Source organism: Calypte anna, chromosome 2 (assembly GCF_003957555.1).
Source record: "Calypte anna isolate BGI_N300 chromosome 2, bCalAnn1_v1.p, whole genome shotgun sequence".
NCBI lineage: Eukaryota > Metazoa > Chordata > Aves > Apodiformes > Trochilidae > Calypte > Calypte anna.
The window spans coordinates 136807769-136879857 of NC_044245.1; the positions used below are offsets into that span (position 1 = coordinate 136807769).

General features: G+C 40.2%; 1 protein-coding gene across 1 annotated transcript; it reads right to left on the reverse strand.

The window, feature by feature from the left end:
- Window positions 1–247: 247 nt before the first annotated feature.
- Window positions 248–26445, reverse strand: RAD21 (RAD21 cohesin complex component). Its single transcript, XM_030444930.1, has 14 exons — window positions 26308–26445; window positions 18175–18348; window positions 16299–16428; window positions 14404–14503; window positions 13834–13940; window positions 12549–12752; window positions 11837–11962; window positions 10767–10889; window positions 9306–9529; window positions 8821–8980; window positions 8312–8463; window positions 6718–6867; window positions 5567–5650; window positions 248–2062 (listed from the first exon to the last, which is right to left on the reverse strand). Exons 2-14 carry the CDS (start codon window positions 18316–18318, stop codon window positions 1871–1873), a joined length of 1896 nt encoding a protein of 631 aa, XP_030300790.1. The 5' UTR covers window positions 18319–18348; window positions 26308–26445; the 3' UTR covers window positions 248–1870.
- Window positions 26446–72089: the final 45644 nt, after the last annotated feature.

Sequence of the window (72089 nt, forward strand, 5' to 3'; positions counted from 1 at the left end):
TCACATTTTATAGACAGCCTCCCCTGATTTTACACACTGACATTCCTAGCACAGAATGCTTAAACAAAACCACAGTATGGCCAGTCAAATAACTCTTCCTTCCCAGTGGCAAGAAATCTATTTACATATTCAAGCTTCAAATCTCTGAGCTCAACTGTTACACTTCCTAATAGCAAAGCCAGCAACCTGTTAGGTCCCTACTACATAAATGAAAGGTGTTCAAACAAGATACAGAGCTAATACATAACACCTTATAACACAACTTTTATTAGAAAAGTTATACATAACAGCATCAACTATTTTCAAGAATTTTAACCTTGAAAGGCAACAAAAACAGACTAAAAATGTGTAACAAGAAACTAATGACCTTTCTATAATTAAACATTCAAGTTATCTACAATGTCTCTTTTTACAAAGGGGAAAATCATGGTTTTACAGGCACATCATGTTGAAAATAAAGCTGCAGTAACTTTATACAATTAACTTTCCCAAGAATTATTAAAACATGGTCATCATGTAGTCCCAAGATTTTTTTCAAACATTCACATAATTTTACAATTGAGTATACACTGAAATCTCGGAGTCCCAAAATTATTTCTCAAAAGTGCCAACATTAAAACCAGAACCTTCAGTGTGCATAATCTTGCCCTAAAAAAAGTTAAGACACATTTCCATAATCAACATATTCACATAATTTCTGGTGCTATCTGGTCTATCAGTAAAGCTTCATTCTTTAGGAGTAGAACCAAACGGGACTTTGCAAAACTGATAAAATGCTTTGAATACAGGAGTGTGCATTATTGGAAAAAATCAATACTAAAACCATAAATATATTCAAAGAGCCATTAATAACACTACATAATTAAGTGGAACTGTGCCCATTTGTACTGTATATTCAAGTCTGTTGCCCTTTCACTGCAGGTGGTATCTGAATTTAGCATCTTTAGAAAGGCAATCTGTTCAGCTTCTCTTATTCTTATCTTCATATGCTTGCTTAATAAAAACCAGATAATTTACAATCCAGAAGTCTTAAAAAGTCTGGAGTTTATATACAGCTATAACAAACCTAAAGCATATTGATATCTTAAGAGGTTCAAATGAAATGACCAGAGTTTTTATCTGATGCTCATTAACAGTAATTAGCCATTATCAGTAGTGGACCAGAATGAGGTGATAAGTGAAAAGGAATGTTTTGTCTAAAATGCTTAACATATATTCCATCCTTTCATGTATGTAATAGCCTCATGTAGAGGAAGCACTTTCCAGACACCTGTTTCCCTTTATTATCAAGGGCTACAAAAATCTGACTGCAAAAATGCAGTGACAAAGCAAGCTGACATATCAGGCACTACCTTTCATACTGGCAGCTGTAGAAGACCCACGGTATGCACAAAATTCTAGGGAAGGAGAATAAAACCCACTACTATGAGAAGCAGACCGAACGTTTTAGACAAGTTTGGCAAAGTTTGTATCAGACAATAGGTTGGCCATTCAGGTTTACTTGTATAGGTTAAAAATATCACTACTGAATCAACTAGTCAAATCATCATAAGACATTTTAATTGATACTCAACATTACATGCACCAATATTGCACACATCTGCTCTTAGTTATTACAACAATCGTCATCTGGGTCCTTGAGCAGTCTGGTTTCTGCAGTTGGAACTCAAGCCACCCACCCCAGCAGTTTCACTAAAAATTTAAGTGGTAAGTTTAAAATACAAAACCCAAAATAACCCCAAAAGAAAACCAAGGACTTTATACAGACAATAAAATCTAGATTTTCTGCAATGGTCTTGTGGGCCCTACAGATGGGGCAATACATGTACGCACTAGTGAAACGAACACTAGCTCTGCTGTGTCTAACCATTCAAATAATGTGAAATCTGGGACCAGGTGTTGCAATGATGTCACTGTAAGGCTCCTCCTGTGTCAGCTCTATAGCTTGTTGCTTTTTCAGTACCAGGAAACTGTAGAATTTTGCAGCTGCTTGTTTTCTATTCGTGTTTCTGCACAGCTCAAGCAAACTGATAGATTCTGCTCCAGTCTTAGCAAGAGCTCGCTGAAAAACACAAACATTGGTATCACAAATTAGAGCTTCATACAAACTGGAATGTCTCTTGGCAGGCCCCAAGGACACTGTGAGGGACTGGGAAGGACTCAGCACTGGACAGAGACATTACAACATGCACATAAAAATTTCTATATAGATCTTATCTAAATGAATCCAAGTACACTTCCCAGAGATGTGTGAAAATTCAATCTTGAACCCACGCAACGTGGAGTCACATACTTCAGAAACACTGTAGCATAGCACAAGGATCTTCTCTCAGCACCAATAGCAAGCCAACCTCTTTTGATAACAAGCATTTGACAATATTAAATAGTAACAAAAAAAAAATCTTATTTCTCAAAAAAATAACTAGAAAAATAATCATCTATTGTTTAAAACAACATTTCAAAAGCTCAGGTTCCTCAAAAGATGTACAATTTTTTCAAAATGAAAGCCTGTTTATTTCTCAAATTCCTGTTTGTCTGAAATTAAGTACTCAGTTGCTTACAGTTTTTAAAAAGCCTTGGCCAGAATATTAAATATATATATATACATACACACACACACACACACACATATATATATATATATATTTAAAAAAACAATCTGGAAAATCCATCTGTTTGCTGGCTAGAACAACAACTGACGTCTTCCATTTTAAACAGAACCGTCTGCTCTGGAATATTTACTAGATGAAAAGATACCAGGCTGGCCAACCTGAATTACTTTATATTAAACATATCTTAACTTCAAATCTCACTACAGACTTAATATTCAGCCATTCAGTGTCATGCTTTTCTGGGGACATGGAAGAGTGAATTGAAAAAAGATAGGCATGATCCAAAGATAATCCTGAAGCCCTTTTCAGAAATTGTGGTGAAACATCCTGAGGGAAAAGCATTCCACGTTACCAACTAAGTATCTGTATACTTTAAAAATTATTTTTAAGCAGCAATTTATCTGTTTTGGTCTGGGACAGAGTTAATTTTTTTCAACAGCAGCTCATAGGGTGCTACTTTTTTGGTGGGAGCAAATGTTTTGGGTTATCAGTAATTAGGATTACTCAAGGGGGTGCTCAAGAAGCTGGAAGGGGCACAGCCAGGACAGCTGATCCTAGCTGAGCATGGGGATGTCCCACCCTTATGAAGGAAAGAAGAGGCTGTGAGCATTTTGGATTGTGGCATTTGTCTTTCCAAGAAGCCAAGATGTAATGAAGCCCTGCACTCCAGGAAATGGCTGAACTCCTGCCTGCTGATGGGAAGTAGTGAATACATTCCTTATTTTGCTTTCCTCATGCACACAGCTTTGCTTTATCTATTAAACTACCTTTATCTCAGCCCATGTTTTCTTGCTTTTAACCTCCAGATTCTCTTGCTCATCTCATCAGGGCATGGTGAGCAAGAAGCCGGCTGGGGTTTAGCAGATTACCAGAGTTAAATCACAACAGTTTAAAACAATCTTAATCTAGCAGAACTCTTGCAGGTGTGCAGAAGAACTAACTTAATTCAATGAGTATACAATATAATCTGAACTAAATGTATTTAAGTGTGGTAAAGGGTACTTAAGAGCTTAAAATTAATGTTTGATTTTTGTTTAGATGCAAGCAGATTACACTTAAATCTTTAACTCTAGTAACATTTTCCAGAAATGCAAAGTTTTTGCTTGATTAAGAAACTTTATGAATACAAAATACTGCTAACTCTCAGTTTACTGAAAACTCAGAATTCCCACCTCTCAGAAAAATCCACTGTACTGGGCAATCAGAGGCACAATAAAGATGAGATTTTATTGTCAGAGATGGAGATTATAGATTTCACAAAGGAGTGGGATGACACTGGAGAACAAAACCAGCTTAGAGATAGGAATCAAAATACTTCAGTGACAGTAGAACCTTGGGAGCTGACAAAATGTAAGGAGACCGAGGTGTAGGAACTGCAAACTAGACTGCAAGGCAAAGATAGTCCAAGAATATGTGAAGTAATACAGAGATTTATATGTAAATCGACACCAGTTTCCACTGAAGTTCGAGGGTGTATTAGAGGTGTTCAATTATCAGAAAAAAGCTCTTCAGTTCTAGCATCCTACAAAGATTACCTGACTGTGCAGACTGAATACCACATATTGAAAGGTAATGCTGCACCTCAGCTAAGGTGTGATTCCCACAATTGTAGATTCAGCTTATCACAGCATGAAAGTTTTCACGTTAGCCTAAACAGGAGTAAGTAAGGAGTAATTATTTTATCCCTACACCTCCACTGGGTTTCCCTAAGACCAACAGAGCACAAAACCAGAGGTGATAAGGTTTCATTAAAACCACAATCAAATCCAATGTATTTGGTTTGCTTGACAAGGGTCTCATAGCAGGGGTGGTTTTCTGCAAGAAGCTGCTACAAGTTTCCCCCATGTCTGCCAGCCACCCCAAGACAGAGCCACCACTGTCCAAGGCTGAGCCCATCAGCAATAGCAGTAACACCTCTGGAATAAGGTATTTCAGTGAGGGAAGAAGTTGCTGCACAACAGCAATTGCAGCCAGAGAGAGAAGTGAGAATATCTGAGAGAAACAACTCTGCAGGTACCAAGCTGGGTCATGAAGGTGGAGGAGGTGCTGCAGGTGCCAGAGCAGATGTTATCCTGCAACCCATGGTGAAAACCATGGTGGGGTAGGCTGTTCCCCTGCAGCCCTCGGAGAACTCCACACTGGAGCAGGTGGATGGATTCCCAAAGGAGGCTGTGACCCCACTGGAAGCCCTGGAGCAGACTCCCTGGCAGGATCTGCAGACTGACAGAAGAGCCCATGCTGGCACAGGTTTGCTGGCAGGACCCACAGTAGAGATGTTCATGAAGAACTGCCTTCTGTGAGAGGGACCTCATGCTGGAGCAGAGGAAGAGTGTGAGGAGTCCTTTCCTCTTGAGGAGGAAAGAACAACAGAGACAACCTGTGATGGTCTCACCAGGACCCCCCTGCACCATTTGAGCAAGAAGAAGTAGAGAATTCAGGAGCAAAGTTAAGTCCAGAAAGAAGGAAGTATTGGGGGGAAGGTGTTTTAAGATTTAGTTTTTATTTTCTCATTATACTACTCTTATTTGACTCATAATAAATGAAATAAATACACCCCAAGTTGAGTCTTTTTTTCTGTTCTCTGTCCAATTGAGGAAGGGGAGTGACAGAGCATTCCTGGTGGGCATCTGGCACTCAGGCAGGGTCAACCCACCTCACCCAGTAATTTTAACATTTTAATTTCCTGCTTTCACACCAATGTAGACATAGAGGCTGAAACATAATTTTACTTCAAATGTTCTTTGGTAAAAAGTAACTACTATGATCTAATTAATTACAAACATTTTATTTTCCTCAAAGATAGAACTGATTTCCCTTCCTCCCTCTCTCTAACACAAAGTTGACATCTTAGGTTTGCAGTATCTATTGCAAAGAAAGCTTTCTTTTCCTTTAAGCTCAGGTGTTGATGGGCAAAGTCAAAACAATTTTAAGAGATAGCAAATTATCATGAGTACCTGAAGTCCATGAAGCATTTGTTGAGTCCTCTTGTTCCACCTCCTTTCTTCTTGATCCTGATCACCCCCTGTGCCATCTTCTTCCTACAAGCAACAAAACCCCCACACATTTACAAAACAGCAATCTTTTTATCCACTGAGCTATGAAATTAAAGCAGCATTTCTAGATATCACTGTAGCTTTTTCTTTTCAACAATCCAGAATATTTACATAACTTGAGTCACACAACATGTCTAATAGAGGCAGGAAGTAGGACAGAGGGAGACACACATGTAAACTCATGTACAGTATTAAGGTTGCTACTGGGATTATACCTTAAAATGTTGTGTGACAATTAGTGAAACAAAGTTCAGTCGTGACAGCTGAATGAGAAGAGACACCTCAGTCAAATCTAGGATTGCTAGTCCCTAACAATGCTTTTAATTTGCAATCATTAATAGAGACATGTAAAAATGTGTCACTCAGCTCCCCATGTCCTGTGAAGCACCCACCTACACAGAACAGTACTTGCTTATGGAAAATGTGTTATAGATAGCTTTTAAAATAAGAGCTTTATTTTGAATTAGCAATTTAGAAAAATAACAATGACAATAACAATAACAATGACAGCAACAGAAGCAAGCAGTATCTGCTCTGTTTCCAGTCATGACTCAAACTGCGCAGAAAAACTTTTGGGCCAATTATTTTAATTCTCAAAATTAAGTCAGCAGGTATTTCTTTCTCTTCACTGTACTACTTTAAAGTAGTATTTTTGATATACACAGATAATTAAATATTGTGGCTAAGAAACAACTTCGGTTACCACATTTTAAGTCATGGATAGTTTTCTTACAAAATCTACTTTTCTCAATTTACCTGAACTATTTAAAATGGAATCATAAAACCAAGTTCATATTCTTGTATAACACATCATAAAAAGAGTGGTTTAATCCAACCATGTGTGAGAACAGGAGAATCCTCTAATTCAAAGCAGAATGTACATGCAGCTTATAAAGTGGTTATGGAATGGTTTTAAAATCTGCATTTCCAAAGGCTATAATTTCCAAAGTAAGGACTTCAGACTTCTTGCTCCACTTAATGAATCCAAAATCAAACAATGCTGGGGAACATAAACCCTTTACACAGTTTGTTTTCAAGAACTCAGTTCTTACCTCCTCTTCCTCCTCCTCCTCTTTCTCTTTTTCCTTCTCCTTCTCCTTTTCTGGTAGTAGTTCTAGTTCTGGTATTAGCTGGCAGATGTTTGGGGTCTCCTCTGGAGGCATTTCTACAGGTGGTATTTCCAGCTGTTGCGATGGTGGATGCTTTAAGAGTACAAAATACAATTAAAAGAGATGGCATCACCTCATTAGTGTTTTTACAATATAATGTTGATGCTACAAACCAGTTTCACATAATCCAAGTCCTTAAATCTTAGCCATTTTTAAGAAACTTTTATTTTTGAAAAGCCTGTTTTGTTGTCCATAAACTTATTTTTAATTCTTTTGAGTCTACTCAACCAAAAATTATGATACCACTATAAGGATTTCAAGTAACTTCACTTAGTCCACCATCCAAAAAAACTGATCTCATCTCTTCCCCATATGTGGAATGATGCTACAATGTGCACACTTCAATGAGACATTCAAAATACCACAATATTCTTTGCAGTACAAACATCAAGGAGTTAAAATGGAGGTATACTTTGTAAAGTCTTCAAAGATTTATGATTGACTTTGGTGCTCAAGTATCACTCAGAAGATATTTACATCAAGAAGGAAATCCAGAAAAGCAGTTTAACAGGATTAATGTACTAAGTTTTAACAAACTTGAGACAGTATTCTTCCCTTTAATCTACACACAGCTAAGTGCTTGCCAGTAAAGTTACCTTGACACCTGAAACTGTTCCTACATGTACCCAAAATAGGCAAAAGTAACTTCTGCTTTAGAGTCATATTGGACATATCACTGCAGGTATGTTGCTAGAGGCTTGACCTGGTTGGTGTGATCAAAGAACTCCCTCCACACACCAACAGCACTGACTTCAGCACAAAGTACAGCAGATGCCAATTTCACCCAATGACACAGCCAACAGAAGGTGCCACAGTTTTTAATGAGATAATGTAACATCTAACAGCCTCGTTCTTCTGTGAATAACCTGTTCACCAAGAAACATGTGAACCATGTGTCAAAAAACCACACAAATGTGAGAGACAGCACAAACCAGGACTCTTCTCACCAAGTGAAAATTCAGAAAAAGAACCATTTTACCTATTTCTTGTCCCCTTCACAAAGATGGCTTCCTTTTATGTTGCATCACAGCTTCTACAGGAGGTAGGTATGAGGTAGTTTCCAAGTCAACTTATAACTCAACAAAGAAACTTCTCCTGGAGATCAAAGGATTTTTGGAACCCTTAGCCCTGGGAAATTAGGACTATTTTAAAAAAGGGAGTTTGTGTAACAAGCACAATCCCTTGTTCATCACTGAAAGCTGCTTGTATACACTTGTGAAGCAGAATAATTTGATAGCTTCACTCCTTTGAGAACTTTTTCTGGAGGAAACAGTGCCATTTCTTTATCCTGTCTGCATGTTAACTGCTTCAGTAAGCTTTCCACTTGAAATCCAAAACCAAATCCAAATCCAAATCCAAAACCATCAGAATGACAAAGGGACACAGATTCGGATACTACTCCAACATATCTCACAGAAGTTTGTGTTACTTCCTGCTACTCATTAACAAGAAAAAAAAATAATCAAATCTTACTTACAGGTAACACTGGCTCTGGTTCTACTTGCTGCAGTTTGCGTTTAACACCTGTCTGGGGTGGTGGGGGTGGCATAACAGATTCATCCAGGTTGGTTCTGCTGCCTTCCATCATCGATTCCTGTATACGACTTGGTTCTTCCAGAATAGGTTCATCTATATTCCACAACAAACCCAGCTTTAAACACTTCGGATTGTTTTCAAATTACATTCTAAAACTAATCTGCTATTAATCTAGAATTGAGCATTTTTAACAGCCTGCATAGCTTTTGAAATGACCTAGAATTACTGTGCATGCAACCCCATCCAATACCCATTTAATCCACTGGATCAAACTGAATCTCTCTGTCTTTTATGCCTAGGAAAAAGAGGCTATTTAAGCCACAGATTGCATATCAAACTAAACAACCCTCACAAAGCTCTTTGCTTCATTCATAATCTTTGCTGACTAAACACAAACAAAAGAGAAAAATAAGCTGAGGGAAAGCAAAGCATCTCTGACAAGACACAAACCAATGACATCTCGTTGCTGCTGCTGCTGTTGCTGCTCCTCCCTGGGAACCTCCGGGTTTTCAAAGTCTTTAAGGAACTCGTCAAGGCTGTCAGCTTCCCCACCTTTCCTCCTCTTTCTTAAGTCTTCTGGCACCAGTGGTGTAAGACAACGAGTAAAGAGCTACAGGGAGAGATTACATTATTCACTGTTGTAGTTCTCAGTGTCCTTTATTTCATTTCAGGTCAAGTAATTATGGACCATCTTCCGTTTACCATCTTGTAAGTTTCCCTCCCAAAGTAGTAACATTAAAAAAAAAAAAATCCTTTCTTTCACTCAGATAACACCAATGCTTAAAACATTTATTAGTTACTTTTAAGAGTTGGGTTTCTTTAAATTATAAATACTGCTGTCCCTATATTGCTACTTATATGCTGATGCTTACTAAGCACGAGGCACAATGCATGTAGTTCCTTATACAGTCCATTTCTAAATGTATCAGCATTACCTTCAGTAGCCTGTTATTCCACAATGGCTGTGCAGGCAGAGAGAAAAGCTTTTCAACTCCACCAGTTTCTTTCCACATCATCAGTTTCTTAGTAGGAGGTGCCAAGTCCAAAGTAGTAACAATATCAGAGTAGTCACTCAATTGGGCTCGAATAGTCTTGCTATCCAGTTCTTTCACACTGTCCACAATCAGCTTTCTCTTCCTCTTTGCTTTGGTTTCCTTGACTGTTGAGATTGTTAGCAAATAATGATGGTTAGCTCAAACAGCTACCACAGTGCACTGTGTCTTGCAGGTTCTCTATAGGTCTTATTTGCCCACGTATAAAGCTGCCTCAAGAATATAATGCTAGCTTTGGGTGAAGTGAAAAGCTATAAGCATTACAAAAGATCAAACACTGTGAATGCTGTCCCATAACCCACAAATTCTTCTGTTCATACTCATACTTCTACTGAATCTACCTAAGCTTCATCAATGTCTTCAGCTGCACATGCCTCCCTCCCTCATGGCTGGGCTTGTCAGGCTGGAGTTCTTCAGGAGCAACCCCTGAAGATGTAAGGTCCCTCTGAACAAAAAGTCAAAGTACCATACCAAGCTTTTCCCCTAAGCCCTATCTGAGCTTTGGTAGTATTAGTGTAGGTGGTTCTCTTACCTGTACCTCTCATCCTGCTCTAGAATGACTTTACTGTAAACTGCTTACAGCCTGGCACTCTGCAGCAGACCCTGAAGCTCTGGCAAACATCGTCTTTGCTGGTCCCAGCTGCTCAGCTAGGACCTGTTGCTAGCTTGACACCAGAGGGCAGTGCTAGGGCTTTTTAATTGGCCAAGCAGTAAATCAGGGTCTGGAGTTCAGTCTGAAAACACAGGACAAACTGAATTTTTTTCCAGATCCTAATTTTTTTTATAAAGCAGGGATCTGTTTATGATGAGCCAAATACAGTACCAGTTACAATAAGAGAGTGTCTTGCAATAGAGAAAAAGACACAGAATTTCATTATTTAGTAGAACTTTAAATACAAAGACACATCTCCTGAATTCAGCAAGTCATGAAAGCTCTGCATCAGTAGAGGAGCACTTATCCTCAGTGTAAACAGCCACTCCTGGCCATCAAGCAGAAGTATTGAGAACTGTGTTGCACTACAGATACTGTATTAGAATTAAAGACATGATGACATCTACTCCAACTCATTGCATTTTGACTAACCCGTTTATCAAAAGCTACAATGTCATGCTGCTGTATGTACTGACTGCAGAAACTACAAACTGGTATACTCTAAGACCACCAGCCATCAATGTAAGCTACTCACCTGTAAAATAATGGAAAGCTACCATTAAACTAAAAGGAATTCAGCACTTGTTTCTCTTCCAACTGAGAAGCAGAATCAGCAGCAGTGCTAGACATTCATTTCCACTTGATCAAGCTAATGATGACCCAAGTAAAATATTCCCAAATAGCTTACTCACCAGTTATGTCAATCGGCTCCAGAGCAAAAGCTTCCTCTTCATTGGGAACAAGTGTTGTCTGATCAGTCATAGTCTGTAATGGTTCAACAGGATCTACAGAGTCTGGGCTGTCTGGTCCACCCACTGTCAATTAGAATAAGTAACTTTCACCATTTCAAAACAAAGAAACTGTGCTGCCCCCCCACCTTCCCCTCCATGCCTTGAAGTGGTTTACTGCATTTCATACTCTTGAACACACTTTTAAGAAACTACAATTCCATTCAAATTAGGTCAAAACAAGTAATTTCAGATATCACCCTACATCATACTGTAAGGGACTGGCCCACAGGGAGCCCTGAAATGATGTCAAAACACCACAGTGAGCCCTCAAAAAAGTCCCAGTTTGCACCCAGAACGACTACCTGAGAGGATGGAGTAACCTAAGGCCTACATATTGAGTTAACACAACGATGGAGGAAGCTGGAGGAGTAGAGGTCCACTTCAGAGGACTCTCACTCTTACTTTCAAAACAAAAAAAAAGGCCATAGAATGAGGGCTGTAATAATGCCCTGGGAGCTTCATTGCTGGGAGAATGATCCTCCGCTGTTGGCTGGAAAAGCTGGATCCAGGACTAATGATTTCCTTTCCTCTCTCTCTCATTTTCTTTGCTCCCCCCACTCCCCTTTTTTTTTTTTTTTTACATAATAGCAAGTGGTTTTGTCCCAAGGTTGCTCAAAAATAACTATTTGCAGTTATACAAATAAATGTGCTATTTGTGAGAAAAAGACCCTTAGTGATGTTTCCACCCACATCTGACCAAGAGGTATTGGATGGCTGAGCCTTTCCTCAGACTGCAATACTGTATTTACTCTCCTTGGGAGACCCAGGCCTGAGAGGAGGTTTGACAAGGAGTCCAGAAAGCAAGGGGGTCCAGTCTAAATCTCCCTGGGCTGCCCAGTCTGGGTTGTGACACTTAGAAAGGACTGGATCAGGCCATAGCTAGGCTCCTCTCTGAGAAAGAGGCTAGAAAGCAAGGGGGTCCAATCCGAATTTTCCTGGGTTACTAAATCATGGTAATGTCATATACTCACTTGATACATTATCATCATCATCCATATCATCATGAGGAGGTTGCTCTGGCATCATTACTCCACTATCTGAGAGTGCAGGTGGGTCATCAAAAATACCACCATCGTTATTACTGAGAAGTTTGTCATCTGAAACAAACATATGAAGCAATCAGGTTTGTATCTACAAATTAATGAAAAAAGTACAATTTTAAAGAAATACAGACAAATTTATGACAGATAGTGTAAAGGTCATAGAAACCTGTATTTCCAATGCTGACACAAAACCAATTAAGAGAGCTTTTTCAAGGCACACTTCAGCTCAAATTTTTAAGTTTGCAGAAAACTTTTATTACAATGCCCTTGCCACATATTTGCATCTCCCTAGGTTTTTTAGTACTTCACGAGAAGCATTCAATACAGTTCTCAACATACTAATTAAAACCTTGGAAGGAGTCAAAGAAAAAGAAAAGTTGCATATTGATTTTTCTCAAAAGAACATTACACATAGAATGAAAGAACTCTGGGTGATTGAGTTTAACTTCATTTGAAATATGCCAACACTTAGCACACAATGCATCATCTATATTGCTGTAGCACTCGCAAACCAGAATTCCACTGCTGAAGGGATAACTTAGAGACCTTGGCAACAAGGAATAACCTCCCTTGTGTTCCCCAGTGACTAATTATTGATGCAAAAGGTAAAGCAGAGGAAAACCAATTTTTTTAAACATACCCAGTATCCCACCATCATTTCCTTCTCCAAAATTATCATCTTTGTATTGGTCTTCATATTCCAGGTGATTAGATTTCTCATTGAGGTGACTGGTGCTCTGTTCAGGTTCCAGGAGGAGATTGGAAGCACTGGTGCTCACTAACATGTCATCCTCAAATGCACTGCCTTCTCTCATCATCTCACGATCATCCATCCCAAAATCACCTGCAAGAATACAATTTTGCTGCTGTAAGTGTTAAAGAACCAAGTTACAAGAGACCCAGCTAATCAAACAGTGAAGGCCTAATGTAGACCAAACTTCAAGTTATCTTAATTACTGAGTTAATGAGAAGATAAAAGAAATTATGCCCTGCAATACCATAGCAAAACCACTGTTCAAACAATTATAAAAACAATCACCTGCTCTTCAAAGCATTTTATTATATTTATTTTAATTTATTTTAACAAGATACACCTAAATTTTAGCTGCACTAGAACCAAAGTATTCCAAGGAATTCAAGAAAGCTGTAGCTTAAGCCTTGAGGTTGGGTTTCATGTACAGAGAGCAAACCAGTACCCAAATCAACACCACCATTAATAACTAGATTATATTCTGAAAAAGTTTTAGTAAATTATGATTTATATTATTGTACTCTGGAAGCTAGATATTCAAATACAACTGTCTATAGGCTTTGATTTACATCTTGGAGTGCTGTCCTTGAAAAGATAATGAAGTAAACTAGTCACCACTGGCTGCTTCACCTTTAGCAGAAACTTCTGCACTGAAAGAGTGTATAAGCACTGGAATAGGCTGCCCAGGGAGGTGGCTGAATCCCCATCCCTGGAGGTGTTTAAAAGACATGCAGATAAGGTGCTTTAGTAACACTGTTTAGCACTAGCATAGTAAGGTTAATGGCTGTTAATGGCCTGAGTCAGTGATTTTAAAGGACTTTTCCTACTAGAATAATCCTGTGATTTCTGAATTTCCTATCAGTTTTTGAGGGAAAACATGGCTATGACTAAAGCAATGACTAACTGCATGTTTACACTGCATTTTGAAAACTGCAACTGACATAGTATTTCACTAATTAACCTGACTGATTATTTTTACATAGGCAGCTAAAATATTAGAGAACAGGCTTTCTGGAAAAATTGGAACATATAAACTAAAAATTAAATGTACAGAAACATAGAAGGTTTGAGCTAATTTGTTTTGTACTTAGTGGGAATTTGTAGTAATTGCAAACCCTTAACTTCAGTTACCAACACTTGCTTAGTAACAGATAATAATACACAAGATTTTTACCAAAGTCATTATCCTGGAGGATACTGATGTTGCCTACTTCTTCTCTCATTGTAATTTCTTCCACTCTACTTTGGTTCAAACTGAACTGCTGGGCCACATCAATATCACTTAAAAAAAACCAGAAAGCAATTATTAAAAATCTCAAAAAAAGAAAAAAAAATAGAATACCAACAGATAAAGCCTGCTTAGATAAATGTGAGAACAGTTCCTGAAAAGTACACTATATACTGAAGTCAGTTAATGAAAAACCTGATGGTAAATACATAATACAAAACAGTATGTCTTGCATAGGAGAAAAAAGAAAATGCTGATATGTAGCTGAATTCATCTAAAACGTCTGTAAGGACAGCTTTAACTTTGTTTAAAATTACATGGTACTATGAAATTAAAATCAATACAAGGATGACTGCATACTTATTTTGCATGTTAAAATACTAAATAATACAAGCTATGCACAGACATTTTCAATTCAGCAATGAGTTTGCTGTTTAAAACAGGATCCTCTTCAACTAAAACCAGAACACTTGCACGGGAAAAAAAAAAAAAAGACAAACAACAAACCAAGCTTACTCCAGATCAGGAAGTGGTTGGTCAAAATCATGAAATTCCTCAGGTAAAGTGATAGCATTGTAAGCAGCCTCTCTGTTTTCCTCAGGCAAATCGACGACCCCTGCAGAGAACACTCAGACATGAGTTCCCATTCCTTAAATAAGTACTCTCAAGTCCTTGTATTGTTTTGTATAATCCTGGAAGCCTCAAATCACTTGACAACATTTGTACAGCACAACACAGAGCTGTGCAGGTAACACAGACATTGCATGTCATCACAATACTAGGCAGGTACCTGCTACAAAATCATTTTGGCTCCAGCTGAGCTAGTTAGTCCTATATTTTGCTTTAGGTAAAGCAGTGGCAACACGGCAGCCTGGTTTGGGTAAAGCAGTGGTGGCACAGTAATGACTATTTTGCTACTGGTCATTTAGGTTCCATTAGCTCTGAAAGCCCCAGCACAGTACTGACTGTACCTGGGCTACACAAAGTCTTAGGCTTCTGCATTTAAAAGAGCCAGATATCTAAACCACATACATACCTTTTCTTATCCTCCCAAGATGCTTAATCTGCTATTCAGTGGGCATTCTCAGGGCAGGACTATCAGATTAGGCATCTCACAAAAACAGTGCCAGTAGTTGGTGCCTCTTTTATTCAAAGGCTTAGAGGTCAGGACACTTGGCCGTGCAGGGGAAATGCAGGTTCAAGTTCCTTGCAGATTTGAGCTCTATGTTCTGCCTTCTGACCCAAACACCACAGGCAGTTCTGAGGTACAGATACTTCACAAACTCTGCACACTGCTCCCCTCTGCAATGGATAATCAAAGAACCACTGTCCAGACAGACCAGCAATAAGCATGAGTTTGTATTGTAGTCATCTTGGTACTTGCTTAGGAATGAAGAAACCTAGTCCATCCTTTTAGGACTATCCAATATTTTTACCTGTTGGCTGCTTAAAATAACTCATGTAAATTATTTCAGAACAGGCAGGATCAAGACAATGCCTAAGCCACAAAACTGATAAACTGAGAACAAAGGAAATGAAGATGAAGGCATTATATACCTTAACTTTTGTCAAATTCATTGTTGTGCTGGCTTTCAAAATTAACCTTTTCTTTTAAAAGAAAGTCTCTTTTAAGTTCAGCTTTCATATCTATTACACAAGTTAGAGGTAGCATATTATTCAGCAGCTGTGAGTATCCAGCAGCATCACTGCTACACAGCTACACTCCAGCTGGAAAAAAGTTTCTCAGGCCAGAATTAAAGAAAAGTACAACTATGTTTTAGCCAAGTAATTCACTGCTGGATGGAAAGTCAATTCAGGTATTAATATGGCTCCCCATTTCCATGGAAATCTTAGAATAAGCAATAGTAGATAGGGAATTTATGTGTTGCACATACAAAAGGGAAAATATTTTTGTTGCACACATTTCAGTTCATGTTATTTCCAGAAACTAAAATGCAAAAGTGCTGTTAAAAACAAGCTCACTTTTATGGGTTTTTTTCTGCAACTCATGGCAAGGCGACTTAATCCCCTTGATGGAAACAAGCTGCCTCCTGTGCTTCTACTCAGCACATGCAACTGGCCTTTCTCACACTTGTGACAGAAGGCAGAAACCATGTAGCATACCTCCACTTATCATACATAGACAGCAAAGATCATAACTGAGATTCTACTGAATCAGCACCAACAGGAAAAGTTTTCATTCAGAATTCAATTAAAACGTGGTTTGTTTTCAGCACACAACTCAGTCAGTCAGTATGAAGCTGCACTGAAGAAAATAACTTCCCCTGTAATGTTATATGACTTTAGGTAATTCTTCTACAGACAGGGACAGGTAGAACTGTATACCTTCTTAATAAATTCATTAAACATAATAATGTCACTTTTCAGAGAGTGCTTAGATAAAAACATACCTGGACGAAAAGCCATCTTAATTTTAATGAAGGCCTCATTACAGTCTGCAAGAAGATATTTTGCTTTCCTGTGGTAGATTCTAACCACACCTAATAAGAGATGTCCCGAGGTTCGAAGTGCCATCTTAACCTAAAAACATATTGCACAACCAGTGACTTAGGATGTAGACTTAATTTTATTTTCCTTTTATGAAATGTCAGGCATTTTATCCTAAGTGTTTCCAATAAATTCAAATATACCAAACAAGTATAAAAATCAGCAGAAAACTTAAGGAAGAAAGAGTGCAGTCTCAAATTCAAGACCATGTTTATGGATGACCTTAACTGTTCTCAAATTTCCAAACACTGCACAGTCGAATGAAAAAAAAAACACCAAAAAACGACAAAACCCATTTTACAACATCTTTTCCTGACATCTTTACTACTTTAATTCTGTTGGAAAAAAAGGGAAAACCAGAAACATACAGACAGCCATAAATTACGATATGTTTAAGCAGAATTAGGTTAAAAACTGTAACTTGTTAACTCTGTCTTCTGTCCTGCAATTATGGAGAAAATCAAGAGAGAAACAATAAAAAATATGGGGTGTTCATAAACAAGTACTGCTACATTAAAAAAATAAGTTCTGTTTCTCTTTAATCTCACTGCCTTACAATGTTATCAAGCACCTGCTGTCAGAACAGAAAATATAAAAGAATTACATGAAAAGCCTCTTTGGTCTTAAAAAATATGAGATTTGCATTGAAAAGTACATGGAGTGATTGCCTTCCAGACAGAGGAGGTCACAGAGTTTAACCTCAAATTCTAAAGAATCCAATTTTTTGTGTGTATATAATGTCTTCCTAATAACCCAGCTGATGCAAGTGTTGCAAGTAGTTATATGAATATATGAAAGTTAAATATGCTCAAATATAAGTTTCTCCTTTTCCTAAAAAAAATTGCTGCAGCTCAGTAGTGAGTCAACTAACATGATCATCATCTTTCTAAATCCTTCCAGAGCTGTCACTGAAGCAAATCACTGCTCTGGAATGGTAAGTACCTCTGTGTCTGAACTACACATTTTTGCATATACTTTGCAGTTCTGAAAAAATCCAGAGCAGCATTATGGAGACATTATTACATCTGTAGGAAGTAAAAGACAAAAAATGAGCTTGCTTTCTTTTTCAAGTAGTTGCTCTTCTTGCAAGACATTCAGATATCTGTTAAGTGACAAAGGTCACAACCGTATCAGTACACTGGTACTTAAATGGAAAAATTTCCTTTCAATCTGTAGTAGAGGGAAAATACATTTAAAAACCCAGGTTCCTCAAAATTTCCTCTGGCTTCAGGATACCCATCCAGAAGTGTTACCATCTTTCAGTTTTGTTGTTACCTATTTGCTTCACAGTAAACAACAGACTAAAAGCTTCAAAAACAAGGCTTTTACACTACAGTTTAGCATTTTTGCAGTATGGAAAAATATCCCCCCATAACAAGCAACATTACAAGCTACCACCATACTTCTGAACTTTTTTCTGTAGCTAAGCAGAAACTTGTGTCACAAGTATGAACACGAATATCTTCAGTATTACTTCTACAGCTTCCAGTAACAACAGCACTGAAAGAATAGCATCCTATGGCCTTCAAATTCCTTCTCAGAAAGCCTATGCTTCCCATTTATACTATGGCAAACTAATTTAGTAACTAAATTGCATGATACTTTAGCATTAGATGATTGATGATAAAAATACTCTTCAGAATTACTTTCACACCTGAACAGCCCTTTCCACCCTTTTAAATGGCAACATTTGTTTCAGTGACCCAAACAGTAGCTACCACCTCAAGTCACAATTTATTTTCACTACAAGGTAACATTTCATCAGTGTAAAATAGATACCTTTGGTGAAATGATGCTCTCCACACTGCTCTCCAGGTTACATTCAAAAACATGGGCTTTGGTTAGCTTCTTATCCCAGTGGGCTGCCAGCCAGATTTTGGCCAGCGGCCCACGCTTGCTCAGGACGAAGTGAGCATAGAACATGATGCCAGATGACTAAAACAAAGTGCAAACCTGTAAAAAGAAAATTAGTGATTATTTTTTTCTAGAAAATTTTAAATTAGGAACACCTCTTTATCTGCAGTAAGCAGAACGTACTTGCTTTTTCCATCATTAAGGTCAGACTGTGTATATAAACTATTTAAGAAGCCAACACTTAAAAGTGGTAGCCATGTAATAGCATGTGTATTTATTGCAGAGGAAATATAACACAGGACGAACAGCAACCACTGACCATTTGCATAATTTAAAAATGTTTATCTTCCTGCAAAAAAAACCCCTACAAAACTTAAATATATTGAAGTTTACATTAAGGATACCAAACTCATAATGCAAACACGCATGTCTCAGTCCACAGTAGTTGTTTACCTCTTCCATTCCTTTCTACTGTTAATCCTACACTGTTTCAGTAAAACATTCAGCATAATACAATACACAGTCCTAAACTTTTTGGACTTCACGATATTTTATTAAACAGAAAGTATGTCTTCATTTCTAAGGAGACTCGATTTCATAATCCTCTTAGTAACACTTCAATTTTTTCACATGTTGATAAAAATGAATATTGACTGTATTATTCCAAACTTCATAAAGGTTTCATCTCCTTCCTCCTTCAACAGAAAAATACTTCCTTTTATGCAATAACTACATTTTATCTACTTATTAGTTATACCAAGGTAGTTACTAGATAAGATACCAATGTATCAAACCATGGAGAATCTGAACAGTTTGATGTCTCATTATCTCAACATGCCAATTTCATGCATGAGGTAAGCATATGATTCAGTTCAACTATCAAGCTGAAAAAAGAAAAAATTTGCTTTAAAAAGGTGGAAAATTGTCCATAGAGAGCTTTTACTCCAGCAGTATTTGTATATAGAGAAAAATATATTATAGTGAACAGGAGAGATGCATTTCAAACTTTACTTCCCCCATGCCTACAGAAAAACTGCCCAAGGAAGCACAGCAACATAAAACTAAAAGCAGGGCACTTTTAATCTGGATTGAGCCAGTGTGAGGAGCATTTTACTAGCCAGGTAGAAAACAAAGGGAAACAAAAATTAAAAGCTGTAGACCCATGAAAGTAAAAGCCTATAATTTCTTAGCAGTGGGGGTTTTTAAGTGATTTTTTTTAATGAAAAATAATAAATGGGAGTTGAAGGAATGCAAATGATAGGGAAAATTGTAATGGTACCATACTCCACTCATAAATATTGGTCAACATGCAAGATGAAATGAAAGCTTTGAACTTCATCTGCATTAAACAGAGAACTTATTTTCAAACCTATCTTTATGGAAAACTGGCCACTAACTCTGTTCATAACCAATAATGGACACAGCTGAAAGGATTAAAAAGAAACAAAGGCAATGTTCAGCTCCAGCTTGAGTTAGGATAGTAGAGAGGATTAAAACTACTCTTAGGAGTTGACAGCTTTGAATCATAACAAAGCTGCAGATGACCAGAAAGTTAAATGCCACTTTTGTTAAGACTTGGGGAGGGAGGGGGTTGGACTAAGGACAGCACTGCACAAAGATGGACATGAGCAAGCTGCTCCAGAAAGCACAACTTTGGAAGTCTCCTTGATCAACAGAAGTTATCTAAAAAGAAGTATTCTACACCACCCGAGTTTTCTGAAAGACATCACACTGTTTCAAAGGCCAGCAGACAACTCAACCTTTTGAGCTATTTTCAATGGCCTCATAGTATTTTTGTACATACAGAGACATAACTTTGCAGCACAGCATTTTGATAACTTGAGTTGCTGCCTCAACCATGCACTGCTCTGCTAACAGCAGGCCTGTAAATCCCCCATAATCTCCAGGAACAGGAGAAGACACAAACATAGAGTTAATGAAAACACTTGCATTATCGCACTACAATCTTCCAACAACAGCTGCAAAATAACATACTTAGATTCATGAAATTGAACACCATTACTCCCTAATGTTTTACAATAACTAAGAGATGTCAAGAGATCCACCAAGAGTAATGTATCCTGCTCTGGAGCCCCCCACATAATGAGGGCATGGATCTGTTTAAGTGATTCCCAAAGGAGAGCCATAAAGATGATCCAAGGGCTGGAGCACCTCTGCTATGACAACAGGCTGAGCTGGGCTCCAAGGAGACCTCATAGCAGCCTTCCAGTGCCTGAAGAAGGCCTACAGGAAAGCTGGGGAGGGACCTTTTACAAAGGCATGTAGTAATAGGATGAGGGGTAATGGTTTTAAATTGAGGCTGCCCTGAGGAGCTGTGGATGTGCCATCATTGGGAATGTACAAGGCCAGGCTGGATGGGGCGCTGAGCAATGTGGTCTAGAGGGAGGTGTCCGCATGCAGGAGGTTTGGAACTGGATGATCTCTACTGTTAGTTGGAACACAAACCATTCCATGATTCTGTGTAGCAGGGGCTTTGTAAAACTTCAAACATACAGTTACTGTAACCATGAAAATATACTGCTAAATGTGAAGCATACTATATCGGGTCAACACAAACAACTTATCATTTTATAGGCCAGTTAGCAAGTGTAAGACAACTATCTAAGGTTATGAAAGAGAAAGAAAAGTTCCCAAACTCTGGAGGTGTAAGGATCACACCATTGGTAGTGTTTTCACAACTCTTTTTTTTTTTTTTTTTTTTTAAACAGATATTGTTAATTTTTCTTTTAAAGAACTGATAATCCAAGTTAAAAGTACTTCCTATAAGGGGTCTTAACATACATGATTGGGTTTCAAAAGAGGTTCTTCCTTAGCAATTAAATCAAAGAATAGATACTGAAAACCAGCACACCAAGGGAAGCCACAGAAACACTAAGTGGTGACTTGTGTTTGTGGTGTTTCCTAGGCTTGAACAGTACTCAGTACTGCTGTTACGGACCTAATTTAAAACTTGCTTGTTTTATAAGAAGACTTTACTACATGTGCAGGGTACTTGGAACTTTTGGAGTGAAGAAGAACCAAAAATAGCAAGCTACACAGTGAAAGTATATATACACACATATATACATATATATATACAGTGAAAGCATATATACAGTGAAAGCAGTGAAAGAAGCCTCGCAAATGCAGTGAAATACATCAAGAGAAAGAGTGATGAATAGCTTACAGAGTTTTAAACTGTATTTTAATTTAATCTTAACTGCTTATTAACAAATAATCATAAAAATACAGAATAATAGGAATTGGAAGAGATGCCTGGAGATCATCTAGTCCAACTCCCCTGCTAAAGCAGCTTCACCTAAAGCATGTTGCACAGGATCACATCCAGGCAGGTTTTCCCCTGAGAAGAGTCCACAACATCTGTGGGCAGCCTGATCCAGTGCTCTGTCACTCTCAAAGCAAATGAGTTTTTTCTCATGTTTAGCTGGAATCTTTTGTCCCAGTTTATGCCCACTGCCCCATGTCCTGTTGCTGGGCATCACCTCTTGACACTCAACATTTAGATATTTATGAGCATTGATGAGATCCTGTCTAGTCTTCTCCAGGTGAAACAGACCCATCCCTCTGAGCCTTTCCTCATAAGAGATGCTTCAGTCCCTTATCTTCACAGCCTTCCACTGGACTCTTTCCAGCAGCTGCTTGTGTTTTGTACTGGGGAGCCTAAAAAAACTGGATGCAATATTCCATATGTGGCCCCACAAGGTCAGAAGTAGAGGGGGAGGAGAACCTCCCTTGACCTGCTGGCCACAGCCTTCTGAATGCAGCCCAGGATGCCGTTGGCCTTCTTGCCCACAAGGCCACACTGCTGTCTCAAGATTAACTTGCTGTTCAGCAGGACTTCCAGGTTCTTCTCCACAGAGATGCTTTCAAGCAGGCCAATCCCTATCATGTACTGGTGCATGGAGTTATTCCTGCCTATATGGAGGACCCTACACTTCCTTTGCTGAACTTCATTAGGTTCCAGCCTGCCCAACTCTCTAGTCAGTTCAGATCTTGCTGAATGGCTGGTGTATCAGCCATTCTTCTCAGTTTTCATCATCAGCAAACTTGCTGAGGGTAGACACTGTCCCTACTGTCAAGCTGCTGCTGAGTATGTCGAACAAGACTTCTGTTCCCCAAAGCACTGATTTCCTATGGTGCGATAGAGTCCTTGACACTTCCAAATTCCAGCAGATGCTCTGCTCAGTCCAGTCATTCCTGGGCTACAGCAACTCTACAAACCCCACCTTTATGGGTCTAAACTGCAGCAGTTCAGCTACTGCTGGTGAGAGCATCAGCTAAACTGTTTAAAGCAAACTCCAATGGTTGCTCTCACTTTCTCCAGATTTTTTTATTTTCAGATAATCCTTTTTTTTCAGGCTTTTTGCATGATCTTTAATTCACAGAGTACTATGCTGACACAGTGGCATGAAAGAAGAAACAGATTTTCTGGCATAATTCAAAACTGGAATGAATGTTAAAGGAACTAAGCTTCTTGGAATTGCAGAGTGCTCATGCAGACATGTAAAACACATCGTTGGCTGCAAAAGCAACTCGTTAGAATTCTCAAAAGTGCAGGTGATGGCTAAAAAAAAACCTTCTAAGGTAAAATATACCTGTTAACTTTTGAAATTTATTGGATATGAACCAGGACCTTAAACCTTGTTCTAAGAATTTACTCTTTTTTTCTGTCTTTCTTGCACTGCTTGAAGGCAAAAATAATAGGTATTCACACAAGACCAGGTGGGACCAAATCTTGATCTTGCCAAAAGGCTTTAATTTGATTTTAATTGAATTTGCTTCACTGTGCCATAATTTTCCTCAGGTTCCTCTACATAAATTGGCCCTCAACTATTTCACAACCTTATGTGTTTTTCTTTCTATAGAAGTGTAAAAAACCTGCTGTAATAGTATACACAAAGTAACTGAACACGGAAAGTGAAACTAATACAACACAGATAGCACCCAAGGTCTGATCCAGAATCTGCCTGTTCCATTCTGAGTATCTGGCAATTGATCCTCCTCAAAGAAGCAACAATACAATTGGGTAGATGCTGCCTATGAACTTCATCTTAATCACCCATTCACAAATACTAAGCCTTAAAATCTTTCTTTATATTATAATGGCTAACGATCTAAACTCTAAAAAGCACTCTCACATACCTCGAGTACCATCCTTCAAGACACTAAGAAACTTAATGAACAACTGTCAATATTACAGACACCAGACAATATTAATCATATTTTGACTGTAGTTCACTCTAGCCCATTAAATCCACTTGTCTTGTTACTCTGCTAGGTCAGGTTATGTATGCACACACCAGTTCATAGGTTAAGTGCAGCTTTCAATTTCTTTTTACAATTTCCTATTTTTGTTCCTGTTGCAGGGTTACTCCAGAACCACACTCACCCATTGACAGGCAGACAGCTTCCATACTACACTTTAAAAATCAGCCAGCTATTTTAATAATTTGTCCTTTGTCCATACGTCCTTCAATCTCCCTGCTGGGTCCCCACACACACACTTTCTTTCTATGCTGTCCTTGTTTCTCTTTTGCTCAACCAAGCCAGCCCTGGCTAACCTGGGGAAGAGCGAGCTCAGCCTATGCATGTGCAGCAGTCTGAGTTGACTGTGCTGGCCTTCAGAAGCCTGGGATTATACTGACTCTGCAATTGTACTCTGAGTTGCTTAATTTTAACTCATAATTCTTTGCCATACAGTCCTTCTTACAAGTCTAAAACTCCCCTGATGTGGGCACTTACTAATATCTCACTAGCAGGTTTCCTTAGCACACTGAACACCTGGTGTCACTAAAAAAATTAAAAATAAAAAATCATCATGGGACCACACTTCACAAACCCCACCACTAATTCCTTACAGATCAGTGCTTCTTTTGCACACTACCTGATTTCATCTTCTTCCTTCAACCAATTTTATAACTATTTAGTTAATCCCCATTTTCCTGAATTTTATAATTTTTTTTTTGGTGGCACCTGGATCATTACTGAAGTTCAGTGACGAATCACCTTGGTTTCTTATGTCCAGAATATTAATTATTGAAAAGATGAAATTGAACTAAACCAACGTGACACACCTTTGATAAAAGAATATGGCATTTTCCATTTACTTCCATTTGTTAAATGGCTTCCCCATCAACAGTTTTTTAAAATCCTGTCGCTGAGGCTGCATTCCCAAGTCTCTTAATTGCTCAAAACACACCACTCCTTTACAGAACTGCTTCCACTCTTCTCCAGCTATGATATACTACACACTACCTAATTAAACAGCTAGAATGCACTCCCCATTTAAGTTACTAATTCAAAAGGCAGAGCACTCTGTATTGTTGCACAGATCTAGAGATTACCAACCACTATGAACCCTGTGTATGTCCCCCCTCCACCTCCATGTCCAAACCTCAGCAGGTATCCTGCTCTCACCCCTAGATTCAGAATGTCTACTCATGCAGTGGAAAGGAATCTTTAAATTTTTACGTTTTATCTCGATTATTCCAGGCAGTCTGCACAATTCCAGCTCCAAATCAAACTAACACCCTCGTGTAAACCTAGTATTCATACATTCCTTAAATGCATATAAGTCAAAATAGAGAATAAAATGCCTTATATTACTGCCTTTTACAGCAATGATACTTCTGCACTGTTAACCCAAAGAGCCTAGATGTAAAAAATTAACTAACATTTTGCCTCAAAGAAGTTAAAAACATATATTCAGGCAACTATTTTAATTTCTGTGGGAAATCCCATTATATCAGCAACCATGATGGAAAGACTAATTTAATTGTGTGGTAATTAAGCTTATTGTAGGTATCATTACATTTTTGCTCATTCCCTCCACCACACTTCCTCTCTAGTTAAAACTTCAAATCAGCAGGCTTTGTGTTTTCGAGTTTCACAGAATATCACATATTTACAAATGATCCTTCACAAAATAAAATGCAAGCCAGCCCCTAATAATGCTCTGATGTTTGCCTGTTTTTGGTGTAATGAATTTTACTGAGGAAGAGATTAATGAATGTATTTATTGCACACCTTCACACAAGGTGGGCCTAAATGATAACTTCCTCAAACTTACAATATTTTCTTCCATGTGAGTGAATTTAAAGAAAAGCCATTGTCACTGAGATAGTGCTATGCCAGTAAGTCACAATGATCCCAAGCTTCCTTTTATTGATAAAAACACAGGATCTTGTTTTATGTTTAAACAGAAGCTTTCCACCCAGGATCAGAGAGAAATCTTGGGAAACACTGTAGGATTTATATCAGTCTTCAGGAGTTGCTAGAGTAAGATCTTAGTTCTTTAGCAGATAAGTACTTTTTCAAGAGGCCTTTTATTTGCAGACCAGCAGTCACAGGGCCCAGAAGGTAAGTTCATGTGCTACTAGTGATGACTGCGAGAACACTTAAAGCTGTGCTTTAGCCAAGAAACAAGTTACATTACACGAGAAAATACGAGAGAAGCAGATGAAACTTTGCTCCTCTCTGCACCCCCGACTGCTGCTGCCCCGGCGGCCCTTTTGCCAATCTAAACGCGGGATCCGTTACATCATTCCGGTCACCAGACCCTACACAAGGCTCCCTGGGCTCCCCGTGAACCGGATCCCCCTTACAACCGGGGAGGCCGCCGCGCTTCCGTGCGTGTGATGGCTCATGGCGTACAGACCCACAGCACCAGGGGGCAATCCCCCCCCCGCTGCCTCCCCCGCCCGGGGCCCTGCCCCTTCCCCGCCAGGCCCCCGCCGGCCCCACTTCGCCGCAGGCCATCGAAACCACCCGGGCTGGAGCCTTCAGCCTCGCCGCAGGGCCCCGGAGAGGCCCCGGCCTCCCCGGGGAGTCCCAGACCGGCCTTTCCATCCCGCCGCCACTCGCCCGCCCCTCCGGGAGGCCCCGGTGAAAGAGCCGACTTGTCCGTGCCCAGCAGCGGGGAGCGAGGAGCCGAACCCGAGTAGGCCGGCAGTGCCCCGAGAGCCAGGCTGCGGCCGGCCCCGGCCGTGCCCCTTCGGACGGCGGCAGTCAGCCAGGGCGGCCGGAGCCGCTCCTTACCCTGGTCCGGGGCAGAGGCAGAGGCGGGGGCAGGCTGGTGCGGCGGCTGGCGAGGCCGGGCTCGGTTAAGTGCTCCGCTCCTCCTTGCAGAGCCGAGCCGCTCACTCAAACAAACAAGATGGCGTCCGCAGCCCTTCCTGCCGCCCAAAGCAGCCGTTCAAATCTGCAGGATGTTTACTGTTAAAATGCCCCCCCGGCCCCGCCCCCCCCGCACGGGCCCCGCTGCGCACCGCGCCTGCGCACCGCGACACAGCCAGGAGGCGGGGCCCGACGGGAATAGGCACTGCGCATGCGCGCCTGTCCCAGCGCTCCGGCCCGCAGCTCGCGGGAAGGGGCGGGGCAGCGGCGGTGGCGGAACGGAGAGTGAGTGACAGCGGCACGCGGGCGCCCTGAAGGGGAGGGGCCAAAGCCAGGCGGGGGAGGGGGCGGTGTCGGCTGCGCCTGCGCAGTTCCGCGGAGGCTGCAGCGCCGCGGCGGTGGCTACGGGGAGCGGCGAGGGGCGGAAGCGGGTCCCGGGCGGTCACGCGCAGTTGCCATGGCAGCGCGGGGCTGGCGGTGCGGGTCCCGCTCCGAGGCCTCGGTTCCTTCGCTCCCTTGCGGGCCCAAGGAGGCGGGCCTGGTCGCGTCCGGTGCGGGGTAGGGTGGCCCGGCGGCCGGACAGCTGCCAGCCGTCTGTCCGTTTGCCTTAAACGGGGTTTTGCGACTTGGGGAGCTGCGTGGTCGGACTCGGCGTGGAGACGCCGTTGGTTGGGGTGCAGAGCACAACCCTCGGGACCCGCATTGCTGTATGCGTGACACAGCATGTGGTGCTTAGCTCCTGGTGACCACCAAACAAAGAGCAGTCCCGTGAAGGTCACTGAATTTTCAGTTAACTTGTTTTAAAATAAAACAAAAAGCTCGTGATTAAGACTTTTTCTTTTTTTTTTTCCTTCAGCGTGGTTTCCTTGAGGTTAATACACTAGGTCTTCTTTCTGAGCTTTGTAGCTGGATCCTTTTATCTGGGACACTGCAGGTGTTCGTTTTATGCTGTGAGGGTGTTTGTTGGCTACGTTTGGGGCAACAGACTGCACCGTACGTTTTCTTTGTTGAGAGTAACTTGATTTAAACAGGACATATTTTGTTTCCAATTTACTCTTCTGTGGTAGCCATCTGTGATGTGACAGGGAGGGATGTGTGGCCACAACCAGACTTAAGCAGAAAGAGTCAGTAACTAGATAAAAGGAATGGAAAGGGAAAATGAGGCTAGTTTTGGTAATATATGTTTTCTGGTCTTCTCTCTGAGGCACTAGGAAGTCTCAAACTACAGTAACTAGGATAACATTCTGGATCAACAACAGCCTTACACTCAGTAAGACCCAACATTAGAATAGCCTTTCAGAAATTCTATTTTTTGTGTAATAATGTTAGAATACCAAGAAAACCTACCTACCAAGTATTTAAGTCCTACTGCTACTTGTGAGACTCAGATAATGTATCTTAGTGGATTATAACATCAACAAACAATATACAAAAACATGCAGGCTCAGTCTCCTGAGTCTTTCCTTAGAATCAGTTTTGCAGATTTCAGTATTCTTTTTCCTTTGTAATGTCTCACAGGAACATTTCTTCAGAAAAAAAAAAAATTTGATTATCTGTATGTCCCAGATGGGTTTCTGCGAGGTACAGTGATGTTTCAAGGTTTGGGATTTTTTTTTTTTTTCAGCAAGAAAACATCATCTTTACCACCACCGTTGATTCCCTACTCTATGCCCGTATGAAACAAGTTCGTGTTCCACGTGCTGAACCAGGTAGTGTCCAGCATGGATGCCAGTGAACCACTGTTAAAAACTTGATTTACTTTAACAGGCCTAATTTACTGGATGCATCAAGACCACCAAAGAAGCATTTTTCACTGCTATAGGAAAAAACAAAAGATGGAACAAAAACATTCTTGGGGGAAAAAAAAGTCCCATTAGTAATAGCACAACTGTGTGAGTTGGAGGTCTAAACTCTTCATACCCTGATCCTTATTGTTACTGAAAATTCTACAGTATAACCTTGCTTTGGCTCTTGCTCTGCTGAGTACTCATCTCAGTTGCATGCAGTTTAATAAGAAATCCTTTCTCTGTCTCGGCAGACAGTGAGTAGCAGTGGCTTTTGGCCAAAATTGCTTTTCTAAGTGGTGTTGGCTGGTGTGTTCTGATTGCCTGTACTGCAGCTCTACATCAAACTACCTTTGACTAACAAGAGAAATTAATGGTGGGGGAGAATCAGGGTATTTATTTTTAAAGTGTAGCTATAATTTCCCTAATAATTGTGCTGTTTGGGGTTTATAATAAAAAAGTAAAAAATATATATCATTGTTTTTTCCTCATGCTCTGCATTTCCACAGCAATGAATTCTGCCTTCATTTTTGTAATACCTATCATCTAATAAACACATAATGCTAATACCTAGGTCCAGTCCTTTCCAGATTATTCTGTAGTAGATTTTGCAGTTCTTCCAAAGTTTAGTTTCCAGTCTTTCCATACTTACTTATTATAGGGTTTTAAAAGTACACACTTCAAAGAAGCAAGTGTGTGCAAATCCCAGAGATTTTATAGTCTAAATTTGGCTCGGTTTAAATCTAAAGGATTTGAATTGTTATCACATTTGTTTCTCATGGCAGTATGTGACTACTGTGAAGATGAGTCCGTAATCTTGTCCTCTAATTTAGTCTCGAATATATTCTAAAATTATGGCAGTCTAATTTAATATGGCTTGTTTTTTCCAGCGTATTTTAGTTTGATATTTTTCTGCTCATGTGTCAAGACTGCTTCCTTCCGTCAGAATTAAAATCAAGACAGTTCATTTGCTTGGTACAAGGTTAATTACCCAGCATAAAAATGTTTAATTTTTACTGTGGAGATGAACTCATTTTATGAACAAGCTGATATTTAAACTTCAGCATAATTTTCAGATATTGTGCTAAAAATTAAAAATGGAAGAGCAAAAAAAATGTATTTGAACTCATGCCCGTTGGCCTATCAGTTTTAAAGAACAGAAATGGGCTCTCTGCATTGTTAATCATATCTTAAACTATTACATGACTTCAACATATTATGATTAAGTTAAAAATTTTTCAATGGTAGCTGTTTGCACTGTGGTTTTTTTGAAGATCAGTTCTTAAAAAAATATCAATATTCTCCATCACTAATGTTTGGTTTTTTTAACTGGGATTGCAAAGTGCCCTGAACATCCTTACCTGAGATAGACTGTAACTCATCTTCCTGCCCCATTTTTTTTTTTTCCTAAAGAACCACCACCAGAAAAGCAGCATCCTGTTTGATTTGGATGCACCACTCAGTACTCTGCTGAATTTCTCCTCTGGCTCTGCTCAGACACATGCATTCCAGATGGTACTTAAAAAAGCAAGCTTGTGACTATTATGTACGCTCTTGCTGGCATATAGCAGATCACATTATGCAGTGGCATTTAGAAAGAAACTGAGGGAAAAAGCCTGGGTTTCTTTCCAGCTTCGGTCAAGTGTATCTATCAGGAAACACACCCATGATTTTCAAGAGCAGAACAGCTTCGTTCTTGCAGAAATACCTTTCGCTTAAGAGAAAGAGAAACGTGTTGTAATTCCTCTTGAATAATTGAAGCAATCCTTTTTCCCTGATAAACATTTTCCCTTGAAATTTGAGATCCAGATCCTCTCTTAAGTCACACACCCATCTACTGGTTCCTTCCAAGCTAAGCCATTTTGCCCAGTCTCTTCAAAGTATTAGAAATATATAAAGGAAAATGCAGATAAATTGTTTTTCTGAGCCATCTGAGAAGACATTTAGGACAAAGGCATTCATACTTCTGTTACATGAAGCAGATGAAAAAATATCATAATTTCTAATTTGATTGGGACCTGTGTAAAGAACTTCACCATTTCAAGGCAAATAATCCAAAAGTAGTCCAATATGCTGGAACTTCTCTGAGGAACAATTTCAGCTTCTGTTTGCAGCAAATCAGGGAGGTGATGGAAAAAGACTTCCTTCTGCAAGTGCTCATGGAGAGAAGTTACCAACTGTAAGCCCTGACTGCCTTTAGGTTATCCACAGGTTCTGAAACTGTTAAGTTCTGAAACTGGCGATTCTGAAACTGGCATTCAGCTGCCACCACAAAGTCAGTGTGTCTGTGCTGAACAGAAGAAGACAAACATTTGCACTCTTAGCTGGTACTTCAGGCTTTCTGTTTTCAGTATGGGCCTGAATCCTGGCATAGATCTCATGTGAAAGACATGAAATACAGGAATTGTTGAAAATGCTGCATTCTTGCCACTTTGGTTTTTTCATAGAATCATAGAATCCTAGGGGTTGGAAGGGACCTCGAAAGATCATCTAGTCCAACCCCCCCTGCCAGAGCAGGGCCACCTAGAGTACATCGCGCAGGAACGTGTCCAAGCGGGTTTTGAATGTCTCCAGTGAAGGAGACTCCACAACCTCCCTGGGCAGCCTGTTCCAGGGCTCTGTCACCCTTACAGTAAAAAAATTTTTTCGAATATTCAACTTGAACCTCCTATGCTCCAATTTACACCCATTACCCCTTGTCCTATCACTGGTAATCACTGAGAAAAGCCTAACTCCATCTCCCTGACACTCGCTCCTTACATATTTGAAAACATTGATGAGGTCACCCCTCAGTCTCCTTTTCTCCAAACTAAAGAGACCCAGCTCCCTCAGCCTTTCCTCATAAGGGAGATGTTCCACTCCCTTAATCATCTTCGTAGCTCTGCGCTGGACTCTTTCAAGCACTTCCCTGTCCTTCTTGAACTGAGGGGCCCAGAACTGGACACAATACTCCAGGTGTGGCCTCACCAATGCAGAATAGAGGGGGAGGAGAACCTCTCTTGACCTACTAACCACACCCTTCCTAATGCACCCCAGGATGCCATTGGCCTTCTTGGCCACAAGGGCACATTGCTGGCTCATGGTCATCCTCTTGTCTACCAGGACCCCCAGGTCTCTTTCACCTACACTGCTCTCCAGCAGGTCAGCCCCCAACCTATACTGGGACATCGTGTTGTTCTTCCCCAAATGCAAAACTCTACACTTCCCCTTGTTGAACTTCATCATGTTTCTCTCTGCCCAACTCTCTAGCCTGTCTAAGTCTCTCTGAATGGCCGCACGGCCTTCCGGTGTGTCAGCCACTCCTCCCAGCTTAGTGTCATCAGCAAACTTGCTGAGGGTACACTCTATACCCTCATCCAAGTCGTTGATGAAGATATTGAACAACACTGGTCCCAGTACCGACCCCTGAGGGACTCCACTAGTCACACACCTCCAACCAGATTCTGCCCCATTGACTACAACTCTCTGACTCCTTCCTTTCAACCAGTTCCTGATCCACCTCACTACCTGATCACCAAACCCACACTTGGTCAACTTATCTACAAGGATGCTGTGAGAGACGGTGTCAAATGCTTTACTGAAATCAAGATAAACCACATCTACCGCTCTTCCATCATCTATCCACCTAGTAATTTCCTCATAGAAGGCTATGAGGTTAGTCAAACATGATTTACCCTTGATAAAACCATGCTGACTGCTCTTGATGACCCCCATGTCCTTGATATGCCTGGAGATAGCGACAAGAACAAGTTGTTCCATCACCTTTCCAGGGATGGAGGTGAGGCTGACCGGTCTATAGTTACCCGGGTCCTCCTTTTTGCCCTTTTTGTAGACTGGAGTGACATTTGCTATTCTCCAGTCCTCAGGCACCTCTCCTGTTACCCATGACTTACTGAAGATGATGGAGAGTGGCCTAGCAATGACCTCCACCAGTTCCCTCAGCACCCTTGGATGCATTCCATCTGGACCCATCGACTTATGGATGTCCAGATTACTCAGCTGATCCCTAACCCAATCCTCATCTACTATGTCTAACTCCTCATCTATCTCGACTACTTCTGGGGCTAAATGAATCTGGGGCTCATGCGGAAACCCTGCAGGAGTAAAGACAGAGGCAAAGAAGGTGTTCAGCACCTCTGCCTTCTTTATATCCTCTGTCACCAGGGCTCCCATCTCATCCCTTAGTGGGCCAATATTGCCTCTAGTGTTAGTTTTACTAGCTATGTATTTGAAAAAGCCCTTTCTATTATCCTTAACCTGACTTGCAAGGTTAAGTTCCAAGGAGGCCTTAGCTTTCCGAATTGCCTCCCTACATCCTCTGACGACAGTCCTGTATTCCTCCCAAGTGACCAGCCCCCCCTTCCATGATCTGTAGATTTTCCTTTTCCACTTAAGTTTTCCCAGCAGTTCCTTTTTTAACCATGCAGGCCTCCTAGCTCCCTTACTGGATTTCCTAACCATAGGGATGCTCTGATCCTGTGCTTGCAGATAGTGGTCTTTGAATATTGACCAGCTATCTTGAGCCCCTTTATCTTCTAACACCCTGTCCCATGGGATTTCTCTTAACAGTTGATTGAGGAGGCCAAAGTTTGCCCTGCGGAAGTCCAGGGTTCTGGTCCTACTGGGCATTCTGGTCCTTCCACACAGGATCCTGAACTCAACCATCTCATGATCACTGCAGCCAAGGCTGCCATTGACCACCACTGCTTCAACAAGGCCCTCCTTGTTGGTTAGTACAAGATCCAGCAGCGCTCCTCTTCTAGTCGGCTTGTCCACCATTTGCATTAAGAAGTTATCGTCAATGCACTGGAGGAACCTCTTAGACTGTGAAAGGCTGGCTGTGTGAGTCAACCAGCAGATATCAGGGTAGTTAAAATCACCCATGAGGACTAGGGATTGAAGTTGTGAGGCTACTTTCAGCTGCCTGTAGAAGGCCTCATCAACTTTCTCGCCTTGATCAGGAGGTCTGTAGTAGACCCCCACAACTGTATCACCCACACCAGCCTGCCCCTTAATTCTTACCCACAAACTTTCAACTTGCCCCTCATCAGCCCCTGCACAAAACTCAGCACATTCTAGTTGCTCCCTCACATAAAGAGCAACTCCACCACCTCGCTTCCCTACCCTATCTTTCCGAAAAAGCACATAACCATCCATGGCCACATTCCAGTCGTGTGACCTATCCCACCATGTCTCTGTTATCGCTACCAGATCATAACCCTTAGCCCGTACACAGACCTCTAACTCTTCTTGCTTATTCCCCATGCTGCGTGCATTAGCATACAGACATTTCAGGAAACAAGCAGAGCACACTGGTGGGACTAAATCCTCCCTAGACCACCTGCCTTCGGACACTGGTTCATTCTTGTGTTTGTCCCTAACAGACCCAGTTTTCTCCCCTTCCCCCTTCACATCTAGTTTAAAGCCCTCTCAATGAGCCCTGCTAAGTCCTGCCCCAAAAGCCTCTTCCCCCTCTGGGACAGGTGCATCCCACCTGCCACCACCAGGCCAGGTGTCTCATACAGCATTCCATGATCAAAAAAACCAAAACCCTGTCTTTGGCACCAGTCTCTTAGCCACTCATTGACCTGTAAACTCTTCCTATATACCTCCCCACCCATTCTTACAGGAGGGATGGAGGCAAACACTACTTGCGCTCCAGACCCCCTAACTAGCCGTCCCAGGGCCCTGAAGTCCCTTTTCATTGTCCTTACATTTCCTGAGATAATTTCATCACTGCCAACCTGAAAAATCAGCAGTGGATAGTAATCAGAGGAACCCACAAGATTAGGGAGTTTCCTTTTAACATCTCTAATCCGAGACCCAGGGAGGCAACAGACCTCCCTGTGGGATGGGTTCGGTCGACAGATGGGGCCTTCTGTCCCCCTCAGAAGGGAGTCACCCACCACAACTACTCTCCTGTCCTTCTTGATTGAAGAAGTCTTAAGGACACGGGGTGACTGACGAGTCCTAGGTGGTTCAGTAGGTAAGTCTACCTCTGTCACTACATTATCCTGTCCCTGAACTTCCAAGGCCTCATACCTATTCTTCAAGGACAATGGGGAGGGTGGAGGGGGTTGGGAGGATTTTTTTATGCCCTTCCGAGGCCGGACCTCCTTCCATTCATTCGTAACTCTTAAGTCCTCTCTTTCTGTCTGGTGACTGGAGGGGAGGGGATCCATCGCTTCCTCAACCTCTCCCATCTGCCCCTGCCTCAGGGTGAGATTCCACCAGTCTATTTCCCTCTCACACTCTCTAATGGCTCGCAGTCTCTCCACCTCCTCTGTCAGTTTAACCACCTGCCTGAGGAGATCATCTACTTGCTCACACCGCACACATGTGGTGTCACTGGTTCCCTTTGGTACCAGTGCCAGACACAGGCATTCACTGCAGCCAGAGACCTGCACTGCTGCGTGCCTGCTTGGGAGCTCTGTCTGCGTCCCCACATTCTTTTTCACAATGGCTTTTGGCCGTGTTGTGACCATGATGTATCTATCCACTGGTGCTCCCTGTCTAGCCTCGCTCCTGCCTTCTGGAAGCTAGCTGCCGCTCTCTCCTCTCTGCTCAGCGCTGCCGCGTGCTTACTCCTGCTTACTTTGTGTGCTTGCCCTGCCCGCGCGAACTGCCTCGCAAACTGCCGCTTCACTTTCCTGTTTGCCTACTCCTGTTCACCGCGCTCCGGGTCGCTGGCGCTCCCGGAAACCTCTTAAATACCTTCTCACCGGTGTGGGGGCCGCGCCCTTCACAGCCCCGCCTCCTGCCACGTCAGCCTTCCTCACCTCGCAGGATTCCCACTCAGACTCAGGTCTCCTCGCTCTGCCCTGGCTTCACCGTCTCTGGGAAGCCCAATTCCTTCTCAAATCCTCTTCAATTTAAAGGCACAGGTCACACTGGTACCGGTGCCGCTGCCGCTCTCTGCTCCGCGCTGCCGCGTGCTTTTTGTTACAGTACATCCTTTTGCCAGTAGCTCCAGGCAGAGAGGTTTTATATTTGCTGGAATTTTTTTACGTGGCAAGTCAAGGATGTTTCCTACCACTTTATTTCATTTGAGGAACATGAGGAGATATGACTGAGGCAAAAAAGAGTTTAGATTTGTCAAATTGCAATGGGAGTTCAGCTCTTGACACTTGCTAATACTGGATAGATGGATTGTTGTTAGGATCTGACACAGAAAATTGTGCACCATATAGTCAGTACAAATAAACCTGTTTGTATTGGGGTTTTCAAGGTTTCCCTAATTTTGTTTCTTAGAGTGAAAACGATTTTTTCCCAGCTCAGGAGAAGTGGTATAAGAATTTAAAATTATATATAGACTCAGCATTCTTTTACTGGCCATTTTGACTCAATTGCCAAGTAGCCCACTTCTGCTGAAACTTTGTTGTTATTCAAGAAGAAAGTCTTGAAAGTGCCCTCCTTTTTCTTTCTAATATATTTTGTTTCCAGGAAATAGAAATATGTGTTTTTAGCATATTAATTTTCTGGAATTTTTTTTTTAATTGCAGCTCATCAGACAATTTTCTTGCATAGTGGACCTGAATAGGGTTCAAATGTAGTCACTGAACACTAGTCATGCTTTCTTGGACCTGCAGGTTTCAACTTGCTGCTCAGCTGCAGTCTTTCTTCTCTCCTTTCTTGTTATGGTCTCCCCTCTCCCAACTTGCTAGCTACAATGTGTGGTCATTTTTAACTTCTAACATTGAGCAGAAGGGTGAAACTGATGAGGAAACACTGGTAGTAGATGGTCCAGGGAAAAAAGCACAGCATTAGCTCTGCAGGGATGAGGAATGATGAAGGCAAGCACCAGAAATACAAAAAAACTATAGATTTTTAAATGGATTTTCAGTCAAACTACCAATGATACATACTTCGAGAGCTGATTCCCTACAGCATTTTAATTGAGAACAGACTTATATTGAAATAAAGTAGAAATGAAAGTATTCATCAGATCACCCTCATTGTGGTGATATTAATGTTAATACTTGCCATGGGAGTAGTTCAATACTAAAATGCTGCTGGGATAATTGTATCTGATTCATAGGAGCAGATAGCAGAAAGGTGTATAATGGTGATGTATATGAGAATTATCTGTTACTGATAATGTCTGAAAGCATTCCTAAAATACAATGCACAAGGAGCTATACCATTTCTTACCCATTTAACCCACTATACATTTCTCTAAATAGAGAACATTTTAAAAAGAGTACATAAATAAAATAATTAAGGAATCATGAAGCCTTTTTTAGCTGTGGCTCTGAGGCCAGTACATCTCTGGAAGATAAAATACAAATTAACTAGGCTCTGGCACACTTTAGTAATTATATGGATTAGAACATTTTGGAATTCATATCAAGAGTGTTGAATATATATTGTTGGCACAGCTGTTGTTAGGCACTTTAATTTTACTTTCTTCCCTTTTCTCCAACTTCTCAGGCCCCTGTGATGCCAGTTGAGACCATTATAATTTTCCATGTGTTGACCTAAAATGTGTGTTTATATAAAAACTATTGTTTTATTTACCTACCTATAACATGGTTTTGATATGCTGGCCAGCCTCAGTCTTTTGAATTATATCATCAAAGACAAATCAGAGGCTTTGGCAAATGCACAGATGTAGCCTTTCAAATCCTTCTTTCCTGCATTCCACCTGCTGTCAAACCATGATGCAGGCAATGGCCATAAAACCTTACTGATGGTGTACACCAAGATGTGTCAAAACTATTAATGGTCTTCTAGCAAGCCCTAAAACATGGGTATCTATTAAATAATGACCAGGGCTTCATCACAAGATTTCTTTCTCTCTGTATATCATTGTAACTTCCCAGCAGCAATGTGGAATGCTGAACTTTAGAGAAAAATAACCACATGCATCAGGGCTCCTGAGGCAGGCTCTGCACTGGTCACTGGGAAAGTGCCCATCTTCCTTCTGGTTATATTACAGCTCCAGGGCTAATGGTATCTAATGCACCTATCAGTGTTTTTTACAGGTCTGGAAACAGTTTTGCACTGAATAAAACTGCTCCAACAGCCTTTTCCACTGCTGTTGTTCATCTCTGTCCCTCAGTGGGAAGATGGAGCTGCCTTTTTGATAACTGCTATCAGCAGCTGTGTCTGGCCCCCAAAGATGCTGTCATCCAGTGGTGACTTTTTAGAGACAAAGGTCCCTTGACTTTGTACCCTGCTCTCAAACACTCTCCTTGCAACACAGAAAACTCTTTGGAAAGAGTATGAAAAGTTGTATCAGGATTATACTTTGATAAAATTATTTTATTAGTGATGTCTAGAAACAAATCCTGCCACTTTAAAAATCTGATACCACAGTTACGATTAAACAGACCTCCAAACCTAACTGGCTTCTGCTAAGTATGCTTCAGGCCTTCATAGAAACTGTCACCCAAAGGATGGTGTTTGACAGGGAAATGAAGAGAACAGCATCTGCCTTCCCTAAGCTGGGTTTGCCATTCAAAATAAATTCGGTTCTCTATATAGAAACACTGCACCATGGTAAAGTAAAAGTCACCTCATGGAACACGGACGAAGCATCCCCATTAGTATGACATGACTATAATGAATATCCTTACTTCAAGGTAACCTTGTAGGCAAGGCTGAAGTCTTGGGCAAAAAATGTGGAATAGAAATTCTGAGTCAAAGTATGTAACTTTAATAGATGTTGGACAAGGTTGCCCAGTAGCATAAATCAGCTTTTCATTAATTAAATAAAATAGTGGAAGGTGGTTGAAATATAGTATTTCCTACCATGTAAGTATCAGTCTTAAAATCTTTTAGGAACAAAAATCTAGTTTTCTTAAAGAATGAGCTTTTTCCTTTATCTGTGCACTTTTCCCTTCCTGTTTGTGGTTGCTTTACACTGTAAAGAGGTCATCTAAGCATATTTCAGTTCAAATACATGGGAGTATTTACCTGTTGAAATTTACTCCTGAATATTTTACTGGTTTATATAGGCCTGGCTATATAATTGTTTCTCTGATCAAGTAGAACAATTAATTAAACCATTTAAATGTATGACATGATTGACAGAGCATTATGATGAAAGAGCAACATAGTGGATCAAAATAGCTATTAAATAAAAACAAAAGCCAAATGCTATTCAGCTATAAAAAATGATATGTGTACATTATAATAGCTGTACTACACAATTTCTAGTACTATTAAATGTCAGCATAGTTTCTGTCTTTATAATCATGAATGATTTGAACAAGATACTGTAATATAATTCTGTTGGTAATAAAGATCTATTTATATAATATAACCTCACAAACAATAAATTTCTGTAGATAAATTAATCATACTTTATATGAAGGGTACATTTATAAATACTTCATGTGAAATTAATAGATGATCAATACATGTTATAACCAAGTGACAGCTACATATAGAATAAGCTGAAGGTGGTTGAAAACATGTAAGTGGAAGACATTAGAGATTTTCATATAGCAAGGTCATAAGCAAGCTACAGACATATTGGCTGTTATGGTTGACTTAAAGAGTGACACAGATGTAGTTTGATGCACCTTTGTAAACTGATGAACCAGAAGAGTCTTCTCTGGTTGTCATTCTTTCTGTAGACAAATGAGATCACCTGGAAAAGGTCAAGGATGGTTAGGGAGAGATGCTCAGGAAATGGAGCTTCTCTTTCCAGTTGCCCTCTACTCATTTGGCCATTTAGTTCATCTCCTGACACGCTGCCTGGCAGTGCTGAGCTCACATCTCAGGGACTTTATAAAGGCTGATTCCTGCCCTGTACAAGGGAATTGTCAGCAGACTTCAGAAGACTACTAAGCATTTGGTGAGAGAGTTGGAGTATAATGACATGTGAAGACAGGCAAAGGGAAGTGGACCTCAGCTTAGAGAAGGCTCTAGGGGGCTTTAAGAGTGTTTGAAGGAGAGTTTAGAAAAAAAGCTGTCAATTTGAAAAAACAAGAAGCAGCAGTTGCAGGCTGCAGTGAGGAAAATTTTTGTTTAAACAAGGAAAAAGACTTTACCATGAATCAGGTTTAACTCTGGAACACATTGCCCAAGAGTATGTAAATCTTTGGACTTCCATATTTTTAAAAATTGACTGGATGGATAGGAAATAATGTTGCAACATTATAATGAAGCCATGTGAAAGATCCAGAGGCAGTCAGGGCCAGTAAGCCTTAACTGCCCTGGAGGGCCTCACCGGGAACCTCCACTTGCTTCCTAGAGGTCCTGAAGTCCCATTTCAGTTCAGTCCTGCTTAGTACTTCCTGACCTGACTTTGGATCTGACCCATCACTTTGTATTCATCTTATGGTCACTGTGCTGTCACCAGACCTTATCCCTCTTGTAGAATCATAGAATGGTTTGGGTTAGAAGGGGCCCAAAAGATCATCCTGTTCCAACTCCCCTTGCATGGGCAAGGACATCTCCCACTACGTCAGGTTACTCCAAGCCTCATCCAACCTTGCCTTGGACACTTCCAGGGAGGGGGCATACAAAACAAAACCTTCCTGGGTAACCTGTGCCAGTGGCTCACCACCCTCACACTAAAGAATCTATTTCTAATGTCTAGCCTGAATCTACCTTCTTCCAGCTTAAAAACATCACCCTTTGTTCTGCTTGCAAAGAGTACCTCCCCAGCTTTTCTATAGTCCTCCTTCAGGTTCTGGAAGACAACAGGGACATAGTGAAAAGCAATGATATTTGTAAAGCATAAAATGTTCAGAAATGCATAACTAGACATCAAGTCTTCAGAAAAAATAATAAGGTCAGTTTGGCATGGTACTGATTGCTAAGTGCTAGAGATTATAAATGGGTATTCCCTATTAAAGGAGATACAAGGAGAAAAAAAAAATCTTTTTACTATCTCTTCTGATTGATTTTTTTGAAAGAAAGTTTCCTGAAGGGAGTAAATGAACTTTACCAGAGATCTCCCCTCAGATTTCAATTTAGACAAAGCTGCAATTCACTTAAGTGTTAATCTGTCCTTCTGGTATAGTTTGGAGAACAAATGGTAAAATTTAGATATTCCTGAGACTAATGTCTGTAAAGACCATGCACCAAACAGCCACAGAACCAATCCGAATGGTACCAGATTAGACTTGCTTTGTGATGTGATGTTATCGAAAAGGTGGCCATTGAAAAATACTTCTAAGTGAGTGATCAGAAATTAATTCAGCTCTAATTAAATGACATTGTAAACAAAAGCAGCTTCTGTGAGCTTCAGCCACAAAAGGTCAGTTGATCCAATGTCATCTCTGTAACGTGTCCTTGAAAAAAGAAAATGCTGTCATCAATGGTATCAAAGTATTTCCAGTAGAGGTACTGGCAGCATATCAATGAAGTCTCATTAATACATGAAATTCTGTGGCACTATCTGTATTAGTAAAGAAATGGCTCATAAGCCATTTGTTGTGTTGTGTGTGTTGGGTGGCATGGGCTGACACTGCCCTGTGAAACAGGCCAGCATTTTGATAGTACGGGTGATCCTGTGCTTTTGCCCTCATGCCCTGGTACTACGTGATTTTTGCGGGGGTTAAATATTGTCTTTAGAGTTTTCCATTCCTCAAAATACACACTTGATTTGCTGTACTGGGAGGCAGAAATATTGAGAGAACTGGGAACCTGTTTATGTGAAGAGAATAAAAGAGATCAGTGTATTTAACAAAACAAAAGCATAAAAGGATGTGGTGGAGTTTTTGTTTGCACAAGAGGTAAATGCCAGAGAAGCTGGAGGTTCAGTTCAGCCAACTGGCAGTAATGGCTCAAGGACAAATTATAACATTTTCAGAGAAAAACTGATGCTAGAAGTTAAAATTTCCAAACATCAGGAAACTATAACTCTAGGGTAGGAAGCACAAGATTCAAAATAGCTCCTTGCTATTTTTTTAAGTGTAAAGCTTAGTGAAAGGGGCAATATAATGTGATTGGCAGATTGTTTCCTATTCAGCATAGTTAAAACCTGTGATTCTATTTCCTAAACTTTTTACAGGTAATCCCTATTCAGAAAGAGCATTTCTATTTCAAATATAGATAGTGAAAGTGTGTTTAAGCTATTTTGTTATCTTTTCGGCACAGAAAAAAAAAAAAAAGCATTAGTAATTTGTCTGAGTTGTAACCTTTTCTAAACTCATGTACTGTGGTGGGTATGATTCTATTTGTTCCTAAATTGTACTATGATGGGTCTAGTGCTGAACTGCTTTCTCAATTACAGCTCCCCGCAAGCTATGAGAATCCAGTCAGCAAAGGAGCAAAGCAATCAAACTGAGATCAAAAGATGGGAGGGACTGGCTCTGAGTGGGAGTCAGGCAAAGTATATTGTAACAGAGGTGATAAAAAAGGAACATGCACACCATTAGCCTCCCAGAGACCTAGGGTGCCAGGAAACAGATAGGATTTTAGTGCCTCCAGTTGCTATCCGGAACGATCAACAGAAGAAGTCTTATTTACATCTTAGGGATTTGAAGTTTCCAGTGGAGTATATCTTGCTTAAGTTGTTGAAAAGTCCTACTAGGCCTCCTAGCCCTAAAGAAGAGCAAGACTGAGAAGGAGATGAGATCACAGCCTGCCCCTACTATGTAATCTGCTGCAAAGTTTAGCCACTAGCAAAAGCTTACAGTGGAACATGCAATGCAATTAGAGGAGTGTTACAGTCTGGGGTAATGTTAACATTTATTTTGTTTTGGATCCACCAGACAAAGTGCAACCATCAAAGTTGAGTGCAAGCAGACTTTTATTTGACAATTGACACAAGCAAAATGATAGAGCCAGGCAAAAGAGGGAGAGAGGAAAAGGAGAAGATAGATGAGAGAAAAAGAGAGAGAAAAAGAGAGAGAGAGTGAGAGCATCACCACCAGGGGTCCAGCTGTCCAGTGAGTTTCTTCAAGCTGGAGTGCAGATCCTGAACAGGGCCCGGTGTGATGGCATTGGGTCAAGAGACAACAAAACAGTCACAGCATGGACAGCCATATATACCCCTGAGTCCCTTTTGTTCAGCTGTCAATCAGCTGCCACGGAAGGCAGGTTCATCAGCATCAGAGCCATTGCAGACAGGCTCTGGAGGGAGGGGTTTCTGTCCGTAGGGTGTCATTTTCACACATCCATTGGGTCTTATCTCTTCCCAGGGGTCACCCCCTGCTCTGCTCCAGCCCCCTCAGCCAGGTACATCAGCATCAGTACAATCAAGGTGGCTTCCTCCACCCTGGCCAGGGTAATCGTGCCTGGAAGGACATCCCAGCATTGCAGGCTGGCCCTCAGAACAGGGGTGTCCACCCAGCCTGTAGTTCTTATCTCTTTCACCCCCTGCTCAGCTCTGGCCTGGCCAGGGACAGTCCACCCTAGCCTGGGCTATTCACTTTAAATTTGTCCTTTTGAGGCAAATTCCAGTCAGTGACATCAGCGGACTCTCACAGGGCATTATTTATAAAATTAATAAAAAGAAAACATGAAGCATCTAATGCAAGACTGACCTGTAGTGCTTATGGTCAGACTCAGGTCAAGTCTAGGTGAGGTACATAAAAACCTAGATATTTATGTATGTAATACACTCACATTTAGACAGAATTATCTCCAATAATATAAACCCTGTATGCTGCTGTTACTGTGTTATGAAAACAAAGAAACATTTTCTACTATATGCAGGTTGTCTCCAAAATGCTTGCCTGATAAATGTTCCAGCATTTTCTATTGAAATCTATTACTAGATAATGTTTTATTCTGTGATACTATAATAACACATTTTGATATAGAATATACATTGTCTAATAAAAAGAGCAGCAACATGAAAGCAGTAGGAGAAATTCAGATTCAGTAATAAAAAATTCAGTAAAACAAATTGGCAATGTACTTGTTTCCTTTCTTTGCAAGTCTGCAAACTTATCTGTTACACTGCAGAACATTTTTTGAGCTCACCTTCTACTGATGTAGTACAAAAGATAAAGCAATTCCTGATCTCTGATAATATTGTAGATATTTTAGAATAAATTTTAATTTGCTAGAAGAGCTTTCATGGTCACTGTAATAAACATATCAAAAAGTTAGAAGTAGTTCAAATATAAATACTGAAAACCAAATTTTCATTTTGTAATTGGAAAAGAAGAAGATAAATTTTACTTTTTTAATGGAAATATCCTTATGTACCTGAGGTTCAGATGAAGTGGAGTTAATGGCCTCTGAATAGACACATGCAAATATGTGTATATATATATTGAAATATATATATATATATATATCGCAATTTTTGTGACCTTCTTGACAAAGATCACAGAATCGTCCAGGTTGGATGGGACCTCTGAGGTCACCAACTCCAACCCTTAATCCACTACCACTGTGATTACCAGACCATCGCACTGAGTGCCACATCCAGACTCTTTTTAAAAATGTCCCGGGATGGAGAACCCACCACCTCCCTGGTCAGCCCATTCCAGATCAGCAAAAGGGTTTATATGTGATACAGTGATGATTATGTGTAATAAGCAGGAAGCCACATGAGCAGCAGAACTTTTTAAAGCTAGCACTCCTCACAGTCCCTAGTGCTTTTTCTTCTTTTAAAATATTCCTCCTGCATGGAGGAATAGAGGCTTCTTTTTTCCTACTTTATCCTCAATTTCCTTTGGTGGGCAAGGCCAGAGAAAGAGTGTGCTGTGGCTGGTCCTGGGCTGCTGGGATACTGGTTTCCTGTATATAATGATGCTAGGGAGCTGCCTGGAAGGTCAAACACAACAGTTAATTTGAGCTCACTTGTCTTCTTCTCTGGGAATAAAATATTTAGTTCCTCCTTTTTTTATTTGCTTCTTTTCTGAAAGCTTTTAAAAACTTCTGATTGCAGAGACTTAATTCTCCTTGGTTTTGTTTTTTTTTTTTAACTGGCCATCTGGTTCAAATGTTATTAGAGAAGGATTGACAGACACCTTAATTGAATAAGCCTCATTTCCTTTCAAATTCAGGCTAACAGCTTGCTCTGCTGTAGGCAATGTTTCTCAGAGAAAGCCAAAGACAGATCAGCAGGACAGACTTGTATTATGCCAGGCTCCAAATTCCTTCTTCAAGCCATTGGAAAACTAAATCTGCTAAACCTATCTATACTGTTTAGCATGGAATAAATATCTATTTTTCCTATCTTGTGACTTGTTCTATTCCAAGAAAGAGATTAATTGCCTTTGGTTGACATTTGGAAAAAATGCTAGTATATAATCCACTAGTTACTTACCTACCTGTGTTCTAAGTTTCACTCTAAAAAATTATGCTTATCTGTGACTGGTAAGTAACAATCTCAACATCAAGAGCTGTTTTCTCACTTAGTAACTGTATCTATTGGCATGAACATTTCACAGGATAACTGGAGCACAATCCCATTTTTTTTCTTGCCTTTATCAGTATAGTGTTTTGAGGATGAAACCCATATGTGTATGCACACACCTCATATCCTACTCTGAGGTCTTTCTGTATTCTCAGAATCTGGTTTTGCATAAAGCTTATACAGTCTTTCAGAACAGCAAAGAACCTCGTCAGCACATAGTTTTGGTGGGTTTTGTTTTGGTTATTTTGTTGGTTGGTATTGGGTTTGGGTTTTTTGTTTGTTTTGATTTGGGGGTTTTTTTGTTTGTTTTGTTTGGGGTTTTGTTTTGGTTTTTTGTTTGTTTTTTGGTGGTGTTGTTTTATTGTTTGTTTGTTGTTTTATAAAAATGAAGTTTTCCTTATATAGGAACAAACTGGTACTGTCCTGTAGCGTGGTAATATTCCTTTTGGGATAAAATTGATGTCAGTGAAGCCCATTTGAGTTCTGATTTAAAAACCTAAGCATTCCCAGAGGTGTCATAACTAATATGCAGAAGCCTTAGCTCTGAGATTTCTAGTAAACCTCCTGTATATAATATCCCAGCAGTTAAACACCACATGCTGCTATCAATTTGGGTTTAATGTTTCCTCAAAGTGAGGTGAGTTTACTTTCATATTGTTACCTTAGCACAGAAAAAAATAAGACTGTCGGGAGGTAGTTAAAAATTAATGGTGATGGGAAAATGTCCACAGCGACCTAGGCAGAGCCCCGAAGTAAATTTATTTGAAATGTAAACTTAGCAAGAATATTATGTAGAAACATAGAAATCTCTGTTCTCTGTATAGGAAAGGTAGCTTTTAGTCTGCTTCTTTTGTCTGAATTACACTTCTTATTAGTATTTTCTCATTATATGCTATGTTTTCCTCAGATGTCAGTAGAATCCTATTTTTACTTTAATGATGAGAGGGAAAGAATCAACAGGAGGTGCCTTGCAGTGACCACGTTCTGTGTGACTGTATGGACAGTTTGGTAAACAGTCAAAGTAAAAGTCAAAAGTAAAAGTCAAAGTTAAAGGAGAACAAAGGGGGAGGAAAAGGAGAAGGAGAAGGAGAAGGAGAAGGAGAAGGAGAAGGAGAAGGAGAAGGAGGAGAAGGAGAAGGAGAAGGAGAAGGAGAAGGAGAAGAAGGAGAAAGGGAGGGAGAAGGAGAGGGAGAAGGAGGAGAAGGAGAAGAAGGAAAAGGAGGAGAAAGAGAAGGACAAAAAGGAGAAAAAGAAGGAGGAGGAGAAGGAGAGGCAGAGGGAGAAGGAGGAGAAGGAGGAGAAAGGGAGGGAGAAGGAGAATGAGGAGAAAGTTAAGCAGCAGTATTGACTTTACAATGCCATGATCCAACAGGACTGAGGTCACAACAGTTAATCTAGCAGCAGCAGAAATAACCAAGGAGCTGTACTTCAGAACAGGACTTGGTCTAGGGGAAATTGGTGTAAGAAAGGTATTTCTTCATTCAGCTGAGTCTTCTTACCCCCCAAGAGTAGTGTTATGGGTGAGCACAGTTTGTGGGTTGGACAAGAATGCTAAACCATAACAACCTGAAGTTACGGGGTTAGCCAGGCGCCTGGTGTGCTGATTTGGATAGTTGGTTTGAATACTTGACTTTGATACTTTCCAGTATCCAGCTTTGGGCCAGAAAAATTTCATCAGCTTTTGTCTGACACATAAGCTCTGTGCCTATCTCCAAGCTCCACCCTACTGCAGGCAGGAGCACTGGGCAATATGGTGAACAGACATCTGAAGGGCAAAAAAACAAAGCAAAAATGACTCTGTACTGAAATTAATAAACATAGCAGGAGACCACTTGGCTCAAATACTTCATGCTGGCTGGTGTTTTTAAGCTGCCACTTAAAAATAAGTAGAAGTGAGTTATAAAGGACAAGCTCTCTCCTTGGATATACACAGATGACTTAGCAGAATCTGTGCTAACAGCTGAAATCCTATTGTACTACGATATTTAAAACAGTTTAGCAGATCCATAAAGTCAACATCTGGTTCACTCTGCAGTAAAAATGCTCTAGGAGATAATATTTCAGGTAAGTATGGATTTCCTTTATTATTGGATGCTGTTTATCTTACGGCAAAACATGCCATTGCAGTTAGTGCTGTACAGTATTTGTGGAAATCCACAGTTTAGTGGGATTCATCCCACATATGTTAACCACTTGTCCAGGTTACCTGAAATGGAAAGGTCTCACTCTTAACTCGTGCTCTAGTTGTCCAGCAGATCTTATCTGGCCCAAACAAACTTTGAGAATGCTTTTGTCATGTTCTGCTGTTCAGCCCTGTGGTATGGCTCATTCTCAGGGTGTGCCTGTGGTTCTCCAGTTTCTATAGAACACACCTATACAAAGGTAGAGCAAATCTGAGCCTCACAGCAGCCTCACTGCAACAATACATTTGTGGAAAGTTTCATCTCATCAATCTTTAGTCATGTAAAAGCCAAGATGCCCATTAAAGATACTTGTCTCTTCACACTGACTGAAGAGGCTTCCTGGACAACTGTTTTGAACTGGGTGGCTCTTAGACAACAAATGTGAAGATGAATGCACCCTGGATGAGCAGATAAAGAATGTTTAGGGAGACCTTGCTACTGATGGCACTGGGTGCAGACTTGTATTTTAGGAAGAGATGATCTGCATGACTTTTATGAAAAGTATAACTCTATAGTTTGTTTCCTGTGGTCCTGTGGGATTTTTTTTGGATTTTAAGTTTTGGGTTTTTTGCTTGTCTTCCTAGGGCAGTGTAACATTTTAAGATCATAAATGAAAATAATATCTGTTTCCAGCTCAGATGATTCCTAAAACTGTACTGTGATAGTATGTCACATCATAAAATAATTTTGCCCTTGGCAGACATTATGTATGGTGAAGATAGTTTTTCATGTATAGCAGAAAGATGAAACTTTGTCATGTTCTTCTGTTCATGAGAAGACATGAAACAGAAAGGTTTTAGTAAAAGAAAGTGCAGCAAAGTCCTTCTACAGAGTTTTGCAGATTTTTTAAAGGTGAGTGGCAGAGATGTTTTCAAACATTGTATTGTGTTTGTGTTTCCTTACAATGTGCAAAGAAAGCCTGAACAGTGTTATTTTTCTCAAAGCCAGTAACAATTTCCAAAAGGAAGTGGCCTTTCAAAGAGTAATTTCAAGCCTCCTATGAAAGTCAGAACAGCTGTGAGAAAAGCACACCCAGCCCTGAAGCCTTGCTCATGCCAGCAGCTTGTACTTTCAGCTCACTCAATCAGTTTAACCACAGCCATTCAAGTGTCAGTGTATGTTTGTTCAGAGAGAGAAGCCCTTCTAGTTGTGTGTGTGTGTGTATAAAACTGGCTATTATTTTTCAGCATGAGCAGAATGAAGAGAAACAGTGGTTTCATTAAGCATCTCCCTGTTTTTCAAAGAACTTAGCTTTGGGAAACAAGTTCATATCCAAGGCTATATTTGCATAACCTTTCAGAAACCAGAAGAAAACTGAGGTTTCAGGCTGGAGCAAGGCACAAAGGCAGTTTTAAAGACCTGTTTCTGGTAAAGAGAAGAAGGGTTTGGAGAGAAGAGGGCAAAGCAACACATAAAACCCACCTGGGCTCTGCTGCTGAGGACTGGATGTGTGCAAGGGTCACAGCACTGGGAACTGGGGACCACTGCTGTAGGCTTATTGACAGGACCTTTGCCAGTGATCAATTTTGAGTCCCATCAAAGATGTTCAGTGCATTTTCTTCAGTAGTGTTGCTCCCAGTCATGAGTCAAATAGCCTTAAGAATAAAATTACATCTAAATTAACCTCTCCATCACCTCCTATTTCTTTTCCAAGTCTTCACTGAGGAGGCTTTTCTTCAACTAAACAACTAAAAATATTGGAGGATTATTATTGCTTAGAGTTTTTTTATTGTTGAGATTACTGTGTAATCTCCTGATCAAAGAAATGAGATATCACAAAAGCTGAAAACAAATGGTCTTTTCTGCTCCCTAGGGCACCTATCCAAAAGGATTTTGCCTCTCAAGATAAGAAAGACAAGAATTATGTAACAGCTACACTGATCTATTTTCTTCTGCACTAAAGGTAAGATCTGGCAATTTAAACACAGAGGGTGGAAGCTTGCTTCTCTATTATATCACTTTTACACTGGAATAAAACTGATACAATGTAGTAAAGAAGCAGGCCCAGTATATATTATATATGTCAGACTAGTGTCACGGGTTCTTGGGAATCTTTTAACCATTCCTGATGAAAGAAATTCTTGGGTCCCTGTAGAGCTGAAATAGAATGTCAACTATTTAATGTTGAATATTATGAAAATGTTAGAGATTAATGCCAGAGCTTATGCTTTAAATCCTTTCATACCTGGAAAAGACTTTTTTTAGAAATCCTTTGGTCAGTGAGTAGCTGTACAGTATCTCAGTGAGGTTGTTTTCATCCACTGAGTACCCTCACATGCTGGCTTGCCCTGCTGCTGAAAGCTCAGGACATCTCTTGTCATACTGTCCTGTGGTGTGGTCGTTCCACACTACAAGCTCTGTGCTGTCTCTTCTCAGGAATAAATGGACTTGGTCCCAGTTCTCTGATGCCAATATCCAAATGCAGCCATTCCCCGATGAACCTCAGCTTCACGAGTCTCTGGATCACAGGGTTGGCTGGTTCAGTGTTTCTGTGTATGGTGTCCTGTACCAGCTGGGGATGGGAGGGAAAAAAAGCCACACCAGTTGCCACCTGGCTTGTAACTCCGAAGGGAGTTTTGTGTGGCAGAATGTGTTTGTCAGGTATTTGCTGTCCTGCCACTAGAGGCCTCTGCTAGTACAACTGAACTGGCACATGAGGTTCACTTATGATGGCCAACAAAACCATGTGTCATGGGATAGTAATTTGGAATGTCCATAAGCAACAACACCAGGATCTGGTACCCATACAGCATCCTCACTCCTGGTCTTTTGCGCAGCTCTGCACTGCTCTGCCTAACCTCCTCCTGGCCTCAAGGCCTCCTAGGAGGTATTGAAGTGTCTGTCTGTCTGTCTTTGACTCTTGGTCTACCACCTCCTTCTCCTTCTTCAGCAAAGCTCTGGGAGAATTGAGTATTGCACTGTGGTAATATCTCCAGTGCTCAGATGAAGGGAGAGAGGAGGAACAAGGAGAGGAGGAACAAGGGGAGCTCATGTGCCACCTTACATACTCTGCAGCACAGCTCCTAACCCCAGCCAGGTCAGGTCAGTTTGAAGAAGGGCTTAGTAGCAAGAAAGAAATTATAAGCATGAAGTATACAAATTTGTAGGTCCCACAAAAATTATGTTGCTAAAAATAAGTATGTCCCATTAATTTTTTTAAAATGTGTGTAAGTAGACTCAAGTAGCCTTCTAGCAATTTCAAAATAAATGTCAACTCCAAAATTCTGAGTTCCATTTGTTCTTCCTATTTCTTCTCAAAGTGATCATGTGCATAGTGGTTTTTTTCACTTAGCTACTAGTTAAAGGTGCCTGAAGAGTGAAATCCTGTCATGATTCCAAGAACAAATACAGTGAAAGACTCAACATTTCAAGTTACTGTGTGCCATCAGTACAGATGTCCTAGGGATATTCTAGTAATACTTTGAGTAAAAAAATGTTTAACCCTTGTAGCCATGTGGTTCTTAGCTCCTGAAGAGCCACCACCACCTAACACTGACTACATGGTAAAATGTTGTGCTGAATTTGCTATGTAAGAATACACTCATAAGGACTTGTAATTGGACCACAGCTGATTTTCTACCAATCAGCCAACCATTTCTAATGAATTTCAGTGATTATAATTCAATCTGGATTTGTCCTGGATTTCTGATGCCCAGGATATTTTTCATCTGTGATGACTGGCTTCTTAATCCTGGGTAAAATGAAGGGTTTGGGAGTTACCGTGTGCAATACCTCATCTCTCTACATTTCTGACGTGCCTAAGGATGCCGTATCTTTTAATCAGTCATATATGCTTTTGATTTGCAAGCATCTTGAGCCAAATCTGATCTGCCAGATTTTATCATCCTTTTATATGTCTTTTAACTCCTCTCAGAGTCAAGATTTCAAAAGCAAGTTAGAAGTTTTGGCAGCATTTACAAGAGTGAAGAGAATAGGAAAATTATCTTTCTGTATTTCTCTTTAGGACAGACTAGTACAAATGAGATAAGACAAACAATTTCTGGAAAGAGATTCTGGCTCTTTTTCTGACTAGAATTTTTACCAAGGTTCTTGCCTCTTATTAGATATAAGTGGATCTGAATTGAGAGAAATTCACACACTATCCATCATCAGATATATTAATGTATAGATGCATAGACTCTCTGAGGTTTTTTTCAACCCAGCTTCCTGATGAGGTTAGGTAGCTTGTGTACTTAAACCATAAATAATATGTCATCTTTGAAAAAAACCCAACAAATTGACAGCATCCTCCAACCACACCATTTTTAAAATGGAAAACAGATTACATTGTTGCTGATTTAAATTTTCAAAGCAGATAAAACTCAGTCTTTTGATTTGTGGGCTTTGAAGCATGATCACTTTTAAAAAATGTATTTCCTGCTTAACAGCCTTTCCAAGATCAGCCTGCAAGGAGTCCTGTAGAAAAACAACTTGTTGCCCTACTACATTAACTTAGTTATTCCAAGACATACAATTACAGGTGGCCTTTTAAAAAAAAATACACTTTTTACAGTTTCTTAGTCTTTGTCCTGCTGCAGGTGAATCAGGTGTCATCTGTATGGATATATTTCTTGTTGGAGCACCTTAGCATCTTCAGTGTTGCATATGTAGAGTCACTTTTATATTTCACATTTAATGTGAGTCAGCCTGACAGCCTTAGTCAGTGGTTTACTTTAGGTCAACACTGTGTTCTGTACTCAACTAATGCAAAGTTGTTAGCACAGCTAAAGCTCACTACGTACAATGAGGATGTGACAAACAGCAGCTGCATCCAGTGCTGGCACTGAAGTAAAGGATGATTTAGTGTCTGAGGCAAACTTACTGAATTTGGAAGGGGATTGTAGCCTTGACAGCAGGATGGGTATAGCACCAGAATACCAGTACCACACACTACATCAATGTTGCACCTCATCTGGGAATGAGGGCACGAATAGGTTTGTGCCAAGCTTCAAGTAGAGCCTGTCTCATCATCAGCCCTTCTAAGCAACATAAATTACTTGATGAGCCACAAGTAGCTCGGCAAATGCAAGTTGGGGTGCTTTGCCATGATTATTTAATGTCTGGAAACCTATGAAAGATCTGTGCTGACTTTCAGAACTAATTATCTAGGGACAAGTTTCCCTCCCAGACCATGCCATGTAAATTGATTGTCTAGGAGCAACAGCCTGCCTTGATATTTCAGCCTCAAGGCTGGTGTGGTCTCAGTAGTTCCTGTGGTCTCCTCAGGAGACAGACTGAAAATAGGGGGTCTCCACAGAATTTTATTCTGTAATTCACAGGGACTGTAAATCTATTAATCAACCCCAGTGATTCTCCAAAATGCATTTATGTCTACAGTAATGGCTCAATTGTCCCATAACTGAGACAGATTTTATGATATTTTTATCTGGTTGTACTGTACTTTTAGTGGCTGGAAAGCTTCCATGTCAATTAATCTCATGTCTCTCCTTCAGAAAACAAGGTCAACTATAGCATCAGTTTAATATATAGCACTTTATCTATTGAGACTTCTGGATCTTGCAGTTACAGAGAACAGTTTCGAAGTGTGCCATCCTTTGCTAATATTAAGTGGCAAAATCCCCGTAAAGACAAGCAGAGCCACTTTGTTTTTCTACATCCTCAGTTGTCTCTCAGTTAAATCCAACATCCCCTTGTTTTCTGTGCTTTGAGGGCAAGATTTCTGTGATGTTCTCTTTCCTTTAGACAGTTCAAGCTGCCCCTTGTTATTTCATGACTCAGCCATTTCTCTGCTGTCCTGCCTCAGGTCTCTGACTTCTTTTAGTCAGCCTGGGAAACATGGTTGCACTTTTCTTCCACAAACTTTTGCCTCAACCAATTAGACTTCCAAACATTCATTCCTGTCTAGGATTTATTAGTTTTTTATTAACTAGTTTTAGTATCTGTTGGGACTCACTGCTCCAGTGTTCTTTTCCAGCTAAACCAATGGGCTACATTCAAATCAGATCCCACTCAATGCAGTCTTCAGGACCACTGGCACTTCTCTACATCATTGTCCTTAACACCTTATCCTCTGGTGAGCTTGTGCTCTCTGCTTTCTACTTTTAGCTCAGAACTGTTCTCTTCAGCATGTCCTCTGTTAGATCCTCCTACTCCTTCTCTGTTATCTGTTGGCACCCTTCAGATTTTCACCCTCAATCTTCCCACTTTTATCTTTATAGTCTCTATTTTGACTAACTCATCCTCCTCAACAGTGTCTGTTGCATGCTTTTCCTTCTGTTATGAATTTTTGCTTCCGATGTACCTCCTTTGGTATTATCTTGCCATATCAAACTCTGTTCAAACAAGGCTTTTTTTAGCTGTCTCAAGAATGTTCTTTTCTCCCGTTTTTGCTTGTTCACAATTTTACTGTTCTCTTTGTCTTGTAGCCTTATGCAGCCTTTTATTTCTCATTCTCCCTTGGCTTCTCCATCTACACTCATTTTAAACCAAATAATTTTATTTCACATGACATTATCAAGACTATCTATGATAATTTACCCTCTTTTATAAAAAAGCTTGTCTATTTCTGCCCTCATTTTGAAGAATCCTTTTGCTGTTATCTAAAACAAATTTCCTAAACTCATCTTCACTTTCTTTTTTCTAACCAATACTTCCTCCAGATTGAATAATTTCACTTGCTTCATGAGTCTTAATCTGTAACAGTTTGGAATGCCTTGAGTAATCTGACCATCCAAGAACCTCTCTGAATTTACCTACAACACTTCCTAACCTCTGCTTCATTGTCCTTTTTTTCTAGGCTCCTTGTCATTTGGGGAGTAAATATTCTGGGTCCTGTTTCTTCATCCTATCTCTGATATTAGCAGGCAGATTAACACCTTGAATGCTTTTGTGATGCTCACCCCTAACACCAGCACATAGATACCAGAGGGGCTACAGATATATGCAATGGGGTGAGGCTTTATAAGTGAAATTATTATGTCCCTTTGATTCAACAATGATTTATTTACATTGCTTTCAGAAACTCTTATATCAATCCTTCTGATCTGCAATTAGTATCCTTTTGTCTCACCAGACCTCTTTGGGACTTTGGGGGAGCAAAAATGTTATGGGGAGGCAGTATTTCTGTGTTCCTTCTGTGAATCGTGTGGGATGAAGGAGTAATGTCATTCCTTTCTGAGACAAAGTAAGCACTCCCCTGAAAAAGCCATCTGGAAACATTAAAATAGTTCAAGGAGAACATGCAGCCAGCATTTTAGACCTGAAATAAGCCATGTGACAAGTACTGTCATTGTCTTTTTATGTACTATTTTATAAGATCGTCCTTTGTTTTATCTTACAGCAATGATGTTCATGGAATTACAGCAAAAATGGCTTTTTGCAGTTATTAAAATGCTGAGATGTTTACTCTCAAATTACTCTCAAATTCTATCCTGCAGTGTTGGTTTTTTATTTCTCTGGGGCATTAGTCTTTAAAGAAACACATCAACAAAATTTAGTGGCACTGTCTTAATTTTGTCTCTTCTTAATTCTAATTGCTCAAGTTGGTGTAATATCCTCCTGCAGACAACGCCTCAACTACATTTTTAAGACTGATGTGATCTAGCACCTTTGGCAGGTATCACCCTGGCATCCTCAGAGTGGAAGCTCAGTTTATTACCATGGAATATGCACAATGAGAATTCCTGATATTGTCTTACCTCCCTCTAACCTGCAGAAGCTGACACCAGAGGCTAATGCAGTAGTCACTGGATTTGCTGCTGAGTTTGCCAACCAGGCTGTCAACTGCATATCACAATTCTATATCCCCAAATTGTGATTAACTTATACAGGTTTGTAGTATAGACACTGGTATGCTTTAAAATGGTCAATACTAAGACCATTGGACTTCCTTTCTCTAGGACATGAAGTAAAAATAAGATGATAATTTGCATTAACAATTAGTCTGCTCTGGAAGTTAAGTACTTCAGTGGAAGAACACTGTTATGTGAGATGTCTGGCTGTATGATCTCTCCATCCTTGACTGCATTAATATTGCTGTACCTTTGGTTGTTTGCAAGATAGTTTTTCGTTTGCTTATGAGACTGCCTTTTACACAGACAGTTGACATAGCACAAGTGGATTATACATTCATATCATAATTTGTAACTAAATTACTACAGAAAATTACAGTGAAAGGAAAAAGGACTCAGTAATGGAATATTAGCAAGACAGCTCCCATCTATCAGCCTGCAATAATTGAAATCCTTTTCTCTCACCTTTGGAGGGACAACACCTTCTATTTTACACTGAAAATTTAAATATCTGTTTCCTGTTCTGTGTCTATAAAGTTCTTGTATTAAGCAGCAGTATTACAGCCCTACAAAAATCTGTAAAGGAAAAATACCCATCAACTGAAGAATACTGGAGAAGAGGCAAAGGAAATTGTTAGCATTCAAGTGTGAAAAGTTCACCAAATTTTTAAATCTACCATATGCACAAAAGGTAATTACATTTTTAGATGCTTGAAGTCTGCAAATTTTAAGACCACAAAAGAAACCATAGTAACCTGTTAGACACTTGTCCTTTTTTTAGACTTCTGTTTGGCAGCCTCGATAAGCCAGGGCTTAACAGAAAGGCTGACAGCACCAAGGACAGGATGAATGGTCAAACTTTTAAGAACAGGATGGGGCCTTTTTGTTGGGGAAATGAAGCTGCAACAATGTTCCCAGGCTATAAACTGGATGTCTCTAATGGCAAAAACTGTAGGGGCTTTCTGAATTCTTTATCAATGTCAGAATATTTTTTTTCCTGTTAGGCCTTTTGCTAAGAAAAATGTGAAAATTTATGTGAACAGTTTGTTACTGTGAGTAGCTCTTAGCAACAGGGCTGAAGAACATAAAGGCAAACATTTTATTGTCCATTCATGAGCTGATTAACACTATTAATGAGAGAAAAATTCTGTGAACTGAGGTGTTCCAAAAATTAAATGGTATTAAAAAATTAGTTAGTCTCTCTGAAAACTCATCTGTGGACAGTAATACTTTGTAATCTTTACATAGCTACCCACTTACATCTGCTTTAGTCACTGAATGAAAGAGGCAGAACAGCCTGTGACACCATCCATCTGAGGGTCTTGTCTGAGGTCAGTATTGCTAATATCTACATTATGTTTCTGTCAGTACCTAGAAATCATGAGTGACCAGAGTGAACCTAGGACACATGGGATATGTTTCTGCCCCCTTTCCCTTCCTCTGTAGCAGCCACTTTCTCTTCTGCATCCCCCCACAAAGCATTGCCCCTTCCCCACCATACCCTCCAAGGACAGCATGGCATCTCCTTTGCATTTCCTCCTTGTATCAAATCATGGAGAGAAGGACTTAAATTTTCCATATAGGGGAAGAGGTTAGGGAGAGATACAGAATACCATCAGTATTTGGTGGAACACATCTTAGGAATTAAGGTATCATTAATAATAGAATTCAGCTGTTACTATTAACAGCAGATAGCTATTTGCACTGTCCATTTAATTATCAGCCTCAATCCTTCATTTTATTCAGTTAAAGCAGCAAGTGGAAGGCCAACCTTGGCTCTTTACTGAGAGGTGGATGGCCATACTGATGCACTAGCTGTTCCCAGTAAGGTGTTCAGAGGTGCCTTCCCTCCCCAGGCATCTAGAAACCCTGTAGCCTGTGGTCTGTGCCTGCCTGTAGCAGCTGTCACCTCCTTGGTGGTGGCCTGAGTTATAAAATCTGGTGCTGATGTTCGTGTGTGCTGATGGCCTCGGACACACACTACAAACTTTTGCTGTTCTATCAGATGTTTCAGATGCAACAGGACCACAGATCTCCAAAACTTTTTAGCTTTTGGGTGACTTTCACACACTATGTCTCTGTGTCTAATTTTCCTCTTGCTGTTTTCTGGTAACTGTTTCTGTATGCTCACAGGGCTGTATCTACAGAGCCTCTTGGCACAGGTCAGCACAGATCGTCATGTAGCTCAGAGAAGCCTGGTGACATTGCCTGTATCCATGTCCTCTTTTAAGACATTTTATATAAAGCTTGCATGGATGTCTCTATCCTGAACTTTTACTTTTGCTGCACACATACAGCCAGACAGCGAATTTGCCCAGAAGACCACAGAGTTATAGCCAGTAGATGATAAAGACAAATGGCAAAATGTAAAACAGAAGGAACAAAATACACTGAAGGTCTCCTAAGCCAGCCTGCAAGATGACCTATATGCATGCTGCAATGAATCAAACCTCCTCGTTTTCTTCACTTTCTGATTGTTGCATATTTTTTTCCTTAAGGAAAATAAAACAGACCTACAAGATATAATCAAGAAGTCAAAGACTGATCTGGGCAAAAAAAGCTCAGAAATGCCCTATGCCCAGTTGCCTGCCTATGCATTAAAAATTCTTTATTCTTTTTCTTTCTTTCTTTCTTTTTTTTTGTTGTTTTTTTTTTTTTTCTGAAATAAAAGCTACTCTTAAACTCAACATAACAGAAGCTTCATTGCTAAAAACTTCTGACTCAGTTCAGCAAATGCAAGGCACATTCCCTGTACAGAAGGTCTGAATTTGGTCTTTCCCCTTTCTCTGTTGAGTTCTTTTTTTTCCACAAAGGCCAGCATACATCTGCCCCATGAAATAGGAAACATAAAGTATGGATGTTTTAGCACTTATTTTCCAACCAATCTTACTAGGTAAGACCACCCATCCCTGCAAATGTGTGAAGATAAGAAAAAAAAAACAACCTAGCAGTCAACAGGATGGAAAAGTAACTTATTTGCAGTTGTCTAATATTGCCAATTGAAGGATGAATTAGGTCTTCATGTATTTTTGCATTGTAGATGACTAAGAACTGAAAAAGAATGGGTTTTACTAGTAGTTTTACAAAGAAGCTTTGCAGGTATGGTAAGGCAAAAGAACAAAAATACCCATAAGAGACAGAAAAGCAGCTCTCTCATTCTGTAGCAATGCACAACTGTTTTCTGAATATGTTTGTACAGGGATTAAAGTATAACAAACCCCTCTATTTTCCCTCCTCTGCCTATGAATAGTCATATTTTTCAATCACATCTGCATTTGTAACATTTTTACCTACTCATCAAGCAATATATATTCAAGGAAAATAAAAGACAGTCTCTGCTCACTGGCCTTTCACTCCTTTAACATATAAATTGTTAAACAAAACTGTCTTGTCTTCTGTCATCAGAAATTTCATGCTTCCTGTGGGATGTAGGATGTTTAATATAGACACTGTATGGTGTGCTGATTGATGGGACAGCCCACCAGCTTTCTGTGATTTAAGACAAAAAAACCCACAAAAAAACCCCAAAAACAAACAAAAAACCCCAAAGAACCCAACAACAACAAAAACCAAACCAAAGAAACAACAAAACCCAAACAAAACAAAGCAAAAAACAAAAAATGAAACAAACAAACAAAACAAAACCCAAAATCAAAACAAAAACCCCAACTTCACAATATTTCAGAAGCACATATTTTGGAGCCACAGTTTCCCCCCATGATGGCCTGGGCTTCCCTGGGCTGGTTTCAGCAGAGGGAGGAGGAGGAGGAGGAGGAAGGAGTGCTGGGTGTGGTCCATCCCCAGTCACTAAGCAGCGGGTTCCCCATTGCTGTCCCTCAGGGCCAGGGATCTTGCTTAATCCTTCACAGGTATTATGCAGAGTTGAGATGAGAGTGCAGGGACCATACTCTGTAGATGTTGGTCTCCAGGGCCATATTCTGGTCAGATATTGAAACTATCCAAGCTGTAAATGAAGGAGCTCAAGTGCTGGAAGCAAACTGGTTGCAGTTGCAATGTGTTTTGTATCACCAGTCTTGAGTAAAAGTAATTATGTGAAGCTCTGTTAAAATGTGGCAGTATGGCTTCTCCTATCCGTATATTTTTTATTTAAAAGTAGCTCAGGTATCTGTACAACCCTACAGTGAGTAGCAGTGATGTATGCTGTGAAACCACACTAGGCCTTTGCAAGCTACTTTGGTTAATGCAAGGGAGAGGCTGGATTTGGCAGCAGATGGAATCTGACTTGAGTTATGGCATCCCCACTGATTGTGTAGTTAGTTGAAGCAATAACTTAAGTTTTGTTCATGTTTTACTAGCAAAAATCATTATCAGGTGATGTCTTGACTTTAAGATTGCTGAACTGCTAAGAAAAGCTCAATCCTAGCTAGCAGAAGTAGTGACAAAATGGAGAAGTCAAAAAGTCACTAATGCCAAATCTAAACATTCTGCTAAGCACCTGGCTTGTTTAAGCAGATTGATGGCCTTATCTTAGTACTTGTGAATCTAAGGTGAAAATCTCTGTGGAAAAACTACTGTCCAGGCACAGAAGAGAGGTTTGATTAGAGTGGAAGCAGCTGATGGAGGAGCTGCAACCTCTCAGACTAAGGCAGCTCCTTGAGACCTCTCTGTCAAGGGCAGATGAAGATAGGATGATGAGGAGCTCAGCATGGGGGACATGTAGTGGGAAGGGCTTTTCAGGCAGCCAGCTTTGGCACAGTATGTGCTGAGGAACCATGAGCAGCTCCAAACATGCCACTGGGCACTGGCCAGGGCTCCTCTTCCAGCACACGATTTCTTTTCTACCTGCCTGCAGCTTGGTGGCTGGAAGCAGCTCTCATGAGAAGACTTATGGCATAAGAAGGTTCCATCAATGGAATCCTCAATGAGGCAATAGATTACATGACCATTTCATAGAATTATAGAATCATAGAATTGACTGGGTTGGAAGGGACCTCAGAGATCATCAAGTCCAACCCTTGATCCACTACAGTTGCAGTTACTAGATCATGGCACAGAGTGCCACATCCAGTCTCTTTTTAAATATCTCCAGGGATGGAGAATCCACTACTTCCCTGGGCAGCCCATTCCAATGTCTGATCACCCTCTCGGTAAAGAAATTCTTTCTAATGTCCAATCTAAACCTCCCCCGGCACAACTTAAGACCGTGCCCTCTTGTCTTGCTGAGAGTTGCCTGGGAAAAGAGACCAACCCCCACCTGGCTACAGCCTCCTTTCAGGGAGTTGTAGAGAGTGATGAGGTCTCCTCGGAGCCTCCTCTTTTCCAGGCTGAACAGCCGCAGCTCCCTCAGCTTCTCCTCATAGGGTCTGTGCTCGAGTCCCTTCACCAGCCCAGTTGCCCTCCTTTGGACCTGCTCCAGGACCTCGATATCCTTCCTAAACTGAGGGGCCCAGAACTGGACACAGTACTCAGGGTGTGGCCTCACCAGGGCTGAGTACAGGGGCAGAAGAATTTAATGTATTCTATATTTGCTTGATGTCCTTTTTTTGAGCGGAGGGATTGTTGGTTTTTTTTTTGTTGTTGTTAAAGAATCCACTCTATGTAAAACATAGGAAGGAGCAGGCACTGACCCACTGAAAGCCAAATTTAAGTTTCTTCAGTAATGCTTCTACTGTGTCAGTAAATCCTATATCTCCAATACATCTTTCTGCTCTCAACTTTCCTTTTAACATAATTCTGAGAAATTGAAATGTTCATAGGATTGTTGTATTAAAAAAATTAAATTTAATTTGAAGCAATTATTCCATTTTAATAAAGTTATACAGCCCAGTTAAATATTAATACTATTCAATATATTAAAATACTGACAATGCTTTATACTCTGTCATAAAAAGAGAAAGGAGGGTCACATAGCATCCCCTTCTACAGTCAATTTCATAAATCTACATCAGAGAACAGCACATTCCTACTCTGATTAAATGTGTATAATTAAATATTTACATGCAACTTATGACTTTGAGTCATAGAATTGCTGAGTTAAATCAAGAGCTGGGATTGTATTTCCAATGCATATATTTTTCTAATTGTGCCTACAAATACTAGATTGGTACTTCTAGAAAGCTTCATTCAAACGTCAGGATGGGAAAATTAAGAACACAGAATTTAAGAAAAAGGGACTATACAGTACTTAAAAATTAGAGCTATAATTTGCTTGCCCAGATTATGATAGATTATGATACAGTCTGACAGATTAATGTTCTTTGTATTTCCAGCAGGTGAAGAGAGGGGATGCTTTCCCTCAGAGCTGGTGAGGCCAGACCTGTGGTGCTGTGTCCAGTTCTCCCCAGGACAAGAGAGATGTGGGCTACTAGAGGGACTCCAACAAGGGCCACAAAGGGTCTGGAACACCTTTCCTATGAAACAGGCTGATAGAGCTGGTGCTGGCCACCCCGCAGAAGAGAAAGCTCAGGGCAATCTTATCAGTGTCTATAAGTACCTGAAGTGAGGCTGCAAAGAGGACAGGGCCAGGTGCTTTTTAGCAGTGGCCAGTGACAGGACCAGAGGCAATGGACACAAACTGAAACACCAGAGGTGTTTCACTGTGTTTCACTTTTTCACTGTGAGGGTAACTGGGCACTGGCACTGGTTGCTCAGGGAGGTTGTGCAGCCCCCCACCTTGTAGGTATTAGAAAAATGTCTGGGCATCGTCCTGGGTTGCTGGCTCTAGGTGGCCCAGCTTGAGCAGGGGGGGTGGACTAGATGACCTCCAGAGGTCTCTTCCAACCTCAGCAATCCTGTGATTCTGTAAAAGAGACAGGAGATTAATCAGTCACTGCTGCGTTACCAAGGAATTAACATAAATGAGTTTTAACTGCTCTTCTTGCAGACCTGCTAATCTGATCCTTCTTACCAATCCAAGTGATGGTCAGCCCAGGCAACTTTCCTGTGTCATGTAGTTACAGATTTTCAAGCTATAGTACTTGTCACCCATGTCATTCACGTCAAACCCACTTGCAGAACACTTGAACATAACAGAGGTGGCACAGTTAGACCTCATCAGTCCAGCACATCTCTTCCCAAGTGACTATTTATAAGGGAAACCTTACACTTCGTATTTCCTAACTTGGAATAAACAATCTTATAGACAATGGAGTCTTCTAACACTTTAATTTTTTTTGTTCTATCTGAAATGATTTTACCAAATCTAAGTCCATTTAGTAGATCCTCAAAAGCCAGCCAGTAGCACTATCTACAGACACTTTGTTACACAGCCCGAAATTCCACTACTTGAATTCAAGCAGTAGCTGGCAACACTTAACTCAGAGCAGCCTCCAGGCAAAGGTTTGAAGGACACCTTGGAAGCTGCCAAGATCGGTGTGTTCATCATGTAGATGAGACAATAATGTAGATCATGAGCTATGTGTTCAGTTCTTGGCTCTTGAGGTGAATCTTTCATTTTTACAGGTAGGCATGTTGTACATTTGGGGTGTTAATTTAGCAGATTAGCAATGTGGGCTAATTTCTGTTGGAATGTATGGTACTGAGTCAGCTCCTTCCAACAGAGGAAAAATGGAGCTGCCTTCTGCACTTCTGCATTGGTTCTCTGTGGAGAACCCAGGAGTGGCTTGGGCGGGCAAAACCAGCAGGTCAGGACAGAAGGAAGGGGAATAAGAGTTAGGAAGCTCTGGACAGGGTGCTTTGCACTGGAGCAGCAAAGAATCAGAGAAGCAAATTCCTTAGAGCATGTTCCTAGGTCTACCCTTCACCCTCAATTTAACTGTTTATTTCCCTTGGTCTAAGGGTGATTTCTGCAATGCAAATCCACTCAGAGCTGTGGATCTTTTCCTGATGGCATGTTTGCTATAGCTGGTGTTTGTGAGTTGTTTTAGCACGATGAAACACGCTCAGAGCATAGGGGATACCCGGTGATATTTTCAGCAAACAATTCTTAAGTTCTGCTAATCACAATATGGAAAAATTTTATATACATTTGCATAAATATTTTATATATTTTATTTATAAATTATATTAAGATGGATATGGAGAAAATACATGTAAAATATGTAAAATGCATACAATTACAACACAAATATATATATTAGAATTTTGTCATTTGCCCAAAGTAAGGGATTTTCATGGGCACAACACAGATTTTACTAAGTTTCTTTTCTTCCTACTGCTATATGTAAGCATGAAATGCAAGCTAAAAAAAAAAAAATTAAAAAAAATCTAAAATGTTTGTTCAAACTCTTACAAAACTACTGACTTTTTTCCCCTCTACTTCTCAGAAACAGCTGAACTGGCTGTACCAGAACCTAAAAAAATCAAAACAAAACCACCACCAGCTAGAGTAAAGAAGGAAAATGTAGTCTAAATGGTTGTGTTTGGCAAGATAAAAGTCACTGAAAGCAAGAACTTCATGGGAAAACATTAGACAGAATTATCAGGATCAGCTATCATGATCCACTGATCATTTAATAGGGTTAAAATGGAAATTGGTGTTGACTACAATGAAATCACATTATGGTTTCATTTTGCATTTATAGGAAACATCTGGGATTGCTGGCATTTTTTCATACTTTATGTCTTTTAACTCTTATACCTCATCTCTGAGGTTCCTGTACCATGGTACTTGGCATCTGTTATCCTTGCAACAGAACTCCTGCCTACATGTAAATCAACCTTAACTTACTAAGAAATTAAAGGCATGAAATAATCCCTTGGAAATGTCCAGCTTTTTCTGTGTCATTTAATTATGTTTTAACAGCTTTGCATGATAGGCAAGATGTGGTAGTTATTGCTAATAAGAAAACATTAAATAAAAAACAGAATGATGGAAAAAGTACTTTTTTTGGGACAAACTTCCACGGAGGTTGAAGAATTAATTTTGAAAGGATTTTAGACTTGATGGGTGGGCTGGAGGTGCTTTTAATAAAAATGGTATAATTTAAACTTAAACCATCTCTCCAAATTATGGGTGTGCAAACATTTAATTACAGTAGCCATTGTGCAAGTAGAGAAGCAGACTTCTGGATCTGCAAGCTTATGGCTCTCTGTAGATATTGTATACTTGGAAGGTGTATACAGGTAAATTTTACACTCCAGGACATATAAAATGAGCCTGAAGGGTGCATCCTCTCAGATGCTGGATCCTGGGTGTCTGCTCTGCCACACTAAACCAGCTGCCTGCAGTCATACCCCAAGGTGTCTCATGTGACAGGTTTAGAGTTAGAAGTGTGACTTAAGTGAGTTGCTGGGTTTGGTTCAGAGCTCTGACAAGATTGAGTCTGCATTAATTTACATGATTAATTTTACATGATTTACATGATTGCAATGATTTTACCAAATCATTGGTGTATATCAGTATATTCCAGCCTTCATTTTGTTCACTTTTGATCCCTTTTTTCCTTTTGCTTCCTTTTCAGATTCTTTCAATAGCTGATAAATATGCATCCAGTAGTTGCTTCTCCAGTGAAGGATTATTTTGGCTTCCCCATAGCTAGCAAGAAGGCTGGATCACTTGAAAATAATATGAGAAGCACCGATTTTTCTGATGCATTTTATGGCAATTACTTTTACATTTCAACCCAAGTGTAGCTGCCTGTCCTTAAAGAGTCAGGTTGTAATGCAGTTTGATGGTTATCTTCTGTTAATAAAAATTTTTCCTCTGTATCTTTAGCTGGAAGTGCAGCCCTTAATTCTCCAGCTTGCCAGGACTCAACTGGATTTAAGCACAGAAATGCAGAGACTGAGAAATGAAAATGAACTGTCAGCAGCTTTTGAATCCAAAGCACTGAATGTTGCCGTGAGCCCAGAATAATAAACTATGTTTCAAGACATAGATCCTGTGGATGAAATATACGTTCCTTAATTGGTGCTGACAACAACATTATGGATAAGCTGCATGAACTTCTTGATCCAATTCAGTAGCAGAACTCATGGCATTGTTTGGAAATTACAGTAATATTTTATTGAAGGCATAGGAGAAAATGATGTTTATATCAGAGTTTGCAGTTTCACTTCTTTTTCCTTTTTCCTTTTTTCTTTTTTCAAAAAAAGTGTTGTTTTTTTTTAAAGAAAACTTCTAAGAAGTATGTATGCATAGGAAAGGGCCTTTCTCTCAATCTTGAGATGTTCTTCCTACATTTAATTTTGTACAATTTTTAGTTTTTCAAACATCTATGGGCTTTTCAATGGGATAGGTGTCACTTCAGGTATTCATTAGCTTAAACATTGTTTCCTGAAGATCAGAATTTTTAACTATGCCTTGAATTTAAGGCTTTGTAAGTTTAACTTTCATTGCTAGGTTTAGGTAGCTAAAGGCTCCGAGATTGATTCATAAACGCAGAACTTCATAGGCATTAAAAATCATTGCATATGAAATATATGTAACTGTAAAATTTAACTTTTCTCTGTAAAATCTAATGTCTAGAGGGAGAGAAAAAGCTGACTTATTAACCCTTTTATTGCATGCAGGGCTTTTTAAGAGGTTTGTGAAATGGGCAAACTTCGTATTAATTTTGGTAAATGTGCCTACGAAAAACCATATTGAATTATTCAGAAAGAAAATCTATTAGAAACTCTGGCTTGACTTCTCAGTTATTTCTCAGAGGACAGCAAGGACAGTTTGGTGCTTGGAGTTCTTATGTGCTCTCATCCTTCTGGGACTCACTTGCAGGTCTCTGGGCTTTTGTAGCTTTTTCTTTGGGCAGAGCAAAGTGTGCAAGCATCTGCTGTGAGATCCTGCAGATTTGGTGCATGCCCAGCAATGGAGTGGGAGGCTACAAGAGACCATGACTTTGTATGAGCCAAAGCTGTGTACTGGCTGGTTTTGCCTTGCCTCCTGTCCTCTGAGGGTGGCTGAAGGAAGAAGGGAAGATTAAACAACTCCTATGCAGCAGCACTCCTGCATTGCCTCTCTAAACGAATGTGCATTTTATCTCAGCCTGATGGTAGGCTCAGCTGCAGCTCTGATGGGAAAAGCTAACAAGCAATTTACTTAAATGGGTGAATATTCAAGGCCAATTTTGTTTCTGACTGATGGCTGTGGTAGTCTACCATTGGCTTCAATGAAAGCTAGGCACATATTACTCCTTGACAGTAATATTACACCTCCTTTTTACTGCAATTAAAGTACTAGAAGTATTGCACAGATCTCTGTAATTGCTTTACAGTGTAATGCAGTTTTTGTCTTTGCAAAAGTTTTTGCCTTAAAGTGAAGCTGAAGGCATATCAGTACATCTTTCTGTAATAAATATGTGGCTATTGATCCTCCCTTCATATGAAAATCAACATCAAAAAGGAGAGCAGGGAAAACATGTTTCTTCATACAGGGGAAAGTGAAAAACAAAATTGTAATCCAAAACCCTGGAATGACTGACTCTTTAGAATGACAATATCATGATAATAAAAATGGTAAAGATTGAATGGCACGTGAATATGGTGAATATATATGATGTTTTATAAGATAATGAATATGATTGAATAGTGAAATCAATATAATAAAGAAAACCTAATATTATAGTCTGGGTGGTTGAACTCCAGTGCCCTCCATGGGGACAGGACTGATGTAAAATACATTCTTAAGGTAAGAATTTTAGTATGGCAGAGGATGATAGACTTCTGAGTTTTTATTAGGGAAGATGAAATGCTGTATTCATCCTGGTCCCTGCCTTTAGTGAGCAGGTTTTAGGAGGCTTTGATGACAACACCACAGACTGTGGTCTCACTGCAGTGGGACAAGTTACAGGGAGCTTGCTGTCATTTGGGTGAGATATTGTTGCTCTTTGCTACCCAGATACAATGTTTTCTGTAGAAGGAAGAACACTCTAGTACTTATATTGGACATTTATTATATCAGACATTTAAAAAATGATGTATACATACTTACATACTGTTGTGTTACACACCCTTTATACTTCCCCATCTTAAATACTTCATCCACATTAATAAAGGATGTTATGTAAAGATTTACATATGTAAACTTTATACACAAACTTATATGAAGCATTTTAAAACATGGAAAAGAATCTATAATATTGTTCATTGATTTTGTGCAGATTGTAAATAGTTGCATTAAACAATCAGTGAGTTTTGTCTTTAGTAGATTCATACATTTTTTGAAAGCAATCTAATTAGCCTGACAAATAAATATGGATCCATCTTGTATTTTTCATGCTGGTCTTGCCCTCTGCATAAGTGTTATAAGTGTTAATGACATGGTATTAAAGATGATCAGTCTTACACAGTATCACAGAAGTGTAAAAGTAATTAACAACAAGTGCTTGATCTTTCAGAGTTCACTAATCAGACTTTTATAACACTACATTTTTTTACCCTCATGGATTATTTACTTGGCAGTTAGCCTTACAAGTTTGGGGGTTGTTGTTTGTTTTTTGTTTTTTTTTTCAAATGTCCTTCATTTCTTCAAAAAGGAATAGGGGGAACCCAGCATGGTGTGGCTCTGGTGCTGGCTGCTGGGGCTTTGCTGCGGACATCTCCTGAGCTGCAGAGCTGCAGGTGGCTCAGTCACCCCGTCCCACAAAGGCACCTCCTCCTACGTTTTCTCACTCTTTGAAGTGTTCTTTCAGACCATCTGATTTTTTATCAGTCGTGACAGTTTTGCCCTGGAGGGATGTGACTGCTGAAAAGTGACTGTCCTGTTTCTAAACATAAATTCTTAACAGCAGGAGTTCTCTACAGACAAGGATTTCAGCCACCCAGTCTGTGCTGACTGACTAGCAAGAATTTATCTGCTCCTAGATGAAAACTGGATTCAGCCTGATCTATCTCATCTCGAGTGACTTTAGCACTGTTTAGGTGTCCCAGCCTGTCTGGCCTGTTTGTGGCCACCCCACCATAGCCATGTCAGCAGAAACATAGCAGGGATATCTCTGATGGGACTTGCTTCCAGCCTAGCTCAAACCTCTCCCAGATGACACAAATTAAACTAATCAAAGTATTTTCTGAAAATGCAGTTGTGCCCAGATCAGGGATTTTGCTGGCATTGCTAGGTGTGATTTTTCTGTGCTCATAGCCAGTACAGCTATGTTCGTAAAGCTTTGTAGTAGAGACCTGGCCAGAATCCTTCAAATCCTTGCTCTCAGCCCTGGCACACAACCATTTTAACTTTGTTGGAATCAAGACAGCTCTACTCTTTCCAATTAATAGGCCAGACTTTGTGCTCTTGGTGACCAAAAACTCACTCATGCGGGATTGGCTTCTCTCTTCAGCCACTGCTTCATATCCTGCTTGAAATATCACCCTGGCACATCTGCCTGTGCTACTGGATGCCAACATCCGCCCTGTGCTTTGGAGAAGGCAAACCAAATTCTGTGTACACATCTTTCTTGGCATCTTAAAAGCTTTGGTTGCCTGTGTCCACAGGGCTTATTTATATGAGTGCATATTGCTGGGCTTGCTGGCAATATACCCCACATCTCCAAGCCCTCTACAAAGAAGAGCCTTCCTGGTCTTGCCTTGACATTTTTTCAGCTTATATTATGTTAGCATAGGATTTTTATTTGCCCGGGATGATGCTTAATTTTCTCCATGTGTAGAGGTGATAAAGTACTTGAGTACACTAGAGGACATTTTCCTAACACTATGTTCTTTGTTTATGATGTGTTGACATTTTTAGAGGGAAAGAACATCAGGGCATTGCAGAGATATGCACAACTGTTGGGTTGTTGGTGGAGAAGAAACACAGAGAGATGTGAAAGACAATGTGGTTGGTGCTTTATTTTCATGATTCACGTTGACATTTCGGGAAGAATACGAATGTGATATGGTGAGATCAAATCCCTCTTCAGAGATTTCAATCAATCAATCAATCAATCAGATTAATCAATAGTGTAGTAAATGATTGTAATATATGTTAATGAATTTGTATTCCTAACCAATAATAAAATTCAGAATTAAACTGAGAAAGAAGTGAATATGGGGCTAGACAAAGCAGTTGAGACACGTAATTTTCCACTGTTTCAGTGTGAACAAAACAAGCCCTAACAAGACTAACTTCTGTCTTGAAGATAAGTAAAAGAGCAGGTCTTGTTCTTAAAACAAGGCACTGCCAAGGCCAACTAGGCACCAAAAGAATGTGAACATCTGCACAAGGAGAACATAAAGATGTCACAACTAGCAGATAAGGGGAAAGTTATGGCTAGGGTCTGATATTGCCCTGTAACAATATAATGAAGTCAGCGAAATCAATAAAGGTAGAAAGTTCAAGCCTGAGGAAGACTTCTTGCTTCATCCAAAGATCCCCTGATGACCCCCAAATATCTCCCCAAAAGAGGACTCTGCCTATCATGAGTATTATAATGACATGATGTAATCCCTATGAATAAACCCACCTCCTTTTGAATATTCATAGAAGTGTAATCAATAAAAGGTAATTCTAGGTTTTTGAGGTGTACATGTGAGTAGAACGGAGTCTCCCCATGCACCCAGCGCTGTTTTGCTCATTGCAATTTCAATTTTGTTAATTAAATCAAACCATTAACAGAATTTTGAGTCTCGGTCATTTTTAACAATAGGTCCAGAACATTGCTATGAAAAAATTAGATAGGGAAGACTCAAGGCAATTTGCCCCAGGACCCTCTTCCCGGAGGTGTTTCTAGGAGTCCCTCATCCATTTGGAGGGAACATCTTCTCACACAATAAGATGTCAAACTCAGCCATCAAGGGATACACACAGAATTCACTGGCACTTTCAGCACTTGCAGAAATTGGTTATCACCCAAGGCACAAAGTAGCTGGCCTCTCAAATCTGTTCCAATGCAGGTTTCAAAAGTGGCATGTAGATGATGTGGCTCAGAGCAGTCTGCTGGAAGCATCTAATCACTACACAGGAGTGTTTTCACACAAAAGAAGCAACAAACAGTGCAAACTGACTTAGGTGCATGGAAAGTATCTATAAAAGCAATCCAGGCACACACTGGAAGAAAGCAAGGGCAATAGTGGGGCTCACATTATGTCAGTTCTGTTTTAAGGACCAGCTGCTAAAATATGCTAAGGGACAATTAATATGGGCATTTTTCCACTGATATTTTACAATATTTTCAGTGCTAATTTTGCTTAATTCTTTAGACTCCTGATGTGAGGAAGCAGGTAATTTTCAAGAATTAATCTGGGGAAAAACGCTGAGACGATTGATTTATTCACTAAATTAAATAATCACTTACATGCAAAACTCTCTGCTTTCTGACTGGGAACATGAGGACATGTGTTGGTTGCTTGCTGATTTTTTAATGCTTACATGAAACCTTTTGGCAAAGTCAAAGCAACTTCTGTTTTTTGTTTCTGTTTTTCACAGTTAAGCAGACAGCGATGCATGCCTAACAAAAACACGGAGCTTTATTAGGCTTAGAGGCATGTGCAAGAGACAGCTTTAGAAAAATACTTTCAAGGCATGCTAATCATCTGCAAGAAGTTAATATGTTATGACACAGTAACCAGCAAACAGACAAGGAGCTGAGCAGGCTGTAAAACAAGCTGCAGAGCAACTCTACAGCAAAGATGCCAAAGCAACCTCCAAGGGAGTCGCTGTGTCTATTTGTCACAGCTCAGAACCACATTTGGTCACTGAGGCCAAATGATGAGGCCCTTTGACATCTCGTTCAGAGCCAGATTGGTGAGCACCAGCCAGAGGATCTCTGCCCTGTGCTCCAGTGGATGGCACAAGCAGCTCAGCTGTGCCCAGGCTCTCACAGCAGCACCCACCAGCCTGAGCCCCTCTGCTTCTCACAAACAGCCAGGTATCATCCCACCTTGGGGGTCACCACTCTGCCAGACTCACTGATGTATCTTCAGCACATGAAAACTCTGTCATTCTGTTTGGACCCCAGTTAGAAAAACCCTGTCTGTAAATTTAATTGGAGTTTTGACAGACTCTGTGGGGAACAATTATACAAGTAGCTGTTCCAGTGGACTGGAGGGGTCATAGCCTTTCAGAGTGTGAATGGTGATAAGCAGGAGTAGTGGGATGCCTGGGATGGGATCCCTGCCTCCCAACAGTGTCCTTCTCATACTAAAATATGTCTGTCCTTGGTCTGATTCTGAGTGAAACCACTCTTGCCCTTAAAAAGGAAAAAAATCTTAATGCCTAATTTATTGTATAGATTTGGAAGTTTGGACTTTGACAACACCTTGAGGAGTAAAGCCAAAACTAAATATTCAGGTTTTCCAAACAGATAATATACTTGGATATATTTCTATTATTCAAAAGTGGTTTTGAATGATATGCAAGTTTAAGTTTCCTCATTAGAGTGGACCTATGTTAAATTCTCATTAAAAAATGTAATTTCTTATATGTGCATTGCAATCGTACGTAGCTATTGTCCTTGATGAGTAGGTAGCACTGACCTCATTAAAGCTGCCAATCTGTGGGTAGATGAAGCTATACACAATTAAACTATGGAACACCCTCTCCCTCAGGGTGAGGACTCTATGGGAGAGCATCTTTGCTATGACAGTCTGAAGTGGAGCCCACCAGCACCCAAGATGCCTATAACAGGGTCTACTTGTGTGACCCAGTTTTGCAGGAATGGACCTCTGGGCTTCTTCCTTTAACCACTAACATATGGAAACACCAAATATAATTCTAGCTCCATCTGCCAGTCTGCTAGTGATGATTTTATACCATGACATATGATGCATGGAGTGAATAATGGCTTTCTGTCCTCTGCACTTGGTTGAGAAAAAATAATTCTTGACCCAAACCCACATTTACATGATGTCCAATCTGCAGTGCCATATTGTACAGCTAGTTTTAAAATAACTGAATCATTTGGGTTGGAAAAGACCTTTAGGATCATCAAGTCCAACAGTTAACCCAATTAACTGCTAAGTTCAATACTAAACCATGTCCCTAAGTACCGTATCTCTGTGTCTTTTAAGAACCTCCAGGGACGCTGACTCGACCACTTCCCTGGGAATCTTTGTACTCTTCCTCCTCCATTGTGCTTAAAAAATGCAAAAACTGACAGATTGGTTCAATAGGATCTTTATTACTAGAAGGAAGGGTGTGACAGTATTGTGAGATATGGCAACTCCAAAATGCTGCAAATCTCCTAACTTAAGAAGGTTGTAAGGGAAAAAAATCACTTTAATGTCAAGCAGTTGGTATAAAGAACATTTTGGAACAATGAAGAGGAATTACTAAGAGTTCAGCAACATTTCTGAAGCTAAGAACCTGTCTGTATTGTGACCCAGAGGGCAGCAGCGTTTGGTACTTCTGGCCCTCATCTCACATTTATCTATTTTATGCCATTCTTCACATCCATACAGATTCAGAAAAAAATTGCTTTGAATTTAAAACAAGAGTAACAAGAAGTTGCAAACAAAAATAAAAAAGAAGCAAGGGACAGCAACACCTTGAGGCTCTCAGCTATTAGAACAGATTTCAGCAATTGCCTTGAAATGATCTGGCTGTTTGTCTGGACTTTCTCAGATGGGTTATCCAAGGGCAGATGCAACCTTCATCAGGGCTGGGCTCTGTACATGTGGCTCTCCACCAAATGCAGAGCTGGAGGGTTGTGTGCTCTCCTGCACTGGAGCTCTATACTGACCCTTGCCGGAAAATTGTTCTTCTTGGTTATCTGTATGTCAATTTCTACACATACTCCACTCCTAAACGAAGCACTTTCATTAAAAAAAAAAAAAAACAACAAACAAAAAACCAACTTTATTACATGTAACATTATTACATTACATCACATCACTACATCTAGCACTGTGATTCTACCAAACC

Excerpts from the sequence above, each read along its gene's own strand:
- RAD21 (XM_030444930.1), bottom strand. The coding sequence starts at position 18,318 with ATGTTCTATGCTCACTTCGTCCTGAGCAAGCGTGGGCCGCTGGCCAAA. Across the intron at positions 11,963-12,548 it reads AAATGATGGTGGGATACTGG|ATGACAAACTTCTCAGTAAT; the intron begins GTATGTTTAAAA and ends TGTTTGTTTCAG. Across the intron at positions 9,530-10,766 it reads GGAGCCGATTGACATAACTG|TCAAGGAAACCAAAGCAAAG; the intron begins GTGAGTAAGCTA and ends CAATCTCAACAG.